The sequence below is a fragment of the Carassius auratus genome, chromosome 21 (assembly GCF_003368295.1).
Source record: "Carassius auratus strain Wakin chromosome 21, ASM336829v1, whole genome shotgun sequence".
NCBI classification, from domain to species: Eukaryota; Metazoa; Chordata; class Actinopteri; order Cypriniformes; family Cyprinidae; genus Carassius; species Carassius auratus.
The window spans coordinates 20,839,027-20,911,115 of NC_039263.1; the positions used below are offsets into that span (position 1 = coordinate 20,839,027).

A 72,089-nucleotide genomic window follows, 5' to 3' on the forward strand; every position below is an offset into this window, starting at 1 on the left:
ATGGCTGTCCTCTCAGCCCCTGTGCTGAGGGGGATGGAGATATGAGCGATTTGATACCCAAGGCCGCACAGAGGGATGAGCGGGAGCGACCAGGATCGAAGCAGGAGGGAAGGGAGTAAGAGTAAGAAGAGAGGGTGGACCTTGTCCGGTCAGCTCTTATGGCTTGAAATGGTTCACGCCTCTGTTCGCGTGAACAACCAATGAACGTCCGCGATCTGAAGCGGGAAAAAGTTCCTTTGTCTCTGTGGAAACACCCACCCTAATAACTTAGGCTTGTCAGATCTCAACAGTGATATTCTAGCAAGTTCGTGATTCAAGATTAAATACATTTTTCATTAATTTGCTTTAGATAAATGAGTTCATCAAAGCATGACGATTAAACAGACACCAAAAGTCACATATATAAATGATCAAAACAGGAAGTTACATTCAAATGCAGAATTACACACATTTAAAGATTAACACACGCTAATAAATTGCAGATAGTCCCAATTTATATGGGTAACATCTTAATGCACCAACAAAAACAATACTATATACATTTAGACTACGTCTGAGTACATTTTACCATTCTTTTTGTAAGAGTTAGCCTTCCTGTCCTGTTTCCCAGTGGGATCATAAAGTTTTACGACCTGGTCGGGAGTGGGGTTACAGAAACATGACTCTATTTGAGAAAGTTAAAATGAGGAGAAACATTTTCAATTTATAAGCTAGTAAATTTATAATCCTCGCATAACAAGGATTAACCATTGTACGCACAAACATATTCAAAATACATATCATTAAGGACTTACATAAAGAGCATTAAGAAAAGTTTATTTGTGTGTGTTTGCTTATATGTGTGTGAAATGGGTTTCGTTTCTCCTTTGAGGCTCGCACGGGTATCCCTGGACAGTCTCAATAGGTGTAATAACTTTCACTCAAGGCAGGATGTGGCCGACATCAGGGCGCCCAAAGTGGTGAATTATGTTGTCAAACGAAGGTCCTTGTTTACTCACATTCTGGTCTTTGTCGCACAGGTGCAGACAATCCTTTGTCGTTAGTCTCCTTATAAATAGCTGTCCTTTTCTGTTGTTTGTATGGAGTCCTTACCCTTTGTGTGATATGTTCTCGTCTCCCGAGACTTACCCCTGCCTTCTCGTTCCTCCGAGTTTTACATTACGGTTTCCTCTTTTGTTTTGTTTTGTGTTTGTCTCCCATGACTGTTTATTTTGTATTACCCTTTTTGTTATTTAATTCATACTTGCAATTGGATCTACCCTCTCCTTGTGTTTTCCTAATACCCAACCGTCACAGAAGGACTCCATCAACCAAGATCCAGCAGTATGTCTTGTAACAGAAATGAGTCGAACCAGACAAATTAAAGAGTCTATCAAAGCTGTATGCATTGAAACACGAGCTGAATTCCTCAGGAAGTCATAAATCAGTTCTAGTGCCACAAGAACCAAGCAAGATGACCAACCAACTTGTTCACACAACAGCTTTCAACACTAACACCACTAGAACAATTATTTACAATTTCAATTCGAAGAAGAGAAATTTGGTGTCAAATTTGTTGTTCGTAATTGAAATGCAACGCTGGACATCACATGGAAACACATGAGTTAAACACTTCTATTGACCCCCCCCCCCCCACCAGACTGAAATTCCTAAGGGGGGGAGGGCTTTAAACCTCTGTCTTCACAGAAAAGTCTTTTGTCATGAGAATGGCAAAGAAACTTCTTTTGTACATATATATGGACCAGAATGAACTCAAAAAGACTTATAAATGAATCAGTCCATTGCTTCACTCCATATTCATTTATGTGTAACCCACACATTTGACTATCATGCTATGATCACTTGTTTGTGTTTTTTTTATTTTTTATAACTATGGCATAGCTTAACAATGCATAATTGTGTTTGGTATGTGTGTGATTGAATCTTCTTGCTTGAATTAGCCCTGACAATAATTTATTTGTCCCATGTATCGTATTCGTTTTATAGGAATCATGTCCAAAATTAGACCCTGCCAGAGCAGGAAAATTCGGACCACATGCTTGGTAAGATAAACATATGATTTATGAAACCCTACTGAGTAAAGACAATATCTGATTGGTCAAGACAACATTTGAGGTGAGGACATCGTAAAATCTTAGCTTTTAGTTCTAGCCTTGCTTGTGCTATCAGTCATGCCTGCTCTTAGCTTTTAGCTTGTAGCTTTGCTACCTAGCTTTAGCTTTTAGCTTTAGTTTTTAGCCATGCGGTTAGTCATCATTGTTCTTTGAGCACGGTTCCAGCGTGCTTCAGCCTGCACGCCTGCTGCTACTGAGCCACGATGAGAAGGAACACCACATTGTCTCGTCAAACTTTATTATTTTTTTTTTCTTTTCCGTTTGAGAGTTTCGTGTTCTGAGTTAAGTTTTGTAACGTCGAGTCTCCGACGCCTGACCTCGGGTGCCCGTTCAACTTCAACCAGCCACACAACTCTGCATCTTCAGCCAACGCCCAAGCACGGGCTCCCCAAGACGTCATTTCAGGGACTACTGAACTTCCAGCCAATCAGCGACAACTTTTCACAGGAGACGCAAGTAAACTCCAGACTGTGACCTTTACTGGTGTATCTAATATAATGTTAACCTCATTGAGGAACTCGAGGCGAGGGCTAATTACGTGATTGATGGTTGTTCATGTCTATGCAATTTAACGTATTGCTGTGAACTTGGGATTCCATATTTCCATTCTCTTGAACTCATCTTTCCCTAACTTTCGACCTTCCTGCAACTTGTGTGAATGTGTGTGTGCGTGCGTTTATGTTTTAGATTAGTTTATTTGTCTTAGATTTATCTAATAAAGCCTTATTCATATTGAAAAGAGAAGTATCTTGTGTTTTGTGCTTACAAGTTGATGTCTTAAACTGCCGATCTTGTTACTGTGCTAATTGATAGTGTTTTCACTATAGTTTGAATATTAGTATCCAGCACAGATTTGATGTTAAACGGCTCGTTCAGTGAATCGCAGTGATCAGCCGTGAAACAGTGATTCTGTTCAAATTCCCTTTAAAATCTTAAATGATTCCCTTTGAGCTAAATTGACCTGTTTCCCTTACAGTCTTTTCATGTCTCCTCTCCAACCAGTATGTTGGAGCGGAGGGAGAAATATTTAAAGTTGACCTCTTTCCACCAAGAGGGCAATGACGTGGGTGTCATGGCACTGGTGTTTTGGTCCCTGGCCGAGGGCATGGGCTACAATGATGAGGGTTCTGGGAGTTTGTGTGCTACTTGCAGCATTGGCTTCCGTGGGATGCCCCAGCCACTCCTGTCTCTTCCGATAGGATGGCCGCCAGTCCAGAGCCACTGCCCAAGATGGCCACCAGCCCAGCGTCACAGCACAAGGTGGTCGTCAGTCCAGCGCCACTGCCCAAGATGGCCGCCAGCCCAGTGCCACAGCACAAGATGGCCGTCAGCCCTGCGTCACAACACAAGATGGCTGCCAGTCCAGCGCCACCGCACAAGATGGCCGTCACCTCATCGCCACTGCCCAAGATGGCCACCAGCCCAGTGCCACAGCACAAGATGGCCATCAGCCCAGCGTCACAACGCAAGATGGCTGCCAGTCCAGCGCCGCTGCACAAGATGGTCGTCAGGCCAGCACCACAGCACAAGATGGCCGAGTCTCCAGACAAGATGCCACCGACTCGCCTTCATAGAGGGCGGAGGAGGAGGAGACAGGCGTCTACCGTTCCTCAAAGACCGGATAACGTTCCCGAGCGGGCCGCTGCTGTCCAGGAGGATGTTCCCGAGTAGGTCGCTGCCATCCAGGAGGACGTTCCCGAGCAGGCCGCTGCCGTCCAGGAGGACGTTCCCGAGCAGGCCGCTGCCGTCCGGTAAGACGTTCCCGAGCAGGCCGCTGCCGTCCCCAAGGCGGTACCCGATGCTGTTCCGGAGGCCGAGGCGGTGCCCGATGCCAAGGCGTTGCACGATGCTGTTCTGGAGGCCGAGGCGGTGCCCAAGGCTGTTCCAGAGGCCGAGGTGGTGGCCGATGCCGAGTCGAGTCAGTTGCCCGTTGACTTTCCAGAGTTGAGTCAGTTTCCGGTTGACCCTCCAGAGTCAAGTCAGGTGTTAATGGACCCTCCAGAGTCAGGATTAGTCACTGTCGACCTTCCAGAGTCAGGGTTAGTTACCGTTGACCCTCCAGAGTCAGGGCTAGTTCCTGCTGACCATCCAGAGTCGAGTCATGTTCCAGTTGTTCCTCTTGAATCAAGTCAGATTCCTGTTGACCTTCCCGAGTCAAGTCAGGTGCCCGTTGACTTTCCAGAGTTGAGTCAGTTTCCGGTTGACCCTCCGGTTGACCCTCCAGAGTCAGGGCTAGTTCCTGTTGACCTTCCTGAGTCGAGTCAGGTTCCAGTGAACTCTCCAGAGTCGAGTCGAGTTCCAGTGAACTCAGGTTCAGTAGATTCTCAGAAAACAAATGAGACCCAGCATTCATGATATGCACGCTCTTAAGGCTGTGCAATTGGGCAATTAGTTGAATTAGTTGAAAGGGGTGTGTTCAAAAAAATAGCAGTGTGGCATTCAATCACTGAGGTCATCAATTTTGTGAAGAAACAGGTGTGAATCAGGTGGCCCCTATTTAAGGATGAAGCCAACACTTGTTGAACATGCATTTGAAAGCTGAGGAAAATGGGTCGTTCAAGACATTGTTCAGAAGAACAGCGTACTTTGATTAAAAAGTTGATTAGAGAGGGGAAAACCTATAAAGAGGTGCAAAAAATGATAGGCTGTTCAGCTAAAATGATCTCCAATGCCTTAAAATGGAGAGCAAAACCAGAGAGACGTGGAAGAAAACGGAAGACAACCATCAAAATGGATAGAAGAATAACCAGAATGGCAAAGGCTCAGCCAATGATCACCTCCAGGATGATCAAAGACAGTCTGGAGTTACCTGTAAGTACTGTGACAGTTAGAAGACGTCTGTGTGAAGCTAATCTATTTTCAAGAATCCCCCGCAAAGTCCCTCTGTTAAAAAAAAGGCATGTGCAGAAGAGGTTACAATTTGCCAAAGAACACATCAACTGGCCTAAAGAGAAATGGAGGAACATTTTGTGGACTGATGAGAGTAAAATTGTTCTTTTTGGGTCCAAGGGCCACAGGCAGTTTGTGAGACGACCCCCAAACTCTGAATTGAAGCCACAGTACACAGTGAAGACAGTGAAGCATGGAGGTGCAAGCATCATGATATGGGCATGTTTCTCCTACTATGGTGTTGGGCCTATTTATCGCATACCAGGGATCATGGATCAGTTTGCATATGTTAAAATACTTGAAGAGGTCATGTTGCCCTATGCTGAAGAGGACATGCCCTTGAAATGGTTGTTTCAACAAGACAATGACCCAAAACACACTAGTAAACGGGCAAAGTCTTGGTTCCAAACCAACAAAATTAATGTTATGGAGTGGCCAGCCCAATCTCCAGACCTTAATCCAATTGAGAACTTGTGGGGTGATATCAAAAATGCTGTTTCTGAAGCAAAACCAAGAAATGTGAATGAATTGTGGAATGTTGTTAAAGAATCATGGAGTGGAATAACAGCTGAGAGGTGCCACAAGTTGGTTGACTCCATGCCACACAGATGTCAAGCAGTTTTAAAAAACTGTGGTCATACAACTAAATATTAGTTTAGTGATTCACAGGATTGCTAAATCCCAGAAAAAAAAAAATGTTTGTACAAAATAGTTTTGAGTTTGTACAGTCAAAGGTAGACACTGCTATTTTTTTGAACACACCCCTTTCAACTAATTGCCCAATTGCACAGCCTTAAGAGCGTGCATATCATGAATGCTGGGTCTTGTTTGTTTTCTGACAATCTACTGAACCTACTGGTAACTTGTTTGCCACGTAGCAATAAAAAATATACTAAAAACCTTGATTATTCTGGTTAGTCACATTGTACTACTATTATTTTGAACAATACTGTATGTCAATACTCCATTCTTCACATAAGTTATCGTAATACCTTTTTCTGGGAATCAATGCAAATCGAACAGTGGTTTGTCCAGCACACGGCTGTAAGATTAACTTATCAACTTTCAATAAAGTTATGTATTATTAGTTCAGAGTACATATGCGCATAACAATACAAACAGTAAAAACAAATACTAGACATAACGGATACAGATGAGAGAGAGAGAGAATGAGAGAAAGAGGATGAGAGAGAATAGGCGCGATCACAGAATAATCGCTCAGTATGGCAAAATCACAGACAGAAACCTTTGAAAGACAAACAGGAATCAGATCACCTTGAAAATATAATAGACAAACTTTAAGCAGCATTTAAATCTCTCTAGAAAATAATACTTGTGGTGAACTGCCTTTAACTATCATCTTGCATTATTGACACACTGTTTTCCTAATGAATGTTGTTCAGTTGCTTTGACGCAATGTATTTTGTTTAAAGCGCTATATAAATAAAGGTGACTTGACTTGAGTTGACTTACATTATACTCCTCTACGTCCGCTACGTTCTCAAAACTCAGGCAATGTGATAATACCTTGAATATCAAAATCAACTGCGGGTGGCAGATCCTTTTCCTATTGTTCGGGAGGCAGACACACTCTTGCAGTTTAAATCTAGATTAAAGACCCATCTCTTTAACCTGGCTTACACATAAGATACTAATATGCTTTTAATAACCAAATCCGTTAAAGGATTTTTAGGCTGCATTAATTAGGGAAACCGGAACCGGAAACACTTCCCATAACACCCGATGTACTTGCTACATCGTTAGAAGAATGGCATCTACGCAAATATTAGACTGTTTCTAAAAATTCTTAAAAAACAGAGGTGTTAATTATAGGACCTAAAAACTCTGCATGTAATAACCTAGAACACTGTCTAAGACTTGATGGCTGCTCTGTCAATTCTTCGTCATCAGTTAGGAACCTAGGTGTAGCAGAAATGAGTCGAACCAGACAAATCAAAGAGTCTATCAGAGCTGTGTGCATTGAAACGAGAGCCGAACTCCTCAGGAAGTCATAAATCAGTTCTAGTGCCACAAGAACCAAGCAAGATAACCAACCAACCAACTTGTTCAAATTTATTGTTAGTGATTGAAATGCAATGCTGGACATCACATGTAAACCCACGAGATCAAGTTAAATACTTGCATTGACTTCCCCCATCCAGCAGAACCAGACTGAAATTCCTAAGGGGAAGGGCTTTAAACCTTTGTCTTCACAGAAAAGTCCCTTTGCCAGAGAATGGCAAAGAAACTGCTTTTTGTACATTATATATGGACCAGAATGAACTCAAAAAGACTTATAAATGAATCATTCCATTGCTTAACTCCATATTCATTTATGTGTAACCCACACATTTGACTATCATGTATAATCACTTATTGTGTATGTCTTTTGATAACTATAGGATACATAGTCATGTCTAGTATTGATATAATCGAATTTTCTTGCTTGATATTGTCCTGACAATCATTTATTTGTAAAATATATCATAATCATGTTATAGGAATCATGTCCAAAATTAGACCCTGTGAGGCAAGAACCACATGCTCGGTAAGATAAACAAATGATTTATGATACCCCAGACCCAAGACCATATCTGATTGGTCAAGGCAACATTTGAGGGGTGGCCAACAAGGAAGTTTAAATACTTTGGACACCATGAAATTTTGCTTTTAGTCTGCTTTTAGTCCCTTGCTGCTGCTATTAGCCATGTCTGTTTCTAGTTTCTAGCTATGCTTCTGCTAGCTTGTAGCTTCTAGCCATGCGGTTTAGTCATCACTGTTTGAGCGTGGTTCCTGAGTGCTTCAGCCTGCCTGCTGCTACTATGTCACGATGAGAAGGAACACAACCTAGTCTCGTCAAACTTTATTTCTTTTCTTTTTCCGTTTGAGAGTTTCGTGTTCTGAGTTAAGTTTTGTAAGTCGAGTCTCCGACGCCTGACCTCCGGTGCCCGTTCAACTTCGACCAGCGCACACGACTCTGCACTTTCAGCCAACGCCCAACAACCACGGGCTTCCCAAGACGTCACTTCACTACTGAACTTCCAGCCAATCAGCGACACCGGGATACCCCTTTCAACGGGAGTCCCTTTCACAGAAAACGAAGGCAACGTATCCCCAGATATTTGTTGTGCTGGTGTATCTAATATAATTTTAGTCACATTGAGGAACTCAATGCAAGGGCTAATTACGTGATTGATGGTTGTTCGTGTCTATGCAATTTAACGTATTGCTGTAAACTTGGAATTCCATATTTCCATTCTCTTAAACTCATCTTTTCCTAAGTTTCGATCTTCCTGCAACTTGTGTGAATGTGTGTGTGTGTGCGTTCATGTGTTAGATTAGTTTATATGTCTTAGATTTATCTAATAAAGCCTTATTCATATTGAAAAGAGAAATATCTTGTGTTTTGTGCTTACAAGTTAATGTCTTAAACTGCCGATCTTGTTACTGTGCTAATTGATAGAGTTTTCACTATAGTTTGGATATTAGTATCCAGCGCAGATTTGATGTTAAACGGCTCGTTCACTGAACCGCAGGCGCGTCTCCGTGAACAGCCGTGAAACAGTGATTCTGTTCAAATTCCCTTTAAAATCTTAAATGATTCCCTTTGAGCTAAATTGACCTGTTTCCGTTACATAGGTGTGCTATTTGATCACAATCTTTCCTTAGAAAGCCACGTTTCTAGCATTTGTAAAACAACATTTTTCCATCTCAAAAATATATCTAAATTGCGGCCTATGTCAAATGCAGTAATGATTATTGTAATGCTTTATTGGGTGGTTGTTCTGCACGGTTAGTAAACAAACTACAGCTAGTCCAAAATGCAGCAGCAAGAGTTCTTACTAGAACCAGGAAGTATGACCATATTGATTGCAAATAAATGCACAGACACTATTTAAACTGAACAGAGATGACATCACTGAATTCAATGATGAACTGCCTTTAACTATCATTTTGCATTATTGACACACTGTTTTCCTAATGAATGTTTTTCAGTTGCTTTGACGCAATGTATTTTGTTTGAAGCCACTTTTTAAAATAAAGTATTTAAGGGGTAAGCAAAATACACAGCATGCTTTTCTCTGTCTCGTGGTGACTGTCCCTGCATCTTGAAAGGTATGAATCAGGGATCCTCAAATCTGGACCTCGAGATCCACTTTCCTGCAGAGTTTAGCTCTAACCCTAAGCAAACACACCTGACCATGCCAATCAATGCCAATCAATATCTTTGAGATCATTAGAAATCACAGGTAGATGACTTTGATCAGGGTTGGAGCTAAACTCTGCAGCGAACTGGGCTTCCAGGACAAGATTTGAGGATCCATGTTATATATCATTGGCTGGCTGGCTGATCAGTGTATATTAGTCTTTCTGTCTCATCCTGGGGTCCGTTTCCCAAAAGCATCGTAAGCCAACTATGGTCACAAGTTTCGTCATTACCCACACAATTCAACGATTCTGTGTTTCCCCGAAACCACGGTTCAAACAAACATTTGGAAACAGCGCCGCAAACTTGCGTGGTAGGAACTACAGTTCTCCAACTGTGATTAGATGCATAGTTTCTTCAAGGGATAGGGCTTAAATAAATATGCTCTTGGGCACAATAAGCAAGCTAACATGCAGTGCAATCTATATATTACATTATATGTTAATATAGATACATTTTAATCTATGTATGTTTGCACGTCAACTTAAAGCGCAGTTTTCAAAGAGTGCACATGTGCACAAATACCTAAGGGAACCCAGAGTATGACGTAAGAGGGGACCCGTGATAAATCAAACAGCAAATAAATCAAAATGACAGGGAACTAAAAATAGTAAATTAGTCATCAGGTGCCATGTTCAATACAGCAACATCTTATGAGATGTCTAATCTGTAAAATATCAGAAGTTATTCCTCCACCACATGCGTGTGATGTCATTAACAATGGCACAGCACTATGTTGTTGAACTAATGTGGTTCAAACTTCAATTTTTTTCAATTCAATTCAAGTTTATTTGTATAGCGCTTTTTACAAAACAAATCGTTACAAAGCAACTTTACAGAAAATTATGTTTCTACAATATTTAGTAGTAGCTAGTAGTTTGTGCACATTTGACAGGATTTTAGAAAAAATTAAAATAATAATAATAATACGAGACGTAGTCAGCTAGACGATGAAATATCAATATTATTAATTAAGTTATTATATGATTCAGTCACACATTTAGCAATATTTGTTAGTTCTGTTTGTTGATTCAGGGTTAGCATCATTTGGGGTCCTCTGAGGGTCAGCTTCATCTCTTCTCAGGTGTTCTGGATCCAGACTGGAGCTTGTGTAAATCCTAGTTACCACGGGATGTGAATCCCAGCGGAAACAGAGAAACAAATAGAGACATCATTAGCATAGCTGCTGATCCAACAAAGTAAAATTAGTTTAACCCAAGCTAATGAATATAAATGCACCTTTGATCAGGTGCAAATTCACTCAGAATTTAAAAGATACATTATTCGTATGCTTGGCGAAAGAGATGTGTTTTTAATCTAGATTTAAACAGAGAGAGTGTGTCTGAACCCCGAACATTATCAGGAAGGCTATTCCAGAGTTTGGGAGCCAAATGTGAGAAGGCTCTACCTCCTTTAGTGGACTTTGCTATACTAGGAACTACCAAAAGTCCAGCGTTTTGTGACCTTAGGGAGCGTGATGGGTTGTAGCGTGGTAGAAGGCTAGTTAGGTACGCTGGAGCTAAACCATTTAGGGCCTTATAGGTAAGTAATGATAATTTGTAACTGATACGGAACTTAATAGGTAGCCAGTTCAGTAAAATTGGGGTAATATGATCATATTTTCTTGACCTGGTAAGGGCTCTAGCTGCTGCATTTTGGACTACCTGTAGCTTGTTTATTGACGTAGCAGGACAACCACCTAGAAGTGCATTACAATAGTCCAGTCTAGAGGTCATGAATGCTAACTAGCTTTTCTGCATCAGAAACAGATAACATGTTTCGTAGCTTGGCAATGTTTCTAAGATGGAAGAATGCAGTTTTTGTAACATTGGAAATATGATTTTCAAAAGACAAATTGCTCTCTAATATCACACCCAGATTTCTGACTGTAGAGGAAGTAACAGTACATCCGTCTAGTTGCAGATTGTGATCTAAACGATGGAGATGTAACTGTGTTCGGGAAACAGTCATAACTAGCTAGTTCGTTTCAACAACAATGCATCTTACTGAGTAATGTTCAAGTATATTTATAAGTATACTTTATGTAGTAAGTATACTAATGTCAATATTCACTAGTAGTAAACTTGAAAGTGTACTATTTTAATACCGCTTGGGACTAAATTGGCCCACTTGAAGTATATAAAATTATATGTTTAAGTGTACTATAAGTGTAACAGTAGTTAACTTTAAGTGCACAACTAGTTCATAATTATATTTCTCATTTGTACTGCAAGTGAACTTATGAGTGTACTAGTAGTTTACTATTTTATTACTTGTAGCACTTTTTTAGTTTATGAAAGTTCACTTTGACGTATACTCTCAGTAAACTACTAGTTTAGTAGTTTTACACTGCAAGTATACTTACACGTTTTCTTTTAGTGTACTCTGAAAAAACTACTAGTTTAGTAGTTTTATACTGCAAGTTTTCTTTAAGTGAACTCACCATCATACTTGTAGTTTACTAATAAAATATTATTTTTGCTCTTTTAGTGTACTCTCAGTAAACTACTAGTTTGGTAGTTTTATACTACAAGTTTACTAATTATATATTGTTTTTGCTCTTTTAGTGTACTCTCAGTAAACTACAATAAGTAGACATTCAAAAGGCCCTTTTTACCGCCGCACGTACTGCAGTGGCGGTGGTATAAAGTGCATTTGCATCTTTTGACAGCTGAGTGGCGCTTTAACCACACAAGTTATCAAACAAGTGCAAAAAAGCACATTTTCGCTGATAGACTGTACTAGTTTAGTAGTTTTAGACTACAGGTATTCTTTAAGTGGACTTAACATCACAGTTTACTAATTCTTTATTAGTTTTGCACTTTAAGTACACTACAATATTTAGGTATTAATTATTATACTTTAAATATACTTTTAATTGTACTTCAAATTATAAGTAAGTTCTTATGTACACTATCAGTGGACTACACTAAAATTCACATACTCAGAATTATGAACATAAGTTATATTTCTAAATCAATAATTTCAAACAAATCTATTGTATAGGATTCCACATAAACTTAAAATAACAATGACACTTACCTTTATACTCCAGTTAAAAAAAAACAGTAAACACAATGTTTACGGTAGTGTCATACAAGATATCAGTTCCTAAAGAAACTACAAATCCAAACAATAATTGTTCAAATATATGACCACAAAAATGTTCTATTCATATGGGCTTCTTAGCAGTAGCTTGCTTGATGTAGTTTTCGGTGTTGAATTCTTATGATGCGTCTCATATCTTGCATGGTGATGTCAGGGAACACACTAAAACAGTCAAAGTAGCATGTAGTGATATGCAATTCAAGTTTCTGAAAACTAATGCAATAATTTCTATATTTACCAACAGACAGTTGAAAATGAGCTTTAAATGTCTAACTTTACGTAAATTAAGATTATTTTTGGGGCATCATCAAAGGGGTCTTGGTTCTTTTGTTTCCTCCATTGTGTGATTTTTTTTTTTCTTTTGTGACATTCACAAATCCAAACTGATGATCCCAAAATTCAACTTTTATAGATTAGAACTTTTCACAAAATGTTCGGAATGTTCCTTTTTGATCCAAGTTGGAGGTGACAGTAATTTAACACAATCACTGTCACCTCCAACGTTGAACATCATTTTGAAAAGTAGAAATGTATGAGAAATGTGTAGGAATTTATTTCATTTTAAAAAAGAAATTTCCCTTAAATTAAATACACTCACCAAATATAGCATCAAGTTTTGTGCTATCAAGCTGTGGCTTTGATTCCACATCTTTGTGTGCCCCTGACTGTCTTCCTGTCAAGCTTTAATGAGACAGGGTTTCCCTTCCATAGACAAGCACGGCAAGGTCCCCGATGTATACTGACGAATTTGCCGTCCGCAGAGAGTTAAGCTTTGGCTTGGGGACCTTGACATCACAGCCTGGCATGAGAAACACCTGAAAAATAATTGTCAGTTTGCAATTGGTTATACATTGTTGTTAGACACTAAACTAATGAAATGATAATGAAACACGTTCCCTGGGATATATATCTATTCATCATCTGTGCATTAATGCAAATAAACCAAGTTATTATTCCCCAACCAAATAGGATATCTGAGATACATTACCACATATCCCAATAAAATGAACTAGGGTGCGAAATGCTCCTGTTCAATGTAAGATCCTGTCTAAATCTTCCTATATTTCCTGTGGTCAGGCAATATTCATAATAACCACTTATCACGCACATTCACCATGCAATTGAATATGCAGATTTTTCAGGTAATGTTTAGAATTACTGCCAAGTTGATTTAATTGGACATTGTATAATCACCTTCCCACATGGACCGTAACACTTATATGCATGTGCGGTACTTACCATATCATCAGACAACACTTGAGAAGAAACACATGCAGAGTCTACTGATGTTGAAGGTGTTGCAGAAGTGGATGCAGAAGGTGAGGTCTGAAGTGTTATTTGTCCAATCACTTCTTTCAACTTCGTCACTACTGTGGGAAGCTTTGTTAAAAGAATGGAGGTATATTCCTTCTGTACAGAATCCAGCAGATGACATTACTAGAGGTAAAACTCTAGTTGATTTAGCCAAACCTGCTCATAGATGGCGACAAGGCCCAACGTTTCTGAAATTTCCTCCACATGAATGGCCCAAAAATCTAGTGCCCAGACCTGCTAGTCCTGATCCTGAGCTCCGCAAGCCACTCTTTTGTGGCTTAACACAAGTGGATGATTGCATACTCCCAGATCCTTCCAGTTTCAAATTATGGTCAGAGTTACAGTCCGCAACAAAAGAGTTACTGCAAAAACACAGGGAGGACCCCTGTGATGCCTCTTCAGTCCAAATCCTTCTTTTGAGACAAGCCCAGCAACAAAGTTTTCCCTCTGAGTATCAGTGTTTAAAAGAAGGAAAGCCCACTGAACCTCAAAGCTGTCTCATTACACTTTCTCCTGAATTCAATGACGGGACTTATTGTAGTGGGAGGTAAGCCCAGACGTGTAGAGGATATGGAACCTGGAATGGTTCATCCAATTGTACTCGACCCCAAACATCCATTATCCCATTTAATTATCAAGGACTGTGATGAGAAACTTTTCCATCCTGGTCCAGAGAGAGTTTTCTCAGAACTCCGCCGCAATTACTGGATAATTAGAGGGAGACAAGCTGTAAAAAAACATCAGTGGTCTTGTTTGCAATGTAGGAAGTGGAGAGCTAAGCCATCTATTCCTCAAATGTCAGATTTGCCAAGCTCCAAGCTCCGGTTGTTTAAACCTCCCTTTTGAAAGTGAAAGTGAAGTGACATTCAGCCAAGTATGGTGACCCATACTCAGAATTTGTGCTCTGCATTTAACCCATCCGAAATGCACACACAGAGCAGTGAACACACACACACACACACACACACACTGTGAGCACACACCCGGAGCAGTGGGCAGCCATTTATGCTGCGGCGCCCGGGGAGCAGTTGGGGGTTCGATGCCTTGCTCAAGGGCACCTAAGTCGTGGTATTGAATGATTTCTTTTATTCTACTGTTTGTAGTGACTTAAGACCATCTTGTACATCCTGTACATCTTGTACATGTTGCCCATCCAGTTCATCCTGTCCATCCCCATGTTATGGGAATTGTCTATGAATAATCATCTTGAACTTAAAATATAAGAGAGCAAAGGACTGGTATCTCTCCGGTGTTTTAATCAGACACACCATCAAGTTTCTACACCTCCGATGAACTTTGGATACATTAACATCTGATATCCTACATGGAGATATAAATGATTATAAGAAAATTGTGAAAAGGCCTCATAACTGCATGTTGACACAAATGGCAAAAATAAATCACTACTCACAACAACTTTTTTTTTTTAAACATTTAAATATTATACAAAATAAATACTGATCCAATCATTACCATTCACCACACTTGTTTGTGCTTTGTATAATATTAAAATGGTTTAATTTGAGTTATGGCTGGTAAGGAACCCTGTTAGTTGCAGCAGTCACTTTGCTATAGCAGTCAAACATGCTGCAATGCTTCAGATTTATAGAATGTGGTATTTGTAACTATTTTATGAGGTTGCAGGTGTTTAACCCTACACACAACTACCAACTACCTACCCTAAATGTATTGCTTTTAGCTGCATTTTCATTAAGTCTAGTAAAGTGAGCCCACACTTTCTGTAGTTTTGCTCTGTCAGCCTGTAATCTATTGTGCTCTGTAGAGCACAAAATGTAAACACAGTTGGAAAGTCAAGTTGTGTGTTTGCGTTTAAAGGGCAGATTATTATTATTTTTTAATTCATATAATTACCTCTCATGGCATCAAGTATCTCTTTAATGTTGTCTTCTTTTAGCCTCCTGTTCTCTCTTTTAAGTTCCTTCATTTGCTGTTGTACCTTACTCCAGTTTCTCTCAAGTATGTCCTCATCTGATGAGAACTCATTTTCGATAGCTGACTGGAACACAAAGAGCAAAAAGAAAAGAAAAAGAAAAAAAAAGGTTTCCCCTAAAATTTGCAAATCTTAAAATAATTTACCTGTAAAGAAGTTTGCTTTGCCATCAGCTCCTTCTTCAGGTTTTCAATCATTTGGTCTGCTTTGGGGTACATGCTGTCTTTTTACACTTTTGCTATCAAAATTACAATTTGAAGTTGTTTAATACCAGGGATTCAATTCAAATTGATTTGTATAGTGATTTTCAAAATATAATTCCAAAGCAGCTTTACAGAAATGCATGTTTGTGTTACAATTAAAGCAGAGGAATATATTGCTTCATTATAGCAATGGACATTTGTATTTGTTCTAGATTCACATACAGATGTTTTTATCCATCTAATTACCTTTTTTTTGGCCCCTCCTCTTCTTCTACATCCTCCATCACCCAACTGTTTGGCTTTGTCTTCCTCCTCAGTGTTTGTTTCCAGATGTCTTCACCCTTATTGAACTGTTCCCTTTTCTGGCAGAGATCACTATAGTTGTTTGTCAAAAAAAGTTGTGTGTACATTGTGAAAAACTGTGTTTTCCGCTGTTCCTTAAAGACAGTCTGTGATATATTTTTTGCTTATTTACTTATGTCTAATACGTCAAGTTTAGTGATGCAAACCTTATTAAAAGATTAAAGTTAACTTACCACCGAACATTAAAACTTTTGCATGAAAAAGGGCTGGACAATTATTATTTTTTCTGCCTTTTTCCCACTTCACACTCATCCATCCATCATCTTCATCCTCGAGTGTGGGACATTGTGTTATAATTTATGAACAATTTTGCTGGTCTTGAGTACTCATCCAGTCAATTTTACCCACTTCCAAGCTCTTGTTCTTGAAATAATAAATGGCAAATGCTATTGTTTAAGTGTTGTGACTGACGCTTTTTCTTCATTTTCTTTTTGCTTTGCAGAGTTTGTTGCTTACAATAAACACAATGTGTTGTTAATTAGGCAAGAGCTAAGATTCGGATGTGCGCGAACGGATCACATGACTAAATATCACGACAGACGGTTACAAATTATTTTTTTTTAAATTCGGAGATGCATTCTTGTTGATGCAGGTGTTTGCAAGTTAAATAATGGCAAAGCATGCAGGACCTTACAAAAGGAACTTGGAAGATGACTCAGAAATAATTCCAAGGAGAACCAGGTTCAGATGGATTGAAAATGACAATATGGTAAGACATTTTTATTTTTAAAGTCGACATGAAATTGTATTTTTGTAGCGCATGTTATAATCTTGTGGTGAAAAATTAATCCGAACAAGTCCACACACACACACACACACAAAAAAAAAAGTTTGCCGTGGTAATCTTTAATCAAAATCTGAGAAGTTATTTCTGGTCTGGAATGGCGTTCCTTTTCTGATAACGTCAGTTTGACCATAGACATCATATATGATGTCTATGAGTTTGACGGCTTGGGTTGAAAACGGTTAACCACTCTATGCTATCCCTGGTGAAAATATAATATGCCAAGTATATTACATTTTGGTATACTTCTGTGTACTTAAAGTCAGAGTAATGATCAGTATAAATTAAGTATGTTAATGATTAGCAAACTTAAAGTGTGCTATTTTGCGAATGCTAACTTTGTACTAAATATGTTTAAGTTATAATTTAATTGTAATTAAACACAATTTCAAGTGTATTTAGTGTACTTTCATGTGCTAAAGTGGAACAACTTCAAGTATGCTTAGTACACTTCAAGTATAGGCTGTGGGACAACATATGTGCTTGATTAATGAATTAAAGTGTGCTTTATTTCTATTACAAGTACATTATAATTTAAATTTTGGTATACTTCTGTGTACTTAAAGTCAGACTAATGATCAGTATAATTTAAGTATGTTACTGATTAGCAAACTTAAAGAGTGTTATTTTGGAAATACTAATTTTGTACTAAATATATTTAAGTTGTAATTTAATTGTAATAAAGCACAATTTCAAGTGTATTTAGTGTACTTTCATGTGCTAAAGTGGAACAACTTCAAGTATGCTTAGTACACTTTAGGCATGTCTATAGGGACTACTTGTGATTAATGAAATTAAAGTTTTTTTCTTTGTATTTCAAGTACATTACAAATGCATAATGAGTTTCTTTGAAATGTACAACAAAAAACAAACATAATAATTTGGTGGTAATTGTATATGATTTTTAAGCAGAAAGGCTAAACTACCTATGGGGCACTTAATTTACTCTAAGCTGAATGTTGTAAAGTCAATAAAAAATAATAACAATAATTACATGAATAAAGACATTTTATTAACAAGTATTTATTTAAATCTATTTAAAAAAAAATTATTTACATTTACAGGAACTTGGTTTCAAAACTTAACAGAATAAATTTACCATGTTTTACAACAGTGCAAAAACAGAAAGAAACCACAGAGAACCTTCTGAACAGCAACAGAGGTGTAAATAAAACATATTTACACATCAGACCTTCTTCTGGACGAACTGTTCATTGTTGCACTTGCGTCTGATAGCTGCTCGCACATCAGATGCTGTTGACTGTGGAAACTCCAGCAGAACTGCATCTGTTAACAGAAAAGACAACATATAGCTGAACCGCATAGCACTTTATCTCATGAACAAATACTTTGGGGCCTAAATTTTCAATACAGTCTCTCTATCGACACTCAATGCCACAATGTGTGATACACATATGATCATTCACACAAGTTGTTTAAACTTTCTGTAATTGCATGAACAGCATAAAAGGTTTGATTTACATACACATACTGACATACAGAAATTTAACACCACTGGGCCAAACATTTCTAAGAACAGTAATGGTTACAGGTATGTTTCCACATAAGTCTGGTTTAGCACAGCACCATTACAAACTTTTCCCAACCCATAATTCTTTGTGCTGAAACTATATGAAAAAATGACACTAATGCTCAGCACTGGTCACTTTTTCTCGCAGTTTAAGCACACTAATATCAGGTAGTCCTCCATAATGAGTATATTTCTTACTGTCTGTAAATTGTTCAGTTACCATGGGAACAAGTTGCATGTTTATATATTTACATTTAAAAGAGCTCCATTAACAGCTATAAGGCCTCAGTTATACCAAAGTGTTTTTTGAACACAGCTGAAAATGCTAGGTGCTCTGCTGAAAATGTCCAGCTGCGAGTGCTTGAGAGCGCAGCGTTTTCAGTTGAGACGCTTTGGTTGCTATGATAAGGAGTAAAAAAACACCCGAACTCTCAGCGCGAAAAAGACACTCAACACGCTCCTGGTGTTTTATATATTACTAGACATGAAAAAGAAGTCATAGACTCAACAGCAAAGCACAGTGGTGGTAGTGCGATGATACTGGGCTGCATACGTGTTATAGGTGTTGGAGGGCAACATTTATAGCTGGTACCCTAGATGACTGATGATGGACCAAAATACTGGCCGACAACTAACGTCACCAGTCAAAGTCATACTGAGGCACCTATATTTTTTTGTTATGCGCTTTCATAATGATTTTACATACAAACATTTTTACATAGAAAAAAAATATTATACTTTACCACTTAACTAATGCAAATACAGTGATGTGTTGTATTTTATTTCCCTGTATTTGCTATTGAACCAACTTCTGCTGCATACTGTATTAAATGCATACTGACTTCGCACTTATGATTCAAGAAGATTCATGGTTCTTTTATTGCTTTATAAGTAGATAAAATTACACACCTGTTATGGCCTGCACTTTGGCCACGTCCAGCTGGGTTTTAGGAGGGGCCCCTTTTCCTGATTTCCCTGTTAGCGTGGACTGGGCAAGTACATCTTTTGTAAAGACCAGGACAGCCAGCTCAGTCGCTTACAAGCAAGGCCCCTCTTTGGAACTGAAACTTCACTGCCAGCCAAGGGTTGCTGTATAGAGAAAAAGGGAGATGGAAGAGTGGTATGATCTCTCGTGTGCAGGTTCCCATTAACAAGATAATTCACATGATGTAACATATATGTAACCTACAACTTTAAGGATGATCCCTGTTCAAAACAAAATACAATATGTACACGTTCAAAAGCTATGAATTTAATGTAGTTCTTAAATAATACAATGATAAATGTATCTTTTATTCTTTAATTGTAACGTACCATCTCAACTTCAGTGACAAAAGAGGAGGTTGTGGATGATGGGGTCCCCCCAAACGAGGGCTTCAATGACTTTATACAGTGGACACACTCCTTCATTATTTTAATCATTTCTGGAAGTTCTAGGTGAATTTAAATGAAAAACAAATGTATTTTATTAACATTTATTATGACACAGGATAGACTGATGCAATGTAAAAGCTGACTTGAGATTATGGGACTTCAGATCAGTATATGGCAATTATGACAATTGTGGAACAAACTTTATTCTTCAATGTCAACCCCTGTAATGAAAGCTTATACCTACCACGAAGGGATGCCATGATTTCATCCATTTGGGGTGCCATTTGTTGACCAGTGCTATAATCCATTAACTGCTAAAACAAACAATGAAAAGCAGACATAATACATTTTATTTATTAAAGTCACATTTTACAACATCAACTTGTTTTTGAATGTTATAATATACATTTACATTGTGCTGCATTGCGGGTAATCCTTCATCCATATCACTACCCTAAAATATAATAACAGATTAATTAAAAGCAATACAAAGAGAGTCCATGTCTGAGAGAATGTACAGAAAGCAATCAGAAAAACTTCATAACTTACAATGTCAGGTTGGTTTGGACTCCGTATGACTGTGGCATCATCATCTGAACTGGTGTAATCATCAGGAGTGGATGATTTGGGTCTGGCAGCCTTTAAAGTCTTTGCTTGCTTTATCAGGACAACACAGTCATGATGTAAAAAATTTAACAATGAATAGGAATGTAATAAAAATTAGGGTTTTTAAAAACATCTTAATATGACACCAGGTGATATTTGTATTAACTGTAAACTGTAACTAAGTAACGTATAAAGAGGATACTACATTACTTTCATAAAGCGTTCTATTCTTTTTAAGTAATGTCCTGTTTATAAAGAACAGTACAACAAAATGTAAAATTTATCCAGATCTTCAGAAAACCAGTATCCCTTACACAATAAAGTTGTTGTGGAAATTCCTCCTCAGTTGCCTCACTATTATGCTGATCTTGTGTGTTTTTGTTCTTATTTTTGGAAAGGGAAACCTTCAGGTTTTGAAGCATCTGGTTCTTAGCTGTCTCTTTGATCTTGGTTTGCTTTTCCTGAACAAAATATACAGTTAAAGAATTAGTCCACTTTAAAATTTGAATTGAATGATAATTTACTCACCAAATTAATAAATTACTGCCTGAGCACTCAGTACTCGCTATAGCTTTGTAGCTACCACCACAGAGAAGGAATGTGCCAAAGCCAACATGAAGGTAGCTGGGCATGTTATATACCTCACTTTTTGAGACAGCGTGTAGCAAGTATTAAGAAAGTTAGCTATGTATTTAAACTTAAAAACTGTTTAAACTAATATGCAAATTCATTTGCAAATTTGCAAACTTTTACTCACCATCTTAGCTTTTTTTGCCTCCACCGCATTGGTGTCCAGCATTTTCTTTTTCATGATAACACCCCTGCATTCTTCCTTGGTCCATATATCTTTACCCAAAATGAATAAATTCTTCTTTGTGACAAGATCCTTGAACGAATCTGATATAACGATAGAAATATAGAGGTTAGCCGACACCAGCATGCAAACCAACATAAAAAAAAGTTAACAATGTTAAAACAATGTTAAGTATACAAGAATCTGAACATGTAAACGAAAAATAACTGATACAATATCATCTTACCTCCTAATAGTAGGACTTTAGCTGGTACTGTCCTATCGGGCTCTTTTCGTGTGGGCCATCTGATCTCAATCCAGTTATCATCGCTGTCAAGGTCTGGCTGCGACGTCACTTGACTTAAATTGGCCGAATTCCCAATAAGCGATGCACTTTCAACTTTTACTGTTTTGTCTAAAAAGTAATATATAGCGAATTGGTAAGGCATCGTGATTCGAGACCTTTTCACCTCACCTGCAGAGTCAGACCTACTATGATTGACGGGATTGCGTAACATGTAACGTCAGGCGTCAGATGCTCCGATTGGTTGCAGTGAGCTTCAAAACTATACGGCACACACTTTACCGCCAAATTCAAAGTTAGAGACTAGATACTCTGAAACAGTCTATGCTCTGAAATCATGGCATCAAACCGTAATTTGAAAAGACATTTGAATTGCGACGGGACTCAACCAGAGACGCCCAGAACAACAAAATACAGAAGACTTCATCAAAAAAAGGTAAACATAAATAATAAAAAACATTTATGAAAACATTTTTCACAAGAAAACTGTAAATTACGGTGTACTGCAATAGCCTACAGCAATTATTAAAATAATTTAGGAGGTGTTGTTTTATCTTATAGGTGCTTCATTATTTGTTCTTTATATTTTATATGTGAACCTGCTTTGTAATAATTAACCATTATGAAAAGCACTATATTAATAAATATTTTAAGTACAGCAGTATTTTGTAAAGGTAAATATTATAAATTAATAAACTGCTGTAAAATCTCAAATTAAATAAATTTGCTATATAAATATAACAATGTATATTTTGTACATGATACATGCCTTTTTTTCCTCTGAGAAGTGTTTCATATTTGATTTTTATCCCATCTAAAAACACAGTAGTACAGTGTATATATGGGTTATTACAGTGTAACACCCCATCTGTAAGACTGGACCAATGTGATGGTAAAATCTTTATTAATATAATTTACTTTATTACTTTTAGTACTTTCAGTATTCATATGACCCAAGACTGTCACATAATGTAACTTTTCAAAGACAAAAGCTTCATGGTGTTTTGAAAATTTGTTAAACATGAGACATTACAGGCACTATTGGTGTATAAATTTTACTGTTTTACAGTTATGTTGTTTGTACTGTATTTGCAGAAACCACTGAAATTAATATACAAGAGATTTCTTTGTACATCTCCAGTTCCCAACTCTTTGGACAGAGGAACAGTTTGTGAAAAGGTATGACTTTAAGAGAAAAATGTTTATGTTTAACAGCATTTTTTATTACTAATTAATTAGACATTTAAACTGTATAAGTCAGTCCTTCAAAAATACTGCTTTTATTTTGTTAGATGCTAAATACTGCTGTTTTATCACTGAAACTGCACTTTTTCTTATCCATTTGTCTCAGATACAACTTACACATGTTGATGCAGATAATTGTAAAGTGCAAAGAAGCCTGCAAGACAGTAAAAATCAGAAAGGAGACACAGAAGAAAGGAGGCAAGATGTGATATCTGAAACAGTGATAAGGTTTAAGAAGACAGAACATGAAAGCAAAGATGATAATGTAAGTGCACAGGAGGATAGAGAGGAAGATGATGGAAGTGAACAGGAAGACAGAGAGGTACATGATGAAGATGCACAGGAAGACAGAGAGGAAGATGATGAAGATGCACAGGAAGACAGAGAGGAAGATGATGGAAGTGAACAGGAAGACAGAGAGGAAGATGATGAAGATGCACAGGAAGACAGAGAGGAAGATGATGGAAGTGAACAGGAAGACAGAGAGGTACATGATGAAGATGCACAGGAAGACAGAGAGGAAGATGATGAAGATGCACAGGAAGACAGAGAGGAAGATGATGGAAGTGAACAGGAAGACAGAGAGGTACATGATGAAGATGCACAGGAAGACAGAGAGGAAGATGATGAAGATGCACAGGAAGACAGAGAGGAAGATGATGGAAGTGAACAGGAAGACAGAGAGGAAGATGATGGAAATGAACAGGAGGACAGAGAGGAAGATGGTGGAAGAAAACAACAAAGAGTCTGTGAAATAAAAAGCCAAGATCGAGATGAGTTTCTTAAGGTAATTTCAGCATTTACTAATACTTTTTTAAATAAAAGTATCTATTAACATAAGGTAATGCACACTGAACTAACATGAACCAACAATGTTCAGTTGTATTGATATTAGAAAAGTATTATAAATGACAAATGCTTTACAAATATATATTTTTGTATTTCTTAGTTATTACCATGTTAGCTACAGCATTTACTAATCTTGATGAATCCTTAAATTCAAAGTGTAACTATGTTGACTGTAAGCCTATCTGTTTTGACAGAACAACACTATAAGTGCTGCTGCATTTCTTCAAATATTGCTTTAGGTGTAAATGTGATTAATTTTGTGTTTTACAGAAACAGCTAGATGATGATCTTGTATACCCTGGTGCTCCTCTCACGAAGGGACAGAGTCTGCTTTTACTCATGTCATATGTACTGAGGCACAATTTGACAGGTGTAGCACTTCAGGATCTTCTTACATTGTTTAATGCACATTTCCCTGGCTTGGTGCCAGCAACCACATACCTTTTTCATAAAGCCTATGGACAGTTTGGCCAGTATAAGCCCCATTTCTATTGTATCAACTGTGAAACCTACATTGGACCCAGTGAGACAGCACCACAAAACTGTTCTTCTTGTAATACTGAATTTGACATTGAGAACAGCCTAAAACTTGGGTCGTACTTTCTTGTACTTAGCCTATCAGCCCAAATAGTGGACATTTTGGAAAAACCTGATATACATTTGAATACAAAGGAATCAACTCCTGGCATTCTTTCTGATATTCAGTGTGGGGCAGAATATCAAAAATTCAAGCAAACTGGACAAATGGGGGATGATGACATTTCAATTTTGTGGAACTGTGATGGAATTCCAGTTTTCAAAAGTAATAATGTTCAGATATGGCCAATCCAGTGTCAAATTGTAGAACTGTCACCAAGAGTCCGGCAAGGTAATATATGCATTCCATGCTTATGGCTTGGTAACAGCAAGCCAAATATGGCTACATTTTTAACTGCTTTTGTTGCACAGCTTAAAGAACTGGAACAGGTTGGTATTAAATGGAGGGACTCTGAAAACACAGAGCACACAAGCAAAATTCATTCGCTACTCTGCTCCTCAGATTCAATTGCCCGCCCCCTCCTGAGAAATACGAAACAATTTAATGGAAAATATGGATGTGACTTCTGCCTTCACTCTGGTGGTGGCCCATATGTATGGGAAACACCAGAACCACCATTAAGGACAGAGACTGACCATTTCAGGCACGCAATGCTGGCAACACCTGAGAGACCAATAATGGGTGTGAAAGGCCCATCCCCTCTGATGGAACTTGAGAGCTTTAAAATGATCACTGGATTTGTTCCGGACTACCAGCACTGTGTTTGCCTTGGTGTAACGAAACAGTTAACATCTCTGTGGTTGGATAGTAAGCACCATAAGGAAGAATGGTACTTGGGCTCTAAGGTCAGTGACATAGACCAGGGACTAATGTTAATTAGCCCACCTGTGGAGGTCACAAGGGCACCCAGATCAGTTAAGGACCGAAAATTCTGGAAGGCGTCTGAATGGAGGTCATTTTTGCTCTTTTATGCTTTGACTGTTTTGAGTGGAATTTTAAAAAAGAAGTACTGGAGTCATCTTTTTTTGTTAGTTTTTGCAATTCACACTCTTCTGCAGGATGCAGTGAAAATGACCCACGTGGATATGGCAGAGCAAGCTCTTCGAAAGTTCGTACATAATTTTGAGAAACTGTATGGTGCTGGTAATGTCTCTTTCAATGTACATTTGTTAATGCACTTGGCATCAAGCGTACGCAACTGGGGACCATTGTGGGCAACATCCACATTTCCATTTGAATCATTCAATGGGACTTTGCTAAAATTTTTTAATGGAACAACACATGTGTCTGCTCAAATAGTGAAAAGATTCCTTAGGTGGAGGGGTCTTTCAACAAAAGCAGAGACTATAATGGAAAATGCAAATGACAACATAAAAAAAATATTTGGCAAACTCCAGGGTAGGTCTGGCGTAACAAAAACGTCAAAAGAGTTTCCAGATAATGTCAGAGGTTTTGGCTGCCCAAAGAAAGGCAGCACATCTGTGCTGCAGAGGAGGGCTATTGAACATTTCACAGGAGACACTGTTCATTTAGGTTTATTTTATGACCGTTTCATTTGCAACAGTCTTGTTTATCATTCATATAATAACACAACTCTTAAAAAGAGAAATAATTCTGTTGTACAGTTAATTGATGGGACATTCTGTGAGATTTTGACCTTGGTGGCCTACACATCTGAGGATGGGGCCTCTTCTGTATTTGATACAAACAGTTTCTGTCTTTTAAAGAGTTAAAGAGCTAGCCAAGAGTGGAAGAAAGGTTTATAGAGATGCTCAGTTAAATATATCCTGTACATTTCTAACTGAAGTGTGTCACACCAATAATGTATTTGCTGTACATCCTCAGTCATTAGAGCGCAAATGTGTAATGGTGAAGTCTAAGGACAAAATGTATGTTAGTCCACTTCCAAACAATGTTGAAAGAGACTAAAACTGTTTCCTGCAAACAGAAATGTTTGTAATTGTACCAGTGAAAAACATGCAACTGTTAATGTTAATCCCATTTTTTTTTTCCATAATTCACTGTGTAACTCAATTACATAACAGGTTTTTCTTATATTTCATATCAGTCCTGAACATTATTGTGTTTAATGTTAAATATTTAACATAAATAATGTTACATAGTGTGTTTAATGTCAATTTTTTTGTTAATGTTTTTAGGATTATTATGACCCTGTCATTTATGATTGTATCATGATACTTCTAATATTAGCTCAATAAACATAACTGCATATAAAAAAACTGTTAAAAGAACAGACATTTGTGCAATGCATATATTGTATTGAAAATATATTTATAACAGGCTTTCAAAAATTTCATCACTTTTGCCAAGTTACAAAGTTCCTAGCTTAAATAAGTAAACGTTAAAGTCACACTCAAAATTAACTTAAAATATGCTAAATCTTCAATATATTAAATAAACTATTTTTAAAATATGCTTTCAGTGCATTGTGACAAGCATAATTTCAAGCATGCAGTTAAAATTTGTCTAAAATATACTTAAAAATAAAGCTAAAATAAATAAACTTCTAAAATTCTACTTTAATTTCACTTTTAGTACATTTTTCTAAAATATAGTATAATAGAGTATAATAAATTACAATTTTTTTTAAAGTATATTAAAAGTCGTACTGAAAATTAGTACCAGAAGTATGTTGCTAATATACGTTTAATACATTTAAAGACTGTGTTATTTTTGGTTAGTATATTTGCAGTGTATTGTTTAAAATTAAAATATATTTTAAATACAAAAAAGTATGCTTTTTTTTTACCAGGGATGAGCAGAGATGGAGACGAGGATCATTCCATCCTTATGTTCATAAACATTGTTCGCTAAATGTCTTGAGAACTGAATTGTATTTTTTGAAATTCAATAAAAAAAATATATGAATAAAATAAATAAAGTTCTGATATTTTTGCTCTTTAAACCTTTTTTGTTACATAATCTTTCCCAGTTTCCCAGTTACACCACGAAAACATCGAATGTTAAGTCTTCAAATTTTTTGATAAACCTCAAGGGTAGGCCTATGAGCAATATGGTATGGGTCTTGTAATCTATTATTTGGCTGTAGATAGCAGGATCATTGTGTGTAGCTATGCCATGCTCAGTAATAGGTTAAATTAACTTAAATTAACATTTTATTGCTGACAATAGATGTAGGACTAGTTGCTATTTCTTGTGAAATTTTATATAATTTTATATAATATATTATATATATTATGTCTCCTATGTCTACCCACACACATTAAAATAATTTTGATACATTAACCCTTTAACTGCCGCTCGACCAAATGGTTGAGCACATTTTGAGTCACTATATTTTATTGAGAGGAGTACCTAACTTAATTCAAGCTGATTGAGCCATCTCTACCATCTGGTAGAGGTATGTTAAGCCAAAAAAAATCAACAGCATTTGTCACAACACTTCTTCTTTGATGGATGTCAGAGAGAAAGAAATCACTCCTGCCATGTAAACTGTTTTTGGTGAAATTTTGCAAGGTAAGCATATTTTTTTGACATATTACACTGTAAGAGCCCTAACTTTACAAAATTATTTAACTTTAGTATGTTTTCAATATGGATGTCAGAGAGAAAGAAATCACTCCTGCCATGTAAACTGTTTTTGGTGAAATTTTGCAAGGTAAGCATATTTTTTTGACATATTACACTGTAAGAGCCCTAACTTTACAAAATTATTTAACTTTAGTATGTTTTCAATATTTTTTCAAAAACGTGCTCAACCAAATGGTTGATTTGTCACTTTATGGTAAACGTAGAAAAGCTAAGCTAATGTTTTAAAAATTATGGGACGTGTTGGAAAAAAAAAAATACATTGAGTGTGGTAACTAATGACATAAGGAGATAAGAAATGCAAACAAAAAATGCTTTTTTCTTGGTGGGGCAGTTAAAGGGTTAATGATTTCTTAAGGATCATGTGACACTTAAGACTGGAGAGTAATGATGCTGAAAATTAATCTTTGACATCACAGGAATAAATTACATCTAAAATATATTATTTTGAATTGTAATAGGCTAATATCTTACAATATTTAATATTTAGAATTTCTTTCAAAATTTAATTTCATAGAAGACTTGATGGAGGGCAGTACTAGTGGAGAAAACACTATTTTGTTAGTGCAATAGTTCACGTAGACCTGTTTTGCCAAAATACGGAAGTGAATTGACAGACACAAATAAACTATTCTGCATTACCAACCCATAAAAGCACAAATAAAAACCAATGAGATGATATTGACACCATTACGACATATCATTCCTGGGCAATTCTAAAATTCAAGAATGGTCAAAACCCTGTTATTTTTATTTTTTATACCCTGTTGTTTTTGGTTTGCAGCTAGGATATGTTAAAGTGATTTAAAGTGAAAAAAAAGTGATGCCATTTTGTGATTATCCAGGGTAAATATTTCTAGGAAATATACCCAAGAAAAGGAAAGAAAATAAGCTGGACTGATATTCCTGATCATTCTGCTGCTCACATTTTTTAATATTTTGTCTCTCTCTCCCTGTAGGGAAATGAAGATATAGCCGTTACTGTTGACAAGCCCTTGTATCCTGGTGCACCTATTTCAAAAGGAGAAAGTGTATTAAAGCTGATGTCCTATCTGTTACGGCACAATTTAACAGGCAAAGCACTTATTCACTTTCTGGAATGTTTAACACAATGTTTCCAGGTCTGATCCCATCTTCACATTACCTTTTCCACAAAGATTTTGGAAGTTCATCTAAATTTGAAGTTCACTTTTATTGTGAAAGTTGTTTAAAATACCTAGACGTCAGAGGAGACTGTCCCTCTCAGTGTGACACTTGCAATACAGAATTTGATGCCAATGCAAACCTTAAGAATGTGTTGCCCCTGTATGCACAGATTCAGCAGCTTTTGCAAGAATATGGTGTCAATCTTAATGAAAAAACTAGAACCTGTGGGGTTCTCTCTGACATAGAGTCTGGTGAAGAGTATCAAATGTTATGTGACAGTGGAGTTCTTGGAAAAGATGATTTGATGCTAATTTGGAATAGTGATGGCGCACCAGTGTTCAAAAGTTCTACATGCAGCATTTGGCCAATTCAGTGTCAGGTAATTGAACTGGAACCAGAATTGAGAAAAAGTCACATTTTGATGTCAGCGTTATGGTTTGGGCCAAGTAAACCATCCATGATAACATTACTCACACCATTTGTTAAGGGGGGGGGGGGGGGGCATTTCATGCATACTGAGTTTTTTACACTGTTAAAGAGTTGGATTCCCATGCTAAACATGGACAAAGTTTCAAAAATTAAGTTGTATGTTTGAAGGAGTATTTTTGTTCCAAAAATACTCCTTCCGCTTTGTCACAAGTTTCGGAAAGTTTTTTTTCGAGTATGGCTATGTGTGACGTTAGATGGAGCGGAATTTCCTTATAAGGGCACTTCTGCCGGAAGAGCGCGCTCCCGTATAGCAGAGCACTGAGAGCACAACAGACTTCACTGATCAGAGCGAGAGCTTCGCAAAATGTCACAAAAGGAGTGTGTTTTTGGTTGCCAGGGCAAGACAACCCTGCACAGATTACCCAAAAAAACTGCATTAAGGGACCAGTGGATGGAGTTTATTTTTACAGAGCATCAACGGAGTTGTGCAAGTGTTTGTGTTTGTTCCCTGCATTTCGAAGATGCTTGTTTTACAAACAAGGCCCAGTTTGATGACGGATTTGCACATCATTTATTTCTTAAGGATAATGCAGTCCCAACGAAAAAGGGTCACGATCGTGTGTTGGAACCGCATGTGGTGAGTAAAACTGCTTAAAATATCTCTGCCTCCTTGTTAGTGCGTCCGCCTCCCATCGGAGACCCGGGTTCGAGCCCCGCTCGGAGCGAGTCGTTGCTGCTGCTGCTCTCGTTCAGTTTCAGCCTTCACAGCTGTCACAGCTTCCAAACGCTCTCAACGCAAAAGCTTACTCGTGCTCGTGATTCTTTAGCTCCGCCCACACGTCACGCCTCCAGCCGATCGTGTTTTTCCGGGAAAAATCGGTACAGACTATCTTTCTCTTATGAATATAATAAAACTAAAGACTTTTTGGAGTTATGAAGGATGTAGTCCTACTTTATAGGTACTCAAGATTAACAGGATATTGTGTGAAAACGAGCATTTCACCCCGCCCCCCAATTCACCCCCCCCCCTTAAAGAAGCCTTATCATTAGAGACTGAAGCTATTGACTGGTAAGACACACAGGGAAACCGGCTAGTTTCTAAAGTGTTTGTGGTGGTTTGTAGCTCTGATTCAATGCCTCGTCCAATGCACAAAGCAGTTCAATGGTTTTTATGGTTGTGACTTCTGTTATCATAAAGGTGGTAAATCATATCCATACGATCAACCTGAACCCGCACTTCGAAATGAAAGGGTTCATTTCAGTCATGCAATGTCAGCTTCATATAATGAGCTAGTATTTGGAGTCAAAGGGCCATCTCCTTTAATGAAGCTTAGTCATTTCCAAATGATAAATGGTTTCATTCCTGAATATCAACACAACGTGTGCCTTGGAGTCACTCGGCAACTGTCCACATTGTGGTTTGATACAGCAAACAGTGAAGCCCCCTGGTACATTGGCAAACAGACGGAAGAGGCTGATATGCGACTTTTAAAAATAAAACCTCCTGTTGAGATAACTAGGACACCAAGATCAGTGAATGAAAGGAAGTTCTGGAAAGCTTCAGAATGGCGAGCATTACTCCTATTCTATGCTCTCAATGTACTGAAAGGAATACTCCCTGCCAGATTTTGGAATCATTTGTTTTTATTGGTGTTTGGTGTATATATATTACTCCAGGAAAAGATCAAGACTAGAAGCCTATTGTTGTCAGAACTGGCTCTTAAAAAATTTGTAATAGAATTTCAAAGAATATATGGGAAAGACCACATGACATTTAACGTACACTTGCTCACACATATCGCACAAAGTGTGAAACAGTGGGGACCATTATGGGCTACGTCAGCCTTTCCATTTGAATCCAATATGGGTACTCTATTAAAGCATTTTAATGGAACACAGAATGTCCCTTCACAAATAGTTAGAAAATTTATGTTGTGGAAAGAATTGCCAGAAAATGCTAAACATACGAGTGCAAAGGTCCAGTCATTTTTTTTTAAATAACTTTATTTTAATAAGCGAAGAACAGATACATGTGAAAAATTAAATGATAGTGTCCAGGTTTTTGGGCATCCCCCATTTCAGGAAAACATCACAACTTCTTCCAGGCTTGCGATTTCTAAGTTATGTGGAAATCTAAGTAACTGCTTCTGGTCTTACAGCCGTTTCTTGGTTAATGGAGTTCTGTATCACACTCAAAAATATGATCGACTGAAGAAAAGATATAACAGTGCTGCATACTTGAAAGATGGTACATTCTATTTAATTAATGACTTAGTCATTTTTAAACAAATGTGCGCCCATCAAAGGCAAAGCCCTGCATATTGTGCATGTACCAAACATTGCTGTGCTTTAGTTGAGGTACTTGTTAAATCTAGCAGGCCTTTATGTAAAGATTCACAAATAAATGTAGAGAGTACATTTGTACATGAGATTAGGAAGAATGGAAAGATCAGTGCCATCTGGCCTGATATGATAAAAATGAAATGTGTTATTGTTGAAACAGTTGACAATTTGTACATTGCACCTTTGCCAAATCCATTTGAAAGAGACTAAAAAAGCAGTCATTAGTGATATTATACATAGTACTATAGTGTTGTATTGCCAATTATTTATGTTTCATAAAAAGACTTGCTTCTTTTCCTATTTGGCTTAATGATTTGTAATTAGATTAAAAATCTCTGTATCTGTATCTGCTCTGTATCTATGTTATTATAGAAGCTAGTATGAATTAATTCTGTTCCAATTCTTACACCTGGGAAGAATTGCAAATAAAATCTGTTTCTATGTGGGTTAGTATCACTGTGTCAATATCATGTTCAGTTACATGTTTATTTTATTGACTCTATGCTATTCCACCCAAATGCTTGTTACTATATAAACTTGAACATGTTAGTCTATAAGACAGTGTGTAATATTATGTTAAAAAAGTATTAAGTAATAAAGTAATATGTATAAAAGTAATAAGCTGCTCAATCAAAATAGTAAACACAATTACATGCAAAGAATACTTAGAATACTTAATTATACTTTTAAGTATATCTCGAATAGCAAGCAGGCCAAATATACTTAGACTTGTCTGTCAGTATCTGTAAGTCAAGTATACTTAAGTGCAATTTGAAGTATATTTCTGGGAAGTACATCTGAATAGTACATACAAAGTAGACTGAAAGTAAACTCTCTTAATTTTAGTTTAAAAGAACTGTACTAATAGCACACTTGAATAAACTTCTTTTTCATAAGGGTAGTACTGTCAGCAGTATATGATCCACATCCAGACATGATGATGGAACAACCACAGCACAGCCCTTCACAGTCAACTAGACAAACTCTCGGGGTATGGGAAGTAAAAGTGCAAATAAAGGTGCTATGACTCTGAACAGGCAGAATTGTAGGTTATTGAGCTAATAGGCTATTAATTTTCATGGCATCTCACTGGCAAAAAAAATAAATAAAATATATATATATATATATATATATATATATATATATATATATATATATATATATATATATATATATAATATTTTTTATTATTTTACAAACAATCAGCTATTATGGTAAGAAAAAAAACACAGCAGCGACTATTTACACTGGAATTAACATACTTTCTTTGCGATAGATTAAATTTACAGTAGGCTAAGTGCAAATAGCTCTAGATGCTATTTACACTTAGTGAAAATAGTAATATATTCTATTTACCATGTAGAAGTAGCAGTTCTTTGCAATAGTCTAAGTGTAAATGATAATTTAGCTATTTATACTGGCAGATCCATACTAGGCCTATTTGCACCTCAGTGTTATACATTATCAGGATGAAATAATAACAGATTGTAAATGATTATATTAATTAAAATGATAAATCCCTGTATCATTATTAAACACGCATAAGGGACTTTACTTTCACTTTTAGAAAGTTGTCTTAATTTTTATTGAAAATAAATTCTAAAGCGATGGGAAAAGTGAGAAGAAGGGTCTCAACCAAATCCAAACTTGAACCCCGTCAATCGCATCACAAGCTAGTTTTCTGTGTCCAGTGAGTTACTGCCTACACTACTGAACATTATTCACGGGTAGTATTTAATCATATGTGACATTGCAGGGTGGAGCTACGGTAGATTTGCACTTTGTAATAGACACTCAGAATAATCTGGTTCCCTTTCATAGGTCACTTCGATGCTGCGGTGACACATAGCAGGTGACCTGCTATGGGAACACCCCTCGGTGTGACGAATGTCTGAAGCCAAATAGCGCTTGGCACCACCCTACGCATGCGTACGCATTGTATACCTGGGTGCCGTGCGCCATTTCGCTCAGATTTCATTCCTTCAGGGAAGCAAATCATCTGTGCCCTAGGATTAATCTCGCGTTCTCCAGTGGTTTCTACGAGCAGTGTTAACTCCTCTTCGCGGACGCGATGAGTCAACGAAAGGTAAGAGCCATATAATGGGTTTATCACGAGGAGGCGCTCATGAGATGTTTGTTATCAGCCTCTCTACATGTTCTCTCCGTGATAGCCTACGGCTACAGTAAAAAAAAAAAAGAATCCGCGCTCTGGAGTGTATTTCTATAAGTCGCCTTATAGAACGAGGTGTTGGTTAGGGGCGATATGTGCGGCTTGACTAAGAATACAGTGATGCACTGGAGTTTTCCACTTGCTCGCTCTCCCCCACTCGAGCGTGTTAATCAGCAGATTTTCTTTTTCAAACTATGTTTGTCCAACCACGGCTTCGAACTCAGAGTAGGCTCTGGCCGGCACATGCGGTTCTCACCCTCCGAGCGGACAGGAGAAACGCGCCTCCCCTTCCTCAGTGAGCTATTTATGTGGCTACCCGCGTGGTGGATAAACTATCTTGTTGGATTAAATCCTGCCGTGGATACGCTTCAGATTATACACAACGAAACGCAGCGACTTGAGTGCTGTTGGACTGCTAACCCTCTCACTGCAGTCCCCACGCTCTGACATTGACTGTCTCGCTTTTTCGCTAGCTAAATTCCTAATTCCTGCCGTGGACACATTTCAGGATTAAACACAATGAGACGCAATGGCTCTTATGCATACACTTCCCTTGTGCATGAATGTCACAAACTTTTCGTGCCCGGACATTTTAACGTGTATGACAGCGTTGCAGGAAGCAGAAATTTTGAGACCGCTAGTATTGTTTCGGACCGCGTGGGAATGCTTGCCCAACATTTCTCAATGGGTGTTACGCACAATTTGTCACAGATACACCATTCAGTTTCGAAGAGGCCCGCCTCCTTTCCGTGGAATTCTTTCCACGGTAGTGAAATCGATGGAAATAGTGGTGCTGCGACAGGAGATGTCAGCTCTGCTGAGCAAAGGGGCTATAGAAGATGTACACCCCTCTCAGATGGAGTCAGGGTTTTACAGCCATTATTTTGTGGTACCAAAAAAAGACCCATTCTGGATTTATGCCGTCTGAATCTTGCACTCAGGCTGAGCAAATTCAAGATGTTGACGGTGAAGTCTATTTTGTCTCAGATTCAACCAAACGACTGGTTTGTCACGATCGATCTGAAGGATGCATACTTTCATATTCAGATCATCAAGAGACACAGGAAGTTCCTCAGATTCGCTTTACAGGGCAAAGCGTATCAATACTGCGTTCTTCCCTTTGGCTTAGCTCTGGCTCACCGTACTTTCTCAAAATGCATGGACACAGCTCTGGCCCCGTTGCGGCTCCAGGGCATTTGTGTTTTGAACTACTTAGACGATTGGCTGGTGTTAGCGCAATCACAGACTCAAGCACACTCTCATCGGGATCTTGTGCTGAATCATTTAAACAGCCTGGGCTTACGCACAAATTTCCAGGAAAGTGTTTTAATCCCCTCTCAACGGGTAACCTTTCTGGGAATAGACTTGGACCCTCGCGCAATGACAGCAAAGTTTTCTCTCCCGCGCGCAAACTCAATTGCGTCATCCGTGCAGCGCTTCAAAGCAGGTCGCACAGTGACAGTGAGATTGTGCCTCAGACTTTTAGGTCTAATGGCATTCCCCGTAATTTGTCTGGGATTACTTTACATGCATCCTTTTCAGTGGTGACGAAAAGACCAAATATTTCACCCCGCTGTATTCCGCATTGGACGATTACTGTGACACGGAGGTCTGTGACTGGGGATTTGTGCTTTCCGAGAGACCGTCACGACGGATGCGTCTTTGACCGGTTGGGGAGCTGTTTGTCAATGGCGCCGAGCCCACGGAGGGTGGACAGCGGCACCACGCAGTTGCCACATAAACAGGTTGGAATTACTGGCGGTTTTTCTAGCACTCCAGTATTTCTCAAATCTGCTGATTGGCCATCATGTGCTGCTCAGATCAGACAACACAGCGGTTGTGTCATACCTGAATCATCACATGTTCTTCTTTGGTCTCAGAACAAATTTCTGTCGATCCAAGCTGTTCATGTCCCCGGACGTTTGAACTTCGGAGCGGATTTGCTATCCAGACAGACTCTGGATCAAGGGGAATGGAGATTACACCCCCAAATGGTGAATCTCTTATGGCAGATTTTCGGAGAAGCGAGATTGAATTTATTCGCATCGAACATGACTACGCATTGCCCGCTATGGTTCTCCCTATGCCCCCCATCACCCTTGGGCCTGGATGCGTTAGCTCACAGTTGGCCCAGGACCAGTTTGTATGCTTTTCCCCCAATTTTTTTGATCCCAGTGGTATTATCCAGAATACGGCTGGACAGAGTGGAACAGCTGCTGGTGGTGGCTCCGCGGTGGCACACACAGCCGTGGTTTGCAAACCTGATCAGTCTGTTAGCGAGCTCTCAATGTGAGATTCCCCTCAGACAAGATTTATTATCACAAGCACAGGAACTGATTTGGCACCCGAGGCCAGATCTATGGAAACTGTGGGCATGGCCTCTGAGCGGAGTGAGTTAGTATGTCCTGGCCTTTCTTTTGAAACTACCGAGACTATACTGAATTCTAGAGCAGCTTCTACGAGACCCTTTTATGCTTTCAAGTGGAGGCTGTTTACGACCTGGTATGAAATTCGTAATATGGATCCAGTTTACTGCCCAGTGGCTTCAGTACTGGAGTTCCTTCAGGACCGTTTTTCGGAAGCAGTGACACCAGCCACTCTAAAGGTTTATGTGGCAGCCATTGTAGCTTACAACGAATATATAGACAGTGCCTCAGTGGGCCGTCATCCACTGGTTTCTCATTTCATACAGGGTGCGCGATGGCTGAGGCCTTTCCGCCCTGTGCGAGTTCCTCCATGGGATTTATCCATTGTGTTGCAGGGTTTATCAGGGCATCCGTTTGAGCCCTTGGAAACTGTACCGGATAAAATCCAGTTGGGTGATTTTCAGGCTCTCTCTGTCTCACCCTCGTGCATGGAGTTTGCACTGGGCTCTGTGAAGGTGTTATTGCGACCAAGGCCTAATTATGTCCCTAGGTCGCATCTAATCCCTTTCGCTTTCAGCAAGTGGTCCTGGAGGCTTTATCCCCTGATGAGGCGGGGTCTGGAGATCTAAGTCTTTGCCCTGTGAGAGCTTAAAGTCTTATGTGGATCGTACAGCCCCATGGCGTGAGTCTGACCAGCTTTTTGTCTGTTTTGGACATAATAATAAAGGCCATGCGGTTACAAAACAGTGCATGTTCCACTGGCTGGTGGAGGCAATATCGTTAGCCTATGAGGCGCACGGACTCGCTTCGCCCCTTAGGAGTTAAAGCTCATTCCACGGGAGCAGTGGTTTCTTCTCAAGCTTTTCTCAGTGGATCTTCTATGGATGATATCTGTGCTGCAGCAAGTTGGTCCTCACCGATCACTTTTATCAAGTCTTACAGTCTGGATATGAGGATGGCCCCTGGCTCCCGGGTTCTCTCCGCTTGAGCAGATGCTTCCTTGGATCCAAGCTATCAGGTATGTCAGGCGTTATGGTATAGTGTTCCCATAGCAGGTGACATCACCGCAGCATCGAAGTGACCTATGAATGGGAACATCTCGGTTACGTATGTAACCATGGTTCCCTGAATAGGGAACGAGATGCTGCAGTCCTGGCCGTGCCATACCTTGATAGCATTCTTCTTCTTCAGTTCATGAAATCTGAGCGAAATGGCGTGCGGCACCCAGGTATACGATGCGTACGCATGCGTAGGGCGGTGCCATTCGCTATTTGGCCAATAGACCATTTACGCAAAAACCGGAAACACGTCAACGAAGTGTAAACCCAGTTCCGGTGTGAGCTTTGTTGGCGGAGAAATCGAAATGTCAGCTAGAGTGTTTTCGACGAGCCTGAGTTTTCTTCCCAAGTTCACCAGCGCCGATGTGGTGAAGAGTGTGGAGGTGCATTTGTCCACTAAAGGGAACAAATTGGACAAAGGATACAAGTTCTTCCACGAAGAGTTTATCCACAATTATCAAGGTAAGCTTTAGCTAGCTTTAGCCATAGCACCGGTTATAACTCTGTTAACGTTAACTGTATATCTTAGGTGTTGCGAATTTGTAATATAAGGTATAACACATCGCAGTGAATATGTTGTGTGTATGTTTAAGTGAGAAGGCACGAGATTAACATAACCAGTAATTTGGTGAAGCTGTAACATTACTAGGTAACGTTGAATGTGAAATGTTACTGAAACTTTCTTGTAAAGTTGTGTATTTCTATGTGAGATAACACGTAATGTTTTCTTGTTGTATGCGGTTATAGTTTTAAATATACTCCAGGGACAGGTAGTAGTGAGAGGTAAATGCTTCAGGTCAATGAGAAAGAGCGCGGAGCCTCACAAACTGGAGGTTTGACTATAGACAGACAGAATGCCGGTTGGCAAAAGTTGCCCGTTCTTGGGTGTTCACTCTTCTTGCTGCGGTTGCGGCATTTTCTTCACTTACTATTATTTTACTGAAAGTAGGGTGACCAGACGTCCTCTTTTTTTCCCGGACATGTCCTCTTTTTTGATACCTATATAATAAAATAACATTGAACATACATAAAATGTAATCATATTTGCATTATGTACGCAGCTCTGCACACCCATTACTCTCAATGAAATATCTCACAAACTCACTTCACTCTTCCTTTTTTTTACCAACTCAAATCTGGTCACCCTACTGAAAGTTATAGTTTGATGTTATTATGAACATTGATGTAGCAACATAAGTATGACTTAATTGTAACCTATTTAATGTGTCTAGATATCACTGGATGTAGAGAGTGCCAACCTGAAAGCTTTCTCCTGCAGTTGTGCGGCTGGTAAAGGATTCTGCAATCACATAGTTGCCATCCTGTACCAGACCGCACATTATTCACAGCTGGGTCTGCAGGCTGTTCCACCCCCACTGGCATGCACAAGTGGCTTGCAAAGATGGCACAGACCAAGAACAGAGGTGGGTTTGTGATAAACATGTCATTATGATTTAAGAACCGATGCGTATCTATAACAACTCTAAATTATTATAAAAACACCCCCAGTAGTGACTACAGACTGTAATTGCTTTTTGTCTTTTACTTTTAAGGGAATCCATCCTGAACCGGTTAGTGAGCTGGTGGTGCAAAAGCCCAAAACAGTTGGCAAGGATGGTCTGAGATTCACACTGTACAAGGCATATACAGGTGATTAATTTAACTTTTTGTTGCTTTGTGAGAGCAAGTTAAGTTTTTTTTAATGTTATGACTAACCAAATGATGGTTAACTCAGATATAATGAATAAAATGTAAATGTATATATGCACTCAAGTCTAACTTTTCTTTTGTGTGACCAATAATCTTGTGTTTCTCTTGTCTAGGACCACTGCCAGATCCATATATGATGGCATCTGGAAGCAAATTAAGCCAGGTGCAGCCCCAACCTCTCATGGCTGTTGTATTGGATGGGCTTTCTGAGATGGAGTTGACGCCATCTAAATTTGGGTCTGTCCCTCGTGGATCCCCCATGTCCTATCACTGTCCACCCAAGAAGTCCAGTGACCTCCTCCTACACCACATGGCTCCAGAATTTCCATCCCTTCCTGTGATGCAGCACATTTTTCCCAGGTTGCATTTTGTCCCGACCTTGCATCAGTTTATGCATCTCCAGTCTCTTGAAGTGTCACCGCAGCTGTCCTGTGAGATAGCAAAAGAAACTCAGCAGCAATCCAAATGTCCTGCGTGGACACAGCTACGGCGACCAAGGCTGACTGCTAGTCGTTTTTGGGATGCTTGTTGTAGTAGGGCGTGTCGTGCAGAGCTGGAGTCTGCAGCTATTCAGATGATCAGAGGCTCCACAAAGCAAACAGCTGCAATGAAGCGTGGGCTACTAGTGGAGCCTGAAGTACTGGCAAACTATGCTGAACTGTTGCGAGTTAATGTGTTACCAGCAGGATTCGTCATTCACCCTGACGCACCACATCTCGGGGCCAGTCCAGACGGTCGGGTGTATGACCCTTCAGAGTCACCTCCTTTTGGCCTGGTTGAAGTGAAGAGCAGCACAAAAACTGATCCATCTCAGGTTGCTCACCTCAAGGTGCAGGAAGGCCACGCCAGTCTGAGGCGTTCACATAAGTACTACTGGCAGGTTCAGGGCCAACTGGCAATCACAGGATTGACATGGTGTGACTTTGTTACCGATACCCGATCAACTTTAACCGTGGAAAGAATTTGGCGTGATGACTCATTCATTGCGGAAATGAAAGAGCAATTAGATATATATTATTATGGCACATACATGAATTCATACCTTAAATTACACTAATCTTGTCTTGCCAATCAGTTTGTCTTAATGTTAATGATCTGTAATGTTATTTGTTTTATTGTAAATATTTGATGTTATGAGTTTTTATTAATCAGTTGATGTTACGCATACCAAAAAAATTAAATGATGCACAATTTTGACCAAACTTTTTTTATTTGTTCATCTATTTTTTGTGTGAAATCAAAGGCACATTTCAACAGAAAAATATTAAGAATATAACAATTATATTTATAATTTGATTTTTAAGAATATGTGCGAACATTTTTTTTTTTTTTCACTTTTTTTTTTTTTTTTTTATTATTTACATACTATTAACACTTTATTTACATACCAAACATTAATTCACTCTTCAAAACAAAAAGGTCCTTGATAATTTGCCAAAACACAGCAGTTAAGCCAGATCTGATTCACACTGCCAATCAGTGTGAGCGGCACGGGAGAGTCCCAGATGTGAAAGGACTTTATCCTACCGATCACTCTTTCCACTATAATTCTGAGGCGGGCAATGGCTTGGGTTTGTTCCGTTTCCTCCTTGCTGAATTGAGCTGAACGCTTAAAAGGTGGAATGATGAGCTTAGATCCAACGTCAGCAAGGAGGTCTTGAATGAGGAACCCCAGCAAGGGAAGGACTCCACTGATCCTGGTGATCTCCTTATCTGAGATGCACCCAGTGTACAGGGGTGAGATGAATGTCACCAAACCATTGGGAGCAACTCCAATTAGCCCTTTCAATGTCGTCCTGTTTTTATAATTTGAAAATGTTTCTGATTGTAAGGTCAGGGATGAGGCTGTTTCCTGGGAAATTTCTGTGCAGTCCAGTATCACTCTGACATTGGGACAGTACCGCTGGAATTTAAGGGGCATAGTGGACTTAACCTTTTCCCTGCTTATCCAGATGGGAAGTGAGCTCAGCATCATAAAAAGATAATTGGCCCAGGTGATGGTAACCCTGCTAACCCTGGCAATGCTCACATTAAACATGTCAGCAATGAGCTGCTCCTTCATGCCAACAGCAACCCGCATGGAGTACATCAAGAACTCATCTATTAATGGCATTATGCGTGGTGGGCTGGGATCTTCGCAGCCTTCCTCACCTGCCCTCTGTGCTTTGGTCCAGTACACCAGTCTAAGTGCAGATGGTGCAATCGACTCCCAAAAAATAGTAAAAACACTCTCAGATGGAAATTTTGTGTAGAAACGTATTTGGTCGTCTGACGCACAGTATCAGCTGAAGAGAGTAGGGGGTGGTAGACCAGTGTTTTGCAATTTGGCTTCTAGGTCATGGATGTAATCCAAAGCCTCATCCAGAGCACCTGTAAAGATAAAGAAATTAAAAACCAGTCTTAACATATTTATGCCACATTTCAACACAACACAGTATTTTTAAGAATAAAAAGTATTTTAAGTATTTAATTACAAATTACACTTCATTTATTTTTTGTTAAGGAAAATACAAATGACAAAATACTCAAAAGTAATTAAATACATGTAATTAAAATAGGGGAGAACAGGGCACAACCTAACACAAGGCTATTTGTAACACACTTGTCTTAAATACTTCCACACATGCTAGTATGATGAAACAGTGTATTTACTAGCTGCCACATGAATACATTTTTCATTATTGTTTAAAAAAAAATACATTATTTTATATGAACACAATAATTGTATTTTATTGAGAAAATATTTTAAGATTTCTTGTATTATTTTTTTTTAATTAGATCGGATTACATTTTAAACTGTTATATGGTCGTGTTATACAAATTTTTGGGGAAAAAATAAACACTCTAAACCCAAAGTAGGTTTACAAAAATGGAGAAAGTCAAAAAGCGTTAGGTTGTGCCCGCTCTCCCCTACTGCCCATCTCTGGCCCCTTACAGCATGAGACTATGTTACAGATGTAGGCTAAAGTTATTTGAATTTCGTGAACAGCTTATAATATAAACATCAGTTTGTTCAGGTATAAATGCATTTATCCAATAACGGTACACATAGTTGAATAGCGTTAACTAAACACATTATGAACAATCTTACCTGCAGGTGGGTGTGTCACGTAGTCGTGATCCATCCTTGCTGCCTTAGCCACCATGTCGCTATCTTCACAGCATAGCTGTATAGACTGACGTTTTAAGGTTCTGTCATATACTGACTCCCTTCTCAAAGGAGCAGTAAAGTTGTTCCAAGGAAATAGGCTTGGGACGACACCACTCTTCAGGCGACGAACGACGCAGCCACCACTGTAATCATCCGGAGCGAAGTGCCGGCTGCAAACATAGGTGCTACCTGTTTTAACATTAAAACTATGCCCTTTCTCTCTTCGGATCGCCTGTATCCATTTGGGTTTCAGGTTTGGATCCACAGGAAAAGAATGAAAAGAAAGGTAGGGCTGTTTTTGGTTGGAAGACGAACAGCCTGGAACACAACAGAAACTGCGACTCTTTGACTCTGCCATTTTTCGTTTCTGCCGCGGACCGCTACGATAACCGGAAGTTCTAATACACTTCATTGACGTATTTCCGTTTGAAAAATGCGGAAGTGCGAAAAAGGTCTATAGGATTGGCGGGATGTAGGGCTTCAGACATTCGTCACACCGAGGGGTGTTCCCATAGCAGGTGACGTCACCGCAGCATCTCATTCCCTATTCAGATGTTTCCATTTGCATTAAGATTATTTTTATTACCACACTGGCATATAATATAACTTAAGTAAAATGCACTTCATTTAGACCCCCCAGGAAACAAGACTAAATATATAATTTTCCTTTATAGAAAATCCATTATTATTTTATATTGTATTTATATGTGTCCTTAAAATAAGAAAAAAAAAACACGTGGACCCACTTTATATTAAGTGGCCTTAACTACTATGTACTTACATTTTAATTAATAATATAGTACAATGTACTTATTGTGTACATACACGTTTTTACATTGTACTTATATTTAAAAAAACCTACATGTAATTACATCTGTATTTAATTTCTGTAATAACATTTATAATTACACTGTTGACCCATACTTTACATCTTAACCCACCCTTAAACTTACCCATACCTCCAACCCTCTCCCTAACCTTACCCCTATCCCACCTCAATAGCAGCAAAAGTGTTTTGCAATACAACATGAACACAATAAGTACATTGTACTTATTTTTTATGTAAGTACATAGTAGTTAAGGCCACCTAATATAAAGCGGGACCAAACACGTAATAAGAAAAGTATTTTTGCAGCATGCATGAATGAATTAAGTATTTAAACATTGCTTGCCCTATAAAAAGGAGAGGAGACTGAAAGAAACTCTGGGTTTATCGAAGAAAACCTGCTCCCGACCAGGTTAGGTTCATAGAGTAAGTTACCATGGTAACTGATTCTGAGTACAAGTTACCCCTTTAATAACGGTCTTGACTTACCCTGCTTTCTCAGGTTTGACAAACCTCCCATTATGAAACAGAAAACCTAGAGTTTTCCTCATTTCAGGGTTAACATACTCTGAAACTACTTCTGAAACAGGCCCTGTAAGCAAGCAAGAAATGAAATAATAATACAGAGCAAAGATTATTTTATCAGATTTTCCCTTGTTGTGAAGTGTGTTACGAATGTCCGAACCTGATTGGAAGAGCGTCGGAGCCACCCGTTCATGAATCATAAATATTCAACATGTTTAATATTTACGATCAGAAATTCTGATGTATGGGGGGAACCCTGAGGACAAACACGTACACGCTCTGGAGATTATCACATGAAACGAAACAATATCCAATCAGAAAGCGAGATGATGGCGGAAAGCAGTCATGGTGCAGCACAAAGTGAAATTGATGTGGACATGAGAGATGGAGGATCAGCTTGTTGATTTGTGGCAACAACGTGTCATGTATAAAATCATTCCAAAAATCATAGCAATTTCTTCCTGCATATGATTTTTTATCCTCATGTTTGTGGTCTATCACATTTTGAAAATCTTCTAAGATATAAAAAATATTTTGCTGTGTACCCGGCTTAAGAGTAACAGGGTCAATTTATCTGAACATTTCTTGAAAAACTGCCTGTATAATCTATAAAATCTCCTTAATTTGGGCCATCAAGAGCATTAGAAACAGCTGTATCAATTGTAGGGTCTTTTTCTAGGTCCTGTAGGAAAGATGTCATTACATCAGTCGAACACACATGCTAATATAATCATCAATACAAGAGGATTCGGAATAAGATACTGGAGCCCAAAAGCTGATTGGGCAATAGGCAAGATCACCACAGAGTTCAGGGACTATCATTAAAAAAATAAAATAACTGCCTTTATCAGGCTTATTACCATCTCATCTTTATCACAGCTGTTTCCATGGAAACCAAATTCAGAAATAGCAGTCCAGCGCTGAGGCCAATTGCTTGCACAGTGTCTGGGTGGTGGATGATGCTATTTATAGATGCTGAATGTGTGACATGCAGAGATGTGTTAACTGTCCTGTTAGTCACATCAGCAGGGAAAACAGGCCACAGAAGTTAAACTTTAGAGATAATTATAGTAGTTACAGCTGGCAAAATCCCCTTGACAGCTCACACCTGGACCACTGATTCATATTAAAACAGACAACAGATTTAACATCCAGTCTTTACTGACAAGCAGATATGAGTGCATATAAATAAGCACAGACAATGGATAATAGGTGGGTGGATAGTTTATTATTCACACGTACATTTATGTTTTGCAAGTAATTGCACACTCTGTACACGTATGCATTAGTGAGATTCATACAACAGTTGTGTGTGTGCTTGTAATCTGCAAATATGGCCTACATGACTAGTAATGTGAAGCCCTTATGTTGGTTTCAAGGGGGCCCTCTGGTGGTTTTGGGCCCTGCGTAACCTGCATAATTTAAAGGGAGGACCAGTGCCACAAAATTTCAGATTCTTTGGAAAAATGTTTATTGGCAATGAAGAAATTCAGAAACTTTGCAAAATGTGTCTGAAATGTTACTCAGTATTTATTAAGGTGTCCTGATCAGCTGACAGTACACCACAGCTGCTGAGGGCCAGCGTCTGCAGCATTTCGCTCATTTGGTGTGTTTGTTTAAGTTTGGAACTAGGGCTGTGAATCTTTGGGTAGGCAGCGATTCGATTCAATTCATGATTCATAGCTTTTCGATTCGATTCAAGAATGATTTTTGCAAATTTAGAACGATTAAATTTCGATTCGATTCACAAATTCGATTATAATGATTCGATTCTGCATTCTTTAAGTGCATTCACAGGATTATTTAAATGCTTAGCAGCCTTTATGGTTACAGAACCATAGGTTAGAGGGAGAAAAAATTGTCTATTGTTAGATGCTATTTTAATGATGATATGGCATGACATGGCATATGTATAAATGTACCGTAATTCCTAAAATATATAAATAAACGCCGGGCCTCTGATAGTGGCCAGGGGCGTGGTCAACACGGACAAATAAAGGCCGGTCTTAAATAAAGGCCGGGGGGAAATTTGTGCTGCAGAGCCAGATAACGAACATACATGCCCCCTACCGGACCGTTTCTTATGGAGTCAATTTAACGCCATATATATATATATATATATATATATATATATATATATGCATAAAATGTACACTTTGCAAAAGAAAATTAAAGTATTGAGGAAAATAAATTTGCTTTTTGCAAACAAAAATTAAGAATTGCAAAACATTAATGAAACAGCGAGAAAGCAATTATTTTGCAATACATATTTTCCATGGTCATATCTATTCATTTCTTTGCAATGCTGCTTTTATTTTGCGTGTCAGTCTAGTTTGAGCTTATGATACCATTTTGCCTTTGCACTTCACTTTTCTGCACGTCTCTCTTTGTGGCACTGTTTTGACGTGGGGGTGGAGTCAAGGGACGGGGGCATGTACAACATGCCTCCCTGGAAGTGACATCATCGGCCCTGTTTGGTAGATTTCCAATTTAGGAATGGGGTCCCCCAATCACAATATTCCCAATCGAGTCTCACTAGGTAACTATAAAAGTAAACCAGGTAAATTAAAGATTGATTTTGATGATTTACTTGTTGAAGGCCTCCAGAAAGACTGGAGCAAGAAGGTCAAATGACAAAAGAAGAAAGACAAGCATCAAGAGAAACGGAAGAAGAGATCAACCGATGGACCAGCAGAAAATGGTTTGTAAGATAAGAAGAATAAGAAGAATAATTCAACTGATGCGAAAACAAGAAGACATGAACAAGAAGATAATAAAAATGATGAGAGAAATCATTAACTGAATTGAGTTGGTTAATGTTAATTTGGAGTTGCAGTCTCTGGCAAATAATATCGAGGGGGGTGATAGTATCTGGCAAAAAGTATCGGGGAGTGAGGTTTACCTGCACAGCACTACTTGCTGGCCTCCGTTACATATATTATCCCGTTACAACTTACAGCTATTTGTTAAATGATTTGTTGGGTTAATGTTGTGCAGTGTTACGTGTTTATGGTTAATGCCGTGTTGTTTAACGTGCTCAATTTAATCGTTCTAAAAGTAAGTTTGAACGAACATTTGCAAGTAATGACTAAATATATTTTTAAAAACACATATCCGATTGTATTTAATTGTACTGCCATAATCTCGGTCACCACACGTGATAAAAATCCTTACCTTAGTACAAAGAGCAATATAACAGTCCATTTGCCACGTTATGTTATTTTCTCACAGGTAACGTTATTGAAAAAAATGCTACAGTGACAGAATGTACAGGCATGTGGTGTAATTCATATCTATTAAAATCATCTCTACTGTAACTATTACGTTACTTGTACAATAACAAAATAAATAATTGATTTGCTTACCTGTCTATCAATACACTCGCGAGAGCAGAGTCTCTGTCAAGTCCAAGATTTTCGCGCAGCTCTCTCCATCTCGTAAATGCCTGGCCGATATTTATCCTGGTTTTATTTCTCCTTTTGTCACACAGTCTGCGTGTATCCGAATATGGACGCTTACATTTTACTGGCACTTCAATACTTGCCAAAGAGTAATCGTGATCCATAACAACGACAACCAAACCATACGCGCGACTATAACATAACCACCACTTCCGCATTTGACCATGTAACATTTGACAGGTGTGGTGGAACATCACATAGTCTACACCGTAAACAAAGTATAGAGCGGACATTGCGTCACTGATAGGCGACATTTCTTTTCCGGGACGGCCAGTTATTTAAAATCGGAATTTCTCAGAAATAATCTTTGGAGACTTTTGAGATATTGTAAGTACACAACTGGAAATATATCACATTGTGCAAGTTATTTTCCATATTGGAGCTTTAACTTGTGGAGGAGGCCAGCGCACAGAAGCGTTCTTTGTTTAAATTAGTTACTGCTAGATTTAATGTAAAATAATTCAATTCACTTCATAAACTATAACTTCATCATTATCACATTATCACACATCATTAAAGAGGTCTATGACTCAAGTTTCCTATCGATCGCAAATTCTACTGTCAAAAAGTAATAAATGATATTCATTGTAAGATTTTTTTTTAACTCGAGTCTTTTTGGTTTAGTTTTGTCGTGGCCATGAGATATTAATTCTTGGGAACGTGATAATGTCGTGTCCACAAGTTTAATCCATAAACAAACCAGGGTTACCAGAGCAACCTGAGATTATCAGAGATTAATAAAATATTTTTATCCATCCCACAGTACGTTGATCGTGTCTTTTTATGTAATATATGTTCATTTAAGGCTAATATTATTTTTATCATTACCTTATTTTTCAGACTATAAGTCGCACATAAGTATAAGACGCATCAGTCCAAAAATACGTCATGACGAGGAAAAAAACATAAGTCGCACTGGACTATAAATCACATTTATTTAGAACCAATAAATTTGGTTCATGTCAAATTAATTTTGACAAATAAGTCGCACCTGATTATAAGTCGCAGGACCAGTCAAACTATGAAAAAAGTGTGACTTATAGTCCGGAAAATACAGTATATATAATATATACAAGTGGATGCTGCACACTGCTGGTGGTTGAGGAGAGACCACATGATTGTACAGCGCTTTGGGTGGACAACAATACACAATAAAGCACTATATAAATGCATCCCTAATTTATCCAAACATTCATTCATATAGGCTAACCGTATACAATTGATAATAATATTATATTAATTAGGGCTATATTTTTATATTTATTGTTATGCTTATTTTCCCCTTTCAATTCATGTATTGCTTACCTAATTTACATTCTGTGATAAATGAGTGTTTTCATTTACAAATGAAACTAGCGAATTATTAATTTATAATTCTACTATTTATTATTATAGGGTTAGGATATTTATATAGTTATTGTTAAATTCATCCTCTAAAGTGCACTTCCAGTAAAAATTCCTGTCACATAGCATAATCAAAGCTTTATTGGCATGTCAAGCTTTTATAGGCTATTATTTACAAAACTCTTCAGGGCTGCGTTTTCCTTTGAACTAATGTACAGTAAACAAAGAACGCTTCTGTGCGCTGGCGTCCTCCACAAGTTAAGTGATTTTAAACAAACACTTGCAGTTAACCAAATGAAACAATACACATTTTAATGCTATAAAAGTGTGCACATCAAGAGAAATAAACAGCAGATGTTCATGTTAACAACTTCTTTAACTTGAACAAATGCTGCTAATACACATACATTTGTTAATAAAGTAAATAAAATGAAAACATGAATGTTTTAATGCTTTTGAATAAAACGAAACGATCCACTCGCAAGCCTCTGCTCATCATGACAGGACCTGGATCAGTGAGCTGTATCTCGGGGCCGATGATGTCACTTCCAGGGAGGTATGTTGTACACGCCCCCGTCCCTTGACTCCACCCCCACGTCAAAACAGTGCCACAAAGAGAGACGTGCGGAAAAGTGAAGCCCAAAGGAAAAATGGTATCACAAGCTCAATCTAGACTGACACGCAAAATAAAAGCAGCGTTGCAAATAAATGAATAGATAGGACAAGGGAAAATATGTATTGCAAAATCATTGCTTTCTCGCTGTTTCATTTATGTTTTGCAATTCTTAATTGCAAATTTATTTTCCTCAATACTTTAATTTCCGTTTGCAAAACTTTATTTTCTTTTGCAAAACATGATTTTTTTTGCGTATATATACGGCGTTAAATTGACTCCATAGTTCTGGAGAAGCGTTTATTCGTTAAGTTGGAGAAGTGTGAGTTTCACGTACAGTCAATTCCATTCCTGGGTTTTATTCTCTCGCCTGAAGGTATCTGAATGGATTTCGCCAAGGTAAAGGCAGTTGCTGATTGGCCCACTCCAGATAGTCGTAGAGCGGTCCAGGGCTTTCTGGGGTTTGCCAATTTTTACCGACGGTTCATTCAGAACTTTAGCCAGATCGCCCTTCTTCAGACTGATCTCACCTCCACAAGGAAACGTCATTGCAGGCCCAAGCTGCGTTTGAGAACCTTAATAATCAATTTATTTCAGCCCCCATTTTAGGTGGGGAGGTGGGGGTTGTGGCAGTTTTGTCTTAAAGATCATCTTCGGACGAGAAAATACATCCCTGCGACTTCTTTTCTCATTGTTTAACCCCCGTGGAACGGAACTATGACATTGGGAATAGGGAGTATTGTACCTGAGTCAGTCCGAACTAGCGTACTTCAGTGGGGCCACTTTTCTAGTCTAGCTTGCCACCCTGGAGACATTAAAGGGGGGGTGAAATGCTCATTTTCACTCAATATCCTGTTAATCTTGAGTACCTATAGAGTAGTACTGCATCCTTCATAACTCCAAAAAGTCTTTAGTTTTATTATATTCATAAGAGAAAGATAGTCTGTTTTTCCCGGAAAAACACGACCGGCTGGAGGCGTGACGTGTGGGCGGAGCTAAAGAATCATGAGCGCCAGTAGGCTTTTGTGTTGAGAGCGTCCAAAACAAACCATGGCTAACAGTCAGATTCAGCGTATAATTATGATCCAGAATCAGATCCAGAGGCTGAAATTTAACAAGAGCAGCATCAGCAATGAAGTCTCTATGTGGTATGTACTGAAACTGTATATATTTGCGGTTTTGGAAAATGACTAAGTTCCACTTTATGTCGTCTTTTTTTTTTTTTAAGATGTACATGTGGAAAGTGCAGTTTGATGACAACATCGCATGTTGTTTACTTGATGTGCTTACGCGCCGATAGCTAAGTTAACAACACAGAGATATTTGAAGCAGTTTTACTTATGCAGTTTGATGACAACATCGCATGTTGTTTACTTGATGTGCTTACGCACCGATAGCTAAGTTAACAACACAGAGAAATTTGAAGCAGTTTTACTCACAGCATGCGGTTCCAACACACGATCGTGACCCTTTTTCGTTGGGACTGCATTATCCTTAAGAATAAACGATGTGCAAATCCGGTGTCAAACTGGGCCTTGTTTGTAAAACAAGCATCTTCAAAATGCAGGGAACAAACAAAAACACTTGCACAACTCCGTTTATGCTCTGTAAAAATAAACTCCATCCACTGGTCCCTTAATGCTGTTTTTTTTTTTTTTTTTGGTAATCTGTGCAGGGTTGTCTTGCCCTGGCAACCAAAAACAGACTTCTTTTGTGACTTTTCGCAACGCTTTCGCTCTGATCAATGAATGTCTGTTGTGCTCTCAGTGCTCTGCTATACGGGAGCGGGCGCTCTTCCGGCAGAAGTGCCTCAGGACCCATATAAGGAAATTCCGCTCCATCTAACGTCACACAGACCCATACTCTAAAAAAACTTTCCGAAACTTGTGACAAACCGGAAAGAGTATTTTTGGAACAGAAATACTCCTTCAAACGTACAACTTAATTTTTGAAACTTTGTCCATGTTTAGCATGGGAATCCAACTCTTTAACCAGTGGAAAAAACTCAGTATATATGAAATAGCATTTCACCCCCTCCTTTAACCTCAGAATGCCCTCGCGTAAACTGGGACCCAAATTTGTTGGACCGTTTATCATCGCCAAAGTGCTTAGTCCGGTGTCAGTACGGCTCAAATTGCCCCCTCAGTTTAGAAGAATCCACACGGTTTTCCACGTTTCGAAGATTAAACCTGCCTTTCGCTCCCCCCTTCAGCCCCTGACTTCTGCCCCTCCACCTCCTAGGCTCATCGAGGGGTCGCCTGCCTTTACAGTACCGCGGCACATTGATGTAAAATGTAGGGGTAGAGGTCATCAATATCTGGTAGACTGGGAGGGTTATGGTCCGGAGGAGAGATGCTGGATTCCTGCTCACGTTATTCTGGATCGCCCTCTCATTGATCAATTTCATCAGCATCATGGTGAGTCCTCCGGGGACGCCAGAAGGTAGGGGGTACTGTCACGGTGCAGGGTGCCATCTCAGCTTCCCCTGCAGTCTTTGTTGTCCTGTCTGTTCGGTAGCTCGTGGTCTTGGCAATCAGTGCTGATCGTGGCGGGGTTGTGCAGATCACAAACCTGTTGCTTGTTACCCCACTCCCTAATATGTCTCTGTTTTTCTGTCTGTCATCATGAGTAGATTGTTTTGTCTTTGCCCAGTTTTGTATTGTTTCAAGTCTCACCTTCTGTTTTCCCGGCTAAGGATCCATAGTTCGGAGATCCGGCTGCGCGAGTGGTCCGCAGTGTGCCGGCCAGCTCGGAGATCTCTGTGTGCGCCAGAACATTTTATTATTGTTTATGTTATTTTGTGTTTTGTGGTGAGAATAAAGATTCTCCTTTTCTCTACTCTGCTTCTGAGTCCTCTTGACTAGCACGCACCATGACAATAAATCATACAAGGTCATTTTTGAAGATTAGAAACCATAAAAAATAAAAAAAATAAAAAAATCTCTTCTTTATCAAAGTGATTTCACCATCATATGGACAAAATTTAAAGCATAACCAAAAATTAAAATAATAATAATAATAATAAGTACTTTGCACCCATTTGTAAGGAAAGTTGTAAATTAAATAATTACTCTAGCCATTGTTGTCAAGTCACGTGACAAAAGAACGAACAACCCAAAGACCCGAAAGATGAACTAATCAATTCTCTTTCCTGCTCAACACCGCACTGGTTTAATGTATGGGGATGTCACATGATTAAGGAACGAGTCAAAAACCCGATATACCCGAACTATGAACTAATCAATTCACTTTCTGGCTCTGACTGCATTGGGTTAGCTTATGGGGCTGTCACGTGATTAAGGAAGGAGTCAAAAACCCGATAGACCCGAACTATGAACTAATCAGTTCTCTTTCCGGCTCAAGTGTGCATTGACTGACACAGGTGAATTAATAAAAGCAGAAGAGAACCTATAGAATATTGCGCATGTGCAACTGAATGAATCAATCCCAGAGACGACTCGTTCTTCTCGAGTCACATTAAAGATTCTAATTCTAATTCATTCCCACTCTTCTTCGGTGGTAACTTAACTCAACTCTGTGCTTCCTGTAATGAGAGCTGTCAATCAAGGTACAAGGATGTCCCTGTGTGAAAGTGTCCAATCATAAGAGGGTCAGTGCCCTCCTTGGTTTCCGCCCCCAAATTGTCAAAATTCATGTAGACTCGAGGGAGCAGAAATCAGCTGAGCGAGCAGAAATCCACTGCGCGAGCAAAACAGCACTCCGCGAGCAGGATTCCACTGTACAAGCAGAGTTAACCTATGAGAGTATGCCATGCGCTCGCAGCTACCTGTACACCTCTCAGTTGTTGAATTTGTGGGCGAGTACTTTTATCATGCCAGCTGAAGGTACATTTTTGCGCGTGTGAAATAACATAATGTGCTCGTGAGCATGTCTTACACGCTCATAACTTTTGACTAAAAAATAACGCCGTATACAACCACGATCAGATGACAAGAGCAGGTACTTTGTCTAAGGAGAGCAATCTCAGTACTATGATACAGTCTAAATCCTGACTGGAAATCCTCACTTATACAATTTTTTACCATAGTAAAATAAGAATTTTTATTTAACTAGTAATTTTTTTAAATTGAACAATTTGGACCAGACATAAGATGAGTAAAAACACAGATCTGGCTAGTAAGATAAGGATTGTTACTAGTAGTAATTAAAAAAAAATACTAGTGTCTTATAAATAAGTACTAGTACCTAATAAATATCTACTTGTGTCTATTAAAGGTCACATATTTTACACCAGGGGTGCCCAGCCCTGTTCCTGGAGATGTAGGAGGATCAGGGATCCCTGTGTTTGATCAGGGTTGGAACTGAAATCTGCAGGAAGGTAGATCTCCAGGACCAGTGTTGGGCACCCCTGTTTTACACCATTTTCATTTAAAACAGCCTCAGATCATTTTAAACTGCAAGAGTGTGTCTGTATATATATATACACACTCTTGCAGTTTAAATCTAGATTAAAGATCCATCTCTTTAATCTGGTTTACACATAACCCACTAATACGCTTCTAATTTGCAAATCTGTTAAATGATTTTTAGGCTGCATTAATTAGGTAAACCAGAACTGGAAACACTTCCCATAACACCCTACAGGTATGTACTTGCTACATTGTTAGAAGAATGGCATCTACGCTAACATTTGTCTGTTTCTCTCTTATTCTGAGGTCACTTTAGCCACCAGGTCCAATCTGTATGAAAATCAGAGGGTCACTGCAGTCACCCGGATCCAGTACGTATCCAGACCAGATGGTGGATCAGCACCTAGAAAGGACCTCTACTGCCCTGAAAGACATCGGAGACCAGGACAACTAGAGCCCCAGATACAGATCCCCTGTAAAGACCTTGTCTCAGAGGACCACCAGGACAAGACCACAAGAAACAGATGATTCTTCTGCACAATGTGACTTTGCTGCAGCCTGGATTTGAACTGCTGGTTTCATCTGGTCAGAGGAGAACTGGCCCCCCAACTGAGCCTGGTTTCTCCCAAGGTTTTTTCTCAATTCTGTAAGTGCATTCTAAGGGTGCTATCACAGTAGCATTTTGGTTCGCACATGGGTTTGATTGACATCAGAGTTCGGTTCGTTTGTATGATGTGAACGCTGTCTTCCGAACCGGGGTGCGCACCCGCTAAACATATCTGAGTCCCCTTAAAAAGGGTTGTCTGGAGCATGGTTCATGTATACTCGGGTTCGGTTTGCTGCAGATGTGAATGCAGTCGTATTAAATTGTGATAGTGAACAGCTGTTAATGACATACTATTTGATAAAAATGTGTGTTTGTGTGTGCGTTTTACTCAGTTTCCTAACAAGCATTACTGGTCTATCTAATTTCTGTTTGCCATTCTTTAGATCATTTGCAGTACATTTGTAATACAGACCGTTATGTACCAAAGCTTTAAATAAAACCAATGGTTCAAAAACGTAAATATATAAAAGTACAGACAGCAATGTTATGCATTTGCAGCCATTATTTCCCCACTCTCGCTTGACCTACTAGGAGAGTGATGAACGCCACCCTGGATTGCTCCATGGGGAAACAGGAAGGCTGGAGAGTGAAAGTCAGCAGCAAGCACTGGGACAGAAATGACCAACATGAGTTGGGCTTACCCGAGTATGGAACGGGTGGATTAAGTTGTGGGTCCGCATGGCGAAGAGAAGGTGGGACAGATGGGGCAGCCGAAGGGCTGGCCTGCAGCTGGTCAAGCCGTTCTGCTAGCTGGTTGAGTTGGAGAGAGATCTCCGAGCAGGCGCGACGAGAAGCTGCGATTTCCTCCTGCTGTCGACCCAGAAGAGGGCCCTGCTGCAGAAGAGCTTGGTGCAGCTCCATTTCCTCTGCTGAATCCATTTATGGTGAGTAGATTCTGTCAGGGTGTGTGTTAGACAGAGGACTCAGAAGCAGAGTAGAGAAAAGGAGAATCTGCCGCACACAGAGATCTCCGAGCTGGCCGGCACACTGCGGACCACTCTCGCTGCCGGATCTCCGAACTATGGATCCTTAGATGGGAAAACAGAAGGTGAGACTGAGACTTGGAACCATACAAAACATGGGCAAAGACAAAACAATCTACTCACGACGACAGACAGAAAAGCAGAGACATATAAGGGAGTGGGGGAACGAGCGACAGGTGGGGAAGAATCAGCTTGTGATCTGCACAACCCTGCCACGATCAGCACTGATTGGCAAGACCACGAGCTACCGAACAGACAGGACAACACAGACCACAGTGGAAGCTGAGACGGCACCCTGCACCGTGACATTTATGTCTTTTGAGTTCACCCTTCAGATTAGACTGATTAGCTACACTACACTACAGTTCTATAGTCTAATCTGAATTATGTCCTTTTTGAGCAATCTTCTTGTACATATATTAGACCAAAATGTCAAGTTTGCCTAGGAAAAGCAATTATTATACCAGCAAACTCAAAATTGGATTAAAAATGAACAAACTAGGCTATAAATACTTTGTATTGTAGGCTTGTATTATTATATTATTATATAGCCTAGTGTTTATTTACTGATAGACAGTCAAAAAGACAGATTCATCAATATTTTTTTATAACAGGGCTTTATTTATTAAAAAAATAATAACACACCACAGATCCTGAAGAAACAGTAACAAAAACACAGTGACAGAAATGTCAGAAATAGCACATGGGGCTTAAGGAACAACTCGAAAGACCCAAAAGCGTTTGCTTGAACTGATTCGCTGAAATCAACCCGTTTGCACATTAACTCCACCCAATACTGGAATACCCAATACCGGCTGTTCTTATAAGCTGAAGAATTCCATAGGAATGCCGTTATTTTGACAGGAAAATACAACAAAGAATATTGTTTAAATGTAGCGAGTCAATTCACTCACTCACTCTCTCTCTCTCTCTCTCTCTCTCGGTCTCTGCGTGTATGAGAGAAAGCGATGGCGATTTGTGCGCCTTCACACTAGAGCCTACGGTACATCAAACACAGGTGCGCTGCATATCCATTGAGATGAACTGAGAAATATCACAGCTCTCTTGATTGAGAGTGAAACTCTGAAGGCCTTAGTCAGAGTGTTCGCAAGTGAGAATATATCTGTGCTAAACTCCTACTTAGCCTCCAACTCACACACTGGCAATTATTCAATCCGCAAAATGGCTAGTTGGAGTCACTGTGTTACCCTCCACAAGCAAAATCCACCCGCATTTGGTGGGTTGGCGGGTGTTAATGTCAAGCCCTGCTAGTATCAAATACATTTGTACTAGTATCTAAAAAATATGCACTACCTAATGAATAACTACCAGTCGCGCCCCACTGCTCTGCACATTTTGTATGTTTCTCTTATGGCTTCAGATGTTTGTTCTATTCGAAAATAAGTCAGATGGACATCACAGGATATTCCAAGTCAAGTCAAGTCACCTTTATTTATATAGCGCTTTAAACAAAATACATTGCGTCAAAGCACTGAACAACATTCATTTGGAAAACAGTGTGTCAATAATGCAAAATGACAGTTAAAGGCAGTTCATCATTGAATTCAGTGATGTCATCTCTGTTCAGTTTAAATAGTGTCTGTGCATTTATTTGCAATCAAGTCAATGATATCGCTGTAGATGAAGTGACCCCAACTAAGCAAGCCAGAGACGACAGCGACAAGGAACCGAAACTCCATCGGTGACAGAATGGAGAAAAAAACCTTGGGAGAAACCAGGCTCAGTTGGGGTCAGTTCTCCACTGACCAGACGAAACCAGTAGTTCAATTCCAGACTGCAGCAAAGTCAGATTGTGCAGAAGAATCATCTGTTTCCTGTGGTCTTGTCCTGGTGGTCCTCTGAGACAAGGTCTTTACAGGGGATCTGTATCTGGGGCTCTAGTTGTCCTGGTCTCCGCTGTCTTTCAGGGATGTAGAGGTCCTTTCTAGGTGCTGATCCACCATCTGGTCTGGATATGTACTGGATCCGGGTGACTGCAGTGAGCCTCTGATCTGGATACAGACTGGATCTGGTGGCTAAGGTGACCTCGGAATAAGAGAGAAACAGACAAATATTAATGTAGGTGCCACGTGAACTGCCTTTAACTATCATTTTGCATTATTGACACACTGTTTTCCTAATGAATGTTGTTCAGTTGCTTTGACGCAATGTATTTTGTTTAAAGCGCTATATTAATAAAGGTGACTTTGACTTTGAAAAGAATTGTAGCGGGCTGGAAGCCCCTGGGCTCTAAAACATCGTTACTGAGTTCCACAAAACAAAAGACTGAATTATGCTATGAGCCTAGACAAATGAATATACAACCTGCCGCTTCATCTAGGCATTAGGGATGTCCCATCCGGTATTACTCCTTAAATTGTGAGTATCTGCTGATACAGAGTCCTGACGCAACTCTTCTTTCCTATTGCTTGGTGAACACTTCAAGTACATTAAAGTTTTACACAAAAATCCAAATTTATACAGCCATTATATATATATATATATATAGAGAGAGAGAGAGAGAGAGAGAGAGAGAGAGCATGTGTATCTTTCGGTATGAGATGTTTGTGCTGATATGCTCTTTAGGTTTTCACCAAACGTGCTGCTGTGCATTATGGCCAAACATCTACAACTTGGTCTCATCTGTTTAAAGGACATGTTCTTTAAGTCTTTTAGGTTGTTTAGATGCAACTTTGCAATCCTTATCTGTGCTGCCATGCTTTTTTAGATAGAAGAAGCTTTTTTTCTGGCAAGCCTTCCAAACATGCCATACTTGTTCCATATTTTTCTAATTGTACTGTCATGAACTTTTTACATGTTAACCGAGAACTGTGGAGTCTGTGGTGAAGGTTTCGGCTTGTTTGCCATTTCTCTGAGCATTACACAATCTGATCTTGGAGTGGATTTGCTGGGACGTCCACTCCTGGGAGGATTGGTGTCTGTTTTGAATGTATTCCACTTGTGAATAATCTTCCTCACTGTAGATGGATGGACTTCATATTGTTTGGAAATGGCCGCGTCACTCTTCCCAAATTGAATGGCATCAATGTACACCACGACAATAACTTTCATCAAGATAATAAATACTGTAAAGCTTTAGCCCAGGGGCCTCTGGTCACCTAAGGTGCCCCTGAACATAGGCTACATTTGTGAATGCATATTTTCTGCAGTGTCATGTGTCAAGTCATGCTTCCATGCGTATCTTACAAACTGCAGCTTAAAATCGCAACTGTCAATCGTCACTACTTTCAAATCGAATTTCACAAAATTGGTCAGCTCAGTGGAAAAAACTCAGTATATATGAAATAGCATTTCACCCCCTCCTTTAACCTCAGAATGCCCTCGCGTAAACTGGGACCCAAATTTGTTGGACCGTTTATCATCGCCAAAGTGCTTAGTCCGGTGTCAGTACGGCTCAAATTGCCCCCTCAGTTTAGAAGAATCCACACGGTTTTCCACGTTTCGAAGATTAAACCTGCCTTTCGCTCCCCCCTTCAGCCCCTGACTTCTGCCCCTCCACCTCCTAGGCTCATCGAGGGGTCGCCTGCCTTTACAGTACCGCGGCACATTGATGTAAAATGTAGGGGTAGAGGTCATCAATATCTGGTAGACTGGGAGGGTTATGGTCCGGAGGAGAGATGCTGGATTCCTGCTCACGTTATTCTGGATCGCCCTCTCATTGATCAATTTCATCAGCATCATGGTGAGTCCTCCGGGGACGCCAGAAGGTAGGGGGTACTGTCACGGTGCAGGGTGCCATCTCAGCTTCCCCTGCAGTCTTTGTTGTCCTGTCTGTTCGGTAGCTCGTGGTCTTGGCAATCAGTGCTGATCGTGGCGGGGTTGTGCAGATCACAAACCTGTTGCTTGTTACCCCACTCCCTAATATGTCTCTGTTTTTCTGTCTGTCATCATGAGTAGATTGTTTTGTCTTTGCCCAGTTTTGTATTGTTTCAAGTCTCACCTTCTGTTTTCCCGGCTAAGGATCCATAGTTCGGAGATCCGGCTGCGCGAGTGGTCCGCAGTGTGCCGGCCAGCTCGGAGATCTCTGTGTGCGCCAGAACATTTTATTATTGTTTATGTTATTTTGTGTTTTGTGGTGAGAATAAAGATTCTCCTTTTCTCTACTCTGCTTCTGAGTCCTCTTGACTAGCACGCACCATGACAATAAATCATACAAGGTCATTTTTGAAGATTAGAAACCATAAAAAATAAAAAAAATAAAAAAATCTCTTCTTTATCAAAGTGATTTCACCATCATATGGACAAAATTTAAAGCATAACCAAAAATTAAAATAATAATAATAATAATAAGTACTTTGCACCCATTTGTAAGGAAAGTTGTAAATTAAATAATTACTCTAGCCATTGTTGTCAAGTCACGTGACAAAAGAACGAACAACCCAAAGACCCGAAAGATGAACTAATCAATTCTCTTTCCTGCTCAACACCGCACTGGTTTAATGTATGGGGATGTCACATGATTAAGGAACGAGTCAAAAACCCGATATACCCGAACTATGAACTAATCAATTCACTTTCTGGCTCTGACTGCATTGGGTTAGCTTATGGGGCTGTCACGTGATTAAGGAAGGAGTCAAAAACCCGATAGACCCGAACTATGAACTAATCAGTTCTCTTTCCGGCTCAAGTGTGCATTGACTGACACAGGTGAATTAATAAAAGCAGAAGAGAACCTATAGAATATTGCGCATGTGCAACTGAATGAATCAATCCCAGAGACGACTCGTTCTTCTCGAGTCACATTAAAGATTCTAATTCTAATTCATTCCCACTCTTCTTCGGTGGTAACTTAACTCAACTCTGTGCTTCCTGTAATGAGAGCTGTCAATCAAGGTACAAGGATGTCCCTGTGTGAAAGTGTCCAATCATAAGAGGGTCAGTGCCCTCCTTGGTTTCCGCCCCCAAATTGTCAAAATTCATGTAGACTCGAGGGAGCAGAAATCAGCTGAGCGAGCAGAAATCCACTGCGCGAGCAAAACAGCACTCCGCGAGCAGGATTCCACTGTACAAGCAGAGTTAACCTATGAGAGTATGCCATGCGCTCGCAGCTACCTGTACACCTCTCAGTTGTTGAATTTGTGGGCGAGTACTTTTATCATGCCAGCTGAAGGTACATTTTTGCGCGTGTGAAATAACATAATGTGCTCGTGAGCATGTCTTACACGCTCATAACTTTTGACTAAAAAATAACGCCGTATACAACCACGATCAGATGACAAGAGCAGGTACTTTGTCTAAGGAGAGCAATCTCAGTACTATGATACAGTCTAAATCCTGACTGGAAATCCTCACTTATACAATTTTTTACCATAGTAAAATAAGAATTTTTATTTAACTAGTAATTTTTTTAAATTGAACAATTTGGACCAGACATAAGATGAGTAAAAACACAGATCTGGCTAGTAAGATAAGGATTGTTACTAGTAGTAATTAAAAAAAAATACTAGTGTCTTATAAATAAGTACTAGTACCTAATAAATATCTACTTGTGTCTATTAAAGGTCACATATTTTACACCAGGGGTGCCCAGCCCTGTTCCTGGAGATGTAGGAGGATCAGGGATCCCTGTGTTTGATCAGGGTTGGAACTGAAATCTGCAGGAAGGTAGATCTCCAGGACCAGTGTTGGGCACCCCTGTTTTACACCATTTTCATTTAAAACAGCCTCAGATCATTTTAAACTGCAAGAGTGTGTCTGTATATATATATACACACTCTTGCAGTTTAAATCTAGATTAAAGATCCATCTCTTTAATCTGGTTTACACATAACCCACTAATACGCTTCTAATTTGCAAATCTGTTAAATGATTTTTAGGCTGCATTAATTAGGTAAACCAGAACTGGAAACACTTCCCATAACACCCTACAGGTATGTACTTGCTACATTGTTAGAAGAATGGCATCTACGCTAACATTTGTCTGTTTCTCTCTTATTCTGAGGTCACTTTAGCCACCAGGTCCAATCTGTATGAAAATCAGAGGGTCACTGCAGTCACCCGGATCCAGTACGTATCCAGACCAGATGGTGGATCAGCACCTAGAAAGGACCTCTACTGCCCTGAAAGACATCGGAGACCAGGACAACTAGAGCCCCAGATACAGATCCCCTGTAAAGACCTTGTCTCAGAGGACCACCAGGACAAGACCACAAGAAACAGATGATTCTTCTGCACAATGTGACTTTGCTGCAGCCTGGATTTGAACTGCTGGTTTCATCTGGTCAGAGGAGAACTGGCCCCCCAACTGAGCCTGGTTTCTCCCAAGGTTTTTTCTCAATTCTGTAAGTGCATTCTAAGGGTGCTATCACAGTAGCATTTTGGTTCGCACATGGGTTTGATTGACATCAGAGTTCGGTTCGTTTGTATGATGTGAACGCTGTCTTCCGAACCGGGGTGCGCACCCGCTAAACATATCTGAGTCCCCTTAAAAAGGGTTGTCTGGAGCATGGTTCATGTATACTCGGGTTCGGTTTGCTGCAGATGTGAATGCAGTCGTATTAAATTGTGATAGTGAACAGCTGTTAATGACATACTATTTGATAAAAATGTGTGTTTGTGTGTGCGTTTTACTCAGTTTCCTAACAAGCATTACTGGTCTATCTAATTTCTGTTTGCCATTCTTTAGATCATTTGCAGTACATTTGTAATACAGACCGTTATGTACCAAAGCTTTAAATAAAACCAATGGTTCAAAAACGTAAATATATAAAAGTACAGACAGCAATGTTATGCATTTGAAGCCATTATTTCCCCACTCTCGCTTGACCTACTAGGAGAGTGATGAACGCCACCCTGGATTGCTCCATGGGGAAACAGGAAGGCTGGAGAGTGAAAGTCAGCAGCAAGCACTGGGACAGAAATGACCAACATGAGTTGGGCTTACCCGAGTATGGAACGGGTGGATTAAGTTGTGGGTCCGCATGGCGAAGAGAAGGTGGGACAGATGGGGCAGCCGAAGGGCTGGCCTGCAGCTGGTCAAGCCGTTCTGCTAGCTGGTTGAGTTGGAGAGAGATCTCCGAGCAGGCGCGACGAGAAGCTGCGATTTCCTCCTGCTGTCGACCCAGAAGAGGGCCCTGCTGCAGAAGAGCTTGGTGCAGCTCCATTTCCTCTGCTGAATCCATTTATGGTGAGTAGATTCTGTCAGGGTGTGTGTTAGACAGAGGACTCAGAAGCAGAGTAGAGAAAAGGAGAATCTGCCGCACACAGAGATCTCCGAGCTGGCCGGCACACTGCGGACCACTCTCGCTGCCGGATCTCCGAACTATGGATCCTTAGATGGGAAAACAGAAGGTGAGACTGAGACTTGGAACCATACAAAACATGGGCAAAGACAAAACAATCTACTCACGACGACAGACAGAAAAGCAGAGACATATAAGGGAGTGGGGGAACGAGCGACAGGTGGGGAAGAATCAGCTTGTGATCTGCACAACCCTGCCACGATCAGCACTGATTGGCAAGACCACGAGCTACCGAACAGACAGGACAACACAGACCACAGTGGAAGCTGAGACGGCACCCTGCACCGTGACATTTATGTCTTTTGAGTTCACCCTTCAGATTAGACTGATTAGCTACACTACACTACAGTTCTATAGTCTAATCTGAATTATGTCCTTTTTGAGCAATCTTCTTGTACATATATTAGACCAAAATGTCAAGTTTGCCTAGGAAAAGCAATTATTATACCAGCAAACTCAAAATTGGATTAAAAATGAACAAACTAGGCTATAAATACTTTGTATTGTAGGCTTGTATTATTATATTATTATATAGCCTAGTGTTTATTTACTGATAGACAGTCAAAAAGACAGATTCATCAATATTTTTTTATAACAGGGCTTTATTTATTAAAAAAATAATAACACACCACAGATCCTGAAGAAACAGTAACAAAAACACAGTGACAGAAATGTCAGAAATAGCACATGGGGCTTAAGGAACAACTCGAAAGACCCGAAAGCGTTTGCTTGAACTGATTCGCTGAAATCAACCCGTTTGCACATTAACTCCACCCAATACTGGAATACCCAATACCGGCTGTTCTTATAAGCTGAAGAATTCCATAGGAATGCCGTTATTTTGACAGGAAAATACAACAAAGAATATTGTTTAAATGTAGCGAGTCAATTCACTCACTCACTCTCTCTCTCTCTCTCTCTCTCTCGGTCTCTGCGTGTATGAGAGAAAGCGATGGCGATTTGTGCGCCTTCACACTAGAGCCTACGGTACATCAAACACAGGTGCGCTGCATATCCATTGAGATGAACTGAGAAATATCACAGCTCTCTTGATTGAGAGTGAAACTCTGAAGGCCTTAGTCAGAGTGTTCGCAAGTGAGAATATATCTGTGCTAAACTCCTACTTAGCCTCCAACTCACACACTGGCAATTATTCAATCCGCAAAATGGCTAGTTGGAGTCACTGTGTTACCCTCCACAAGCAAAATCCACCCGCATTTGGTGGGTTGGCGGGTGTTAATGTCAAGCCCTGCTAGTATCAAATACATTTGTACTAGTATCTAAAAAATATGCACTACCTAATGAATAACTACCAGTCGCGCCCCACTGCTCTGCACATTTTGTATGTTTCTCTTATGGCTTCAGATGTTTGTTCTATTCGAAAATAAGTCAGATGGACATCACAGGATATTCCAAGTCAAGTCAAGTCACCTTTATTTATATAGCGCTTTAAACAAAATACATTGCGTCAAAGCACTGAACAACATTCATTTGGAAAACAGTGTGTCAATAATGCAAAATGACAGTTAAAGGCAGTTCATCATTGAATTCAGTGATGTCATCTCTGTTCAGTTTAAATAGTGTCTGTGCATTTATTTGCAATCAAGTCAATGATATCGCTGTAGATGAAGTGACCCCAACTAAGCAAGCCAGAGACGACAGCGACAAGGAACCGAAACTCCATCGGTGACAGAATGGAGAAAAAAACCTTGGGAGAAACCAGGCTCAGTTGGGGTCAGTTCTCCACTGACCAGACGAAACCAGTAGTTCAATTCCAGACTGCAGCAAAGTCAGATTGTGCAGAAGAATCATCTGTTTCCTGTGGTCTTGTCCTGGTGGTCCTCTGAGACAAGGTCTTTACAGGGGATCTGTATCTGGGGCTCTAGTTGTCCTGGTCTCCGCTGTCTTTCAGGGATGTAGAGGTCCTTTCTAGGTGCTGATCCACCGTCTGGTCTGGATACGTACTGGATCCGGGTGACTGCAGTGACACTCTGATCTGGATACAGACTGGATCTGGTGGCTAAGGTGACCTCGGAATAAGAGAGAAACAGACAAATATTAATGTAGGTGCCACGTGAACTGCCTTTAACTATCATTTTGCATTATTGACACACTGTTTTCCTAATGAATGTTGTTCAGTTGCTTTGACGCAATGTATTTTGTTTAAAGCGCTATATTAATAAAGGTGACTTTGACTTTGAAAAGAATTGTAGCGGGCTGGAAGCCCCTGGGCTCTAAAACATCGTTACTGAGTTCCACAAAACAAAAGACTGAATTATGCTATGAGCCTAGACAAATGAATATACAACCTGCCGCTTCATCTAGGCATTAGGGATGTCCCATCCGGTATTACTCCTTAAATTGTGAGTATCTGCTGATACAGAGTCCTGACGCAACTCTTCTTTCCTATTGCTTGGTGAACACTTCAAGTACATTAAAGTTTTACACAAAAATCCAAATTTATACAGCCATTATATATATATATATAGAGAGAGAGAGAGAGAGAGAGAGAGAGAGAGCATGTGTATCTTTCGGTATGAGATGTTTGTGCTGATATGCTCTTTAGGTTTTCACCAAACGTGCTGCTGTGCATTATGGCCAAACATCTACAACTTGGTCTCATCTGTTTAAAGGACATGTTCTTTAAGTCTTTTAGGTTGTTTAGATGCAACTTTGCAATCCTTATCTGTGCTGCCATGCTTTTTTAGATAGAAGAAGCTTTTTTTCTGGCAAGCCTTCCAAACATGCCATACTTGTTCCATATTTTTCTAATTGTACTGTCATGAACTTTTTACATGTTAACCGAGAACTGTGGAGTCTGTGGTGAAGGTTTCGGCTTGTTTGCCATTTCTCTGAGCATTACACAATCTGATCTTGGAGTGGATTTGCTGGGACGTCCACTCCTGGGAGGATTGGTGTCTGTTTTGAATGTATTCCACTTGTGAATAATCTTCCTCACTGTAGATGGATGGACTTCATATTGTTTGGAAATGGCCGCGTCACTCTTCCCAAATTGAATGGCATCAATGTACACCACGACAATAACTTTCATCAAGATAATAAATACTGTAAAGCTTTAGCCCAGGGGCCTCTGGTCACCTAAGGTGCCCCTGAACATAGGCTACATTTGTGAATGCATATTTTCTGCAGTGTCATGTGTCAAGTCATGCTTCCATGCGTATCTTACAAACTGCAGCTTAAAATCGCAACTGTCAATCGTCACTACTTTCAAATCGAATTTCACAAAATTGGTCAGCTCCCGACAGCATCAGGTGTTTTATTAATGGTGAGTATGTATGTGTATATATATATATATATATATATGGCAGAGAGGCCGGTGGAGTGACTGGGAAAATGAGCGACACCTGCTCCACTCCCCGGTCTCGTGTCCCACAGAGCAGATCGAAAGGATACAAAAGAGAAGTGACAACAGTGAAGCACGAGAGAGGACCAGGCCTGGGCTTTATTTTGGGTTGGGTTTTTATTTGTTCGATTATTTATTTATTCATTTATTTTTATTATTTTTTTAATGAATTGAAATTTAATTGATTAGATATCCTAATATTTAGGCTATAATATTATACATTTGGTTGACGTACATATTGGTGATGTAATATGTAAATGATATGCGTATCACAAGAGACTTGCCCAGTTGAAAAAAGGTTGAGAACCACTGCCCTAAACATTTAGCATCTCTTGATGGCCACAGTGCTACTGATTCTGCTCCACTCTTACATCTTGTTTAGACACTGTCTGCTCCTTGTTTTCCAAGCCGGCCCTTCTTTAAACCCTTTAGTTTTTCTAACTCTCACATGCACTTATAATACATTTTCCTTCCTCCTTTGTCAACTCTAACAGCTGATGGCTTTGCCACATTCTTCATTAATGAGATTAAAACCATCAGTGCACAATTGCACAACTTTCAAACACATCTTACCAACAAACATACACTTTCTCACATCCTTCTCTTCATTCTCTGAAGAAGAAGTCTCAAAACTCAGCATTTCTAATCATCCTACTACTTATCCACTTGATCCTATTTCATCTCATTTCCTTCAAGCCATTTCTCCTGCAGAAACCACACTCTAGTGGTTTGAGTCTTACCTAGGTCCCTCAAGGTATTTTGGAGAGGTGTGGTGTCAAGTCACAACATCTAACTACTGGAGTGCATCAGGGCTCAGTTCTTGGACCACTTCTCTTCTCTGTCTACATGACATCACTACATTATGTCATTCAGAAAAATGGCTTTTTATATCGCTGCTATGCTGATGACACTCAACTCTACCTTTCATTCCATCCTGATGATGCGAAGATAGCTGGTAGCATCTCAGCTTGTCTAACACACATTTCTTGCTTTCTTCAACTCAACCTTGCCAAGACAGAACTGCTTATCACAATTTCACCATCCAGTTAGGCACATCAACCATAACGCCTTCAAAAACAGCCCGAAATCTTGGAGTTATGATTGATGATCAGATGACATCCTTAAACTACATTGATAAAAATACCCAGTCCTGCAGATTTGCTTTATACAACATCAAGAAGATCAAGCCCTTTCTTTCGGAACATGCTTCACAGCTCCTTGTTCAAGCTCTTGTTCTGTCCAGGCTGGACTATTGCAATGCTCTCTTGGCAGGTCTTCCAACCAGTTCAATCAAACCTTTACAATTAATTCAGAATGTTGCAGCAAGTTTAATTTTAATGAGCTGAAAATAATGCACGCCACACCTCTGTTTATCAGTTTACACTGGTTACTAATAGCTGCCTGCATAAAATTCAAGGCATTGATGTTTGCCTACAAAACTACCACTGGCTTTGCTCCCCTTTACCTAAATTCATTACTTCAGACTTATTTGCCCTCCAGAAGCTTAAATTTTGCAAGTGAACAACGCATTATAGTGCCATCCCAAAGAGGAACAAAATCACTGACTTTTACATAAACTGTTCCCTCCTGGTGAAATTGACCTGCCCAACTCAATTTGAGCAGTAATTCGAGTCCCTAGCCATCTTCAAGAAATGTCTAAAGACACATAACTTCCATCCACATTCTACCTTCTAACACTAAGACTCTCTATTCTAATTATATTTATCTACTTTTTGCCTTTCTAACTATTTATAAAAAATAAAAACACTTGCTACAGTCCCTTGGGTTTATACCCTTTAATTTTTTTGCACATTTTGTTAAGCTGCTGCCATATATTAAACTGCTTTAAATCACTTTCTTCCTACATCAAGCAAAAACAGAATTGTCACAACTTCATAAATGTATTTAAAAAATTATAATAATAATAATAAGTACACTGTATTCATAGAGCTAAATATTTAGCTGAAGCACTTTTACATTCTCAAATCTTTTTTGTTTGATGCAACAAGCTTTGTCCATCAGCATTCGGCAACTATCTGCCATCCCTCTCCTCACCTCTTCACCACTCAAGCTCTGTCAGGTTAGATGGGGGCAGACGGACATTTTCAGGTTACTCCAGAAATATTTGATTGGGTTCAAGCTCAGGCTGTGGCCGGGTCACTCAAGGACATTTACAAAGTTGTCTATAAGCCACTCTTGTTGTGTGCTGAGGGTCATTGAATGCTCTGGACTAGGTTTTCATTAAGGCTATCTCTATATTTTGGTGTATTGAGCATTTCTTCAGTCCCTGCCACTGAAAAACAGCCCCACAGCATGAGGCTGCTACCAGCACACTCTACTTTTGGGATGCTACTCTGCAGGTGATGAGCAGAACTGGTTTCCTTCAAACATGATGTTTGAGGTTCATCAGAACAAAGAATCTTGTTTTTTTTAGGTATTTTTTGTGTGTGTGTGAATTCCAAGTGTGTTTTCATGTGTCTTCACTGAAGAGAGGATTGAGTTTGGCCACACCACAATAAAGATCAGATTGGTGGAGTATTGCAGTGATGTTTGTCCGTCTGTAGATTTCCCCTTTCTCCACATATGATCATGGAGTTCAACTAGAGAGACCATCAGGTTCTTGGTCACAGCACTACCCGAAGCCCTCCTCCATCAGTGTCTCAGTTTGGCCAGGAGGCCAGCTCTGGGAGGAGTACTGCTTCTTTCAAACTTTTTCCATTAAGGATAAGTGGTAAGGGTACGGTAAGTTCTGTGACCCTTCAATGAAGCAGAATTTTTTTCTGAACGTTTTCCAAGATGTGTGACTTAACAAAGACCTGTTTTGGCTCTGATATACATCATCAGCTGTTAAACCTCTTAATAAGATGTGTGTGCCTTTCCAAACCATACCAATTCAACTGAACTTTCCATAGGTTAATTTCACTTGAAGTGTAGTAAAAGCAATTAGCTGAGCTAAATTTCAACTGTCCTATATGAATATGGTATGAATATTTTTGCAATGGGATCATTTAAGTTTTTTATTTTTAATACATTTGCAAATATGTTAATTAACTGTCACCCCGTCCCGTATATGTGACGCCTACATTTACTTCACTATATTACAATTAAATCTAATCTAATCTTGACAAACTATATATCTTTGGAAAGGTCTAAGACTCCAAATATATATTTTACCAATGTTTTTTGTTAAAAAATGATGTAGGAAAAGTAATAGATTAATTTATGACAAAAACTTCCATTGCCTTTTTCACTATCACATTTTAGAAATCATCAGAAATTATGTATCAACTGAAAACTTAAAATCTCAAAATGCATCCTTTAAAACCCATTTTGAAATCAGACATTGCATTACCATGTAAATGGTACATCAGTATCATGTTACAAAATGTTTTCAAAAAATAAAATAATATTTTTTTATTGTTAATTATTAACAATACAAATTTAAGTTTGAATCGTGCACTATAAAGTCTATGTTCAAAAATGTGAGTGAAAGTAAGGGGTTAAAAAACACTTGTCACAGCAGTTATATATTGTTGGTCTTTTATTAGTTTGATTGTTTCTATTGTCCCCATGTGTAAGTTGCTTTGGATAAAAGCATCTGCTAAATGATTAAATGCCTTAATGTATATTTGGTAGATGTAAACAGACTGTTAGGTCACATTTATGAATATGGGACTACTGATATACACTTTTTGTATTGGAGAATAATTGCAACATAAAGGGGTGTCATAATGCCAGTCTGTCACTCAAGTTTGAAGCAATGTGTGACAGCTGATGTAAAATATAGGATGGGGCTGATTAGAGTCGATATGGATTAGTGAGAAAATGCTTAATTTGCCCTGGTAGTTGAAATCGGCTTGGGACATCCCCACTAGATGTAATATTAAACAGCTATTATAATACAGGAATTTCTATATCAGTTGCGAGAAGATATCAAACTATTGAATAACACTTTTAGCAAAAGAGGAGAGTATTTACATATTTACTGTCATATGCATAAACTGTTAAAGCAGCTCAGGGGTGCCATAAAAGCATTTACACAGCGATTATAAATGCATTAATCATGTTATGAGATTAATGTTTTAAATATATGTAGACAATGAAAAAAAAAAAAAAAAAAATATATATATATATATATATATATATATATAAAATAAATTAAAATAAAATAAATGGGAATTTAAACCCACCAATAGGTCTTAATGAGAGACGTTATTTAATTTATCTAATTAACTCATAAACAATTGATTCATTCAGGAAGAAAGGTGGTGACTTGCATCAGCTCGTTGTGAATGGCTGTTGTTCGCAATAGTGTTCTGATGGTCATATGTGGGTGTCCTGAAACAAACCACATTCTAGCTTGCAAAAATTCATTAACAAGTATGAAATCCCTTGTACTATCCCCCAGTTATTGCTCATTGTAACGTTCACCATCTTGACCAGATCTCCTCTTCAGAACAGTAGTAACCACAAAAACCAACAACAGAAACTCTTAAATCACCAACATTAAACACTGTTGGGCTTTCCAATAAAGTAACATTCATTAATTTTATTTATAAAGCAGTTTACAACTGCACCTGCAGACCAAAGTGTTGTACAATCAACATACAATACATAAAACAATCCAAATAAAAACACAGATACTAGCCCAACTCCTTGAAAGCTAATGACAAGAAATAATTTTTAACCCCAGCTGTGAAAACATTTATGGATGTAATCTCTCTAGTCTCAGATGGTAGGCTATTCCAAAGCTTTGGACCTTGCAACAGCAAAGGCCTGATCACCTTTCAGCTTTAAATTAGTTTGTGGGACATTATGAAACAACTTATTTGTTAATCTTAAAGACCTAGATGATGGTCAGAAAGTAATCAACTCAGACACATAAGCAGAAGTCATTCCATGCACTGCCTTGAACACATATAACAGAACCTTATATTTTAACCTGAAACCCACTAGTTATCATATGAGTGAGGCCAAGATATGTTGATTTGACTTTTCTTAGTGTGGCGGATATTACAGATCTTAAATTTTACTAAGTCACAACTAGTTTCATCCGACTATGCCACCCTGGTGGGGGGCCAGGGAAATACTCCCAATAAGGACACACACACGTACGTCTTACCAATTGAGGGCAGGGAATTAAGTGAGACATGAGTAACAATACAAAAAAATAAATAACACTTTATTATAAGAATACTAAAATGCTCTCTTCCGACACATACCCACAAGGTCAAGCTTAGTGGGAACAGGGAAGGCTGGCTGCATCTCCGGGGATCATCTAAACCCACCTAGATTCACAAGATTCAGTCAACCACAGCACTCACAACCTGTAGAAAGATTACAAAAACACACAAGGCACCCTGTGAAGCACACAAAGAAGAGCGGCTAGCCTCCCCTGCTCCACACAAAGTCCTCACTGGCTCCTGGAGAAGAGAATAAACCCATTATCCAAAAGTTACAAACTATAGGTGAATAAAAAAAACAAATACAAATTACTTTTACAAAACACTGGACGTGGTCACTTTAGTACTCAGGCCTCCTAATTTTCCCCAGTATAATGCATTGTACCAAACCAGAAAACAAACAATTGTAGAAGTAGACAACAGCAAATTAACACTGTTAAAGAAATAAACTACAAAAAAAGGAAATGAAAATGTCCATAAGCAAAACAGCAGCAGTGTCACGTGTAGGGTCTTCAGCACGGGATGAGCTTTGAGATTGTGATTTTCCATTTCCCCTTTACATTAACAAAGAAAAACATTAACCTAGAATCTAAACCCCATGAGAGAGATAGGGAGAGACATACTTACATTTAAGGTTGAATGAAGACCAAACGCAAAGCTATATGGTTACTCCAACAAAGTGCCAAGTCTCAATGCAACAGCTTGCATTCGCACACCTGCTTTTGTAGCAATTACTGAATGTAACACACACAAATTCCATAGTTGCAAGTGATCAAAGAATTTAGTATGTCACCAATCATACTTATGAACTCTGCCACAAAGCCGATGCCACCAGCCTCACTCTAACCAAACGGCCACAGTAAGGGAAACGCCAGGGAGAGGAGAGCCCAGAATCATTAGGATAACATTACACCCATCAAAATAAGAATCCTTAAATAGTATGACCGCTTTCACTTCATTGGTCTGCCAATCACACCCCAACCGGGGCCAACAGCAGATAGAATAATTCACCTGCCACATTAGCACTCACAAGCAGCCTAGCTGCTGTATTGTTACTAATTGTGCATGAAATAATGGTCTGACAGGACCCCAGATATAAAATATTACAATACTCCAGACGAGACAATATAAAGGCATTAATAACCTTTCTAAATCTTTCTTCAACAAAATAGGTTTTAATCCAGCAAGAGTCCTAATCTAGAAAACTATCCTTAACCAAAGCATTAACCTGCTTGTCGAATTTTAAATCTGGATTGAACACAACTCCTAAATTCCTTATTTGGCCATGAAGTAGGCTGAACAAGGACCTAAATAGGTGGCAATGCCTGAGTATCTTCTTGTGGGACCAAAAATCACAATCTCTGTTTTACTTTGGTTTAAGTGAAACAAATTGTAAGCCATCCAGCTCTTCGCCTCTTCCTGACATGCCAAAAGT

The 72,089-nt window shown here is 39.1% G+C and overlaps 3 protein-coding genes and 2 long non-coding RNA genes across 6 annotated transcripts; 3 read left to right on the forward strand and 2 right to left on the reverse strand.

Moving 5' to 3' along the window:
• Positions 1 to 17,969: 17,969 nt before the first annotated feature.
• LOC113038890 (uncharacterized) lies at positions 17,970 to 21,969 on the reverse strand. Of its 2 annotated transcripts, none has more exons than XM_026196677.1 (9): positions 21,485 to 21,969; positions 21,202 to 21,341; positions 20,759 to 20,905; positions 20,388 to 20,495; positions 20,251 to 20,292; positions 20,083 to 20,149; positions 19,779 to 19,897; positions 19,374 to 19,553; positions 17,970 to 18,220 (listed from the first exon to the last, which is right to left on the reverse strand). In XM_026196677.1, the coding sequence occupies exons 1-8, from the start codon at positions 21,753 to 21,755 to the stop codon at positions 19,443 to 19,445; spliced, it is 1,005 nt and encodes a 334-aa protein (XP_026052462.1). In that variant the 5' UTR covers positions 21,756 to 21,969; the 3' UTR covers positions 17,970 to 18,220; positions 19,374 to 19,442. The 2 variants fall into 2 exon arrangements, with proteins under 2 accessions (XP_026052462.1, XP_026052461.1); XM_026196676.1 differs by having other exon boundaries at positions 20,083 to 20,152; positions 21,485 to 21,966.
• Positions 21,854 to 23,031, forward strand: LOC113038891 (uncharacterized). Its single transcript, XR_003274826.1, has 3 exons — positions 21,854 to 21,977; positions 22,637 to 22,720; positions 22,893 to 23,031. It is a non-coding gene; the product is annotated as an uncharacterized LOC113038891 (long non-coding RNA).
• Positions 23,032 to 23,412: 381 nt separating this feature from the next.
• LOC113038122 (uncharacterized) lies at positions 23,413 to 25,906 on the forward strand. The gene is made up of 2 exons (XM_026195318.1): positions 23,413 to 23,573; positions 23,906 to 25,906. Exon 2 carries the CDS (start codon positions 23,975 to 23,977, stop codon positions 25,904 to 25,906), a length of 1,932 nt encoding a protein of 643 aa, XP_026051103.1. The 5' UTR covers positions 23,413 to 23,573; positions 23,906 to 23,974.
• Positions 25,907 to 38,486: 12,580 nt separating this feature from the next.
• On the forward strand, positions 38,487 to 40,036 carry LOC113039219 (uncharacterized). Its single transcript, XM_026197104.1, has 3 exons — positions 38,487 to 38,679; positions 38,809 to 38,905; positions 39,079 to 40,036. The coding sequence occupies exon 3, from the start codon at positions 39,099 to 39,101 to the stop codon at positions 40,020 to 40,022; it is 924 nt and encodes a 307-aa protein (XP_026052889.1). The 5' UTR covers positions 38,487 to 38,679; positions 38,809 to 38,905; positions 39,079 to 39,098; the 3' UTR covers positions 40,023 to 40,036.
• Positions 40,037 to 41,285: 1,249 nt separating this feature from the next.
• LOC113039220 (uncharacterized) lies at positions 41,286 to 42,460 on the reverse strand. The gene is made up of 2 exons (XR_003274903.1): positions 42,057 to 42,460; positions 41,286 to 41,335 (listed from the first exon to the last, which is right to left on the reverse strand). It is a non-coding gene; the product is annotated as an uncharacterized LOC113039220 (long non-coding RNA).
• Positions 42,461 to 72,089: the final 29,629 nt, after the last annotated feature.

Excerpts from the sequence above, each read along its gene's own strand:
- LOC113038890 (XM_026196676.1), bottom strand. The coding sequence starts at position 21,755 with ATGTTACGCAATCCCGTCAATCATAGTAGGTCTGACTCTGCAGGTGAG. Across the intron at positions 21,342-21,484 it reads TAAAGTCCTACTATTAGGAG|ATTCGTTCAAGGATCTTGTC; the intron begins GTAAGATGATAT and ends TCGTTATATCAG. Across the intron at positions 20,293-20,387 it reads GTCCAAACCAACCTGACATT|GGTAGTGATATGGATGAAGG; the intron begins GTAAGTTATGAA and ends ATTATATTTTAG.
- LOC113038122 (XM_026195318.1), top strand. The coding sequence starts at position 23,975 with ATGTCATATGTACTGAGGCACAATTTGACAGGTGTAGCACTTCAGGAT.
- LOC113039219 (XM_026197104.1), top strand. The coding sequence starts at position 39,099 with ATGATGGCATCTGGAAGCAAATTAAGCCAGGTGCAGCCCCAACCTCTC.